The sequence below is a fragment of the Daucus carota genome, chromosome 5 (assembly GCF_001625215.2).
Source record: "Daucus carota subsp. sativus chromosome 5, DH1 v3.0, whole genome shotgun sequence".
NCBI lineage: Eukaryota > Viridiplantae > Streptophyta > Magnoliopsida > Apiales > Apiaceae > Daucus > Daucus carota.
Window position 1 is genome coordinate 34795664 of NC_030385.2, and position 71093 is coordinate 34866756.

Genomic DNA, 71093 nt, shown 5'->3' on the forward strand with positions numbered 1-71093 from the left:
AAATGGAAGCCTCGCACATGCATGATTTGCCAGTGCAAACTGAGATGCACAGAGGGGAGTAGGTTGTATTGGCGGGAAAGGTGACATTGGTGTATTTGGCTGCCTCCAAGTCTGGCACTCAATCTGGGGACTCAAGACCAGAAGCATGATGAATAATGCTATCTTGGGGATGTCAACTCCGATATCCATTATTATTAAACTCTTATTAGTATGACTAATCAGAATACAGCGAAGACAGATAGAGTTATCAAGGTTTGATTCTACTTATAGGTTAGTTCCATTTTAATTATAAGATCATGAACTTGGCATTTCTTTTATTAGGTACGCTAGAGGGCTAAAAAGAAGAGAAAGAAAATAGGAATGAGGTAGTTGATGCAACATAGAAAGAGTAGGTTCAAGATGGGTTAAAGTACCTCATTCGCTTTGTGTGGGCAATGTTGCTAAATTTTATGGTCAAGAAAGTTGTCACAATGCCGACCCTCTTCCTAAAGTATAATTATATAATATACCAATTACTAAAATCATCAGGACCTTTGTCATGATACTGGTAAGTATCTGAAGTTTGCAATTATTTTAAAATAAATAAATTAACTTGTACAGTAACCCCCTTCCTCTCTTTACCAAGAGTGTGACCAGTCTCGCCAGGGACACGTTGTACATATATAGCATCACTTTTAGCGCTACACTACAATAAACATACTTGTTAGCCTTGACAGAGTTTCAAAATGATCTTTCCCCTAAATTTTAAGCCTGGTAGAAAAGCTCTTCTCTATATTACCAGTGGTCGAGAATTATAAGTTAACAGTACTAACATTTTCTGATCAAACATCAAAACAAGAGCTCAAAGCTGTAAACAAGATAAATAACTTATTATATGTTAAGAAAGAACAGGACCAGAAGGTTAATTATACCTGATCAACTGATAAAAAACGACAACTGAACCTGGAAGCGGAAGATGATCCCGAATATGAGCAAGAGTAATCTGCCATGCTTAATCTTGGTGGATACTCCACCCTTTTGGAAACAACTAATAAGTGCTCCAGGCTTTGAGGCCAGGTGAATAATTGTTAAAATTTCTTGTAATGGTCAGAACTCAGAACAGAACAATTATATTAGCATCAAGTATTTTAAATTACAAGAAATGTAGAAGCATAGGTAGCACAGAAATAAGCTTATAGTCTGGGACTCAGCTTGTCATATATACACACATGACACATGCTCCCATAGTTGATTGAGATTACAATGTACGGTATATACCTTGTCAATGCAGGAGCAGATTGTTTGTGGAAAGCCCGATAACAAATTGAGAGCTTTTGGAAGTTCCGCCGAGCTAGCAAATCAAATTTTAGTAATTGTGTGAGCATCCAAATCATTTCAGAAAACATTGTCAATCAACTTTCAGTACTGTTGCGTTCAAGTGACAACAAATTTCACGGTGACCGAAGAGTACAGTATTAAAACCCCCCCCCCCCCCCCCCCCCCCCCACATTTCTTTAACACACTCCCTCGTTCGTTTTAGTAGTCATATTTGAATTTTGACCGGTCAAATTGGACAAAATTTGACTTAAATTTAGGGGAATTATCTTGTATATTGTTTTTTCAATCTTATTTTTAAAAATACTACCTTATCCAATCTTATTTTCAAATCTCTAAAATATTTTCAAAAATACTACCTTTTTGAAAATATTTTCTAAAAATACGGTGGTTGCATATGCAACCATATATGCAACTACAAATCCTGATTTCAAGTTTCAGTTTTCAAATGTCATTTTCGACCTCATCTTTGGAATCCATATATATATATATATATATATATATATGGATTCCAAAGATGAGGTCGAAAATGACATTTGAAAACTGAAACTCGAAATCAGGAATTCAGTTGCATATACAGTTGCATATGGTTGTATTCAGTTGCATATGGTTGCATTCAGTTGATTCTATTGCAATCTAATGGCCCCGCCAGGGGCACACCATACATCCGTTGAAAACTTACAGTTTTCAGTTGCATTTAGTTGCATATGAGGTTGCATTCAGTTGATTCTATTGCAATCTAATGGCCCCGCCAGGGGCACCCATACTTCAGTTGGAACTTACAGTTTTCAGTTGCATTTAGTTGCATATGAGGTTGCATTTAGTTGCATATGAGGTTGCATTCAGTTGATTCAATTGCAATCTAATGGCCCCGCCAGGGGCACCCATACTTCAGTTGGAACTTACAGTTTTCAGTTGCATTTAGTTGCATATGAGGTTGCATATGAGGTTGCGTGCAACCTCATATGCAACGGAAACTGTAAGTTGCAACTGATGTATGTGTGCCCCTGGCGGGGCCATTAGATTACAATAGAATCAACTGAATACAACCCATATGCAACCATATATGCAACTGACTTCCTGATTTCAAGTTCCAGTTTTCAAATGTCATTTTCGACCTCATATTTGGACTCGATATATATATATATATATATGCAACTGAATTCCTGATTTCACTTGCATATATATATATATATATATATATATATATATATATATATATATATATATATATCGACTCCAACGATGAGGTCGAAAATGACATTTGAAATCTGAAACTTGAAATCAGGATTTGTAGTTGCATATATGGTTGCATATGCAACCACAGTATTTTTGAAAATATTTTAGAGAAGGCAGTATTTTTGAAAATAAGATTGGATAAGGTAGTATTTTTGGAAATAAGATTGAAAACGTGATTATTAATAAAAAAAGCCCTTATAATAATATATATTAATTAAAAAAATAGAAAAATTATGTCATTGAAAATAGCTTTTAATCTATTTATATATAATTTTCAATTTTTAAAAATAACATAATTTTTGATCAAAAATTAATGTGACAATTAAAAAAGGATTGAGAATATTTTTTTACATTTTTTTATTACTCAACATACATCTTAGGACACGTGTATACATTCTGAGACACGTATAGGACACGTGTATACATTCTGAGACACGTATAGAACATAGTTTATCTCGTTTTTTTGAAATATTTCTTTTCTTTGTAAAAATTTAAATAATTCAAATATTTTTACAATAATTTATTAAATTATATTATAAGAACATTAGAATGTGTGCCGAATTTCCGTAGCAAAATTATATATTAAAATATTATAATAATATAACGAATATTACATGTCTAAGAATAACATATTCATGGTACATTGGACTGAGCTATTACATCACATAATACGTTACTTTTTTTCTCAAAAGAAGTATATCCAACTCTTTTTCTCTCAAGAAGAGCTTATCCAACTCATTATGAAATCATCGCAAAATTCAAAATAGATAAAAAGAAAAAACAGCTGTATGGTAAATAAAGGGAAAATCTAGAAAATAATACAGTAAAATTATAATAACACTAATATGACAATTTTCGAAAATAACATTTAAAATATTATAAGAAATAATTATGAAAATCCAACTTACTTTTAAATTTGAAAATCATTAAAAAAATAGAATAACAATCTGATATTACATATCCCCAAAAATAAATAATGATAAATTATGTCAAGAGTCAAGACGGATAAACACCACCGCTGTTTTATACAGTACATACATTTATTTGTAAATAATTTTCAACTGCTTTTAGCTGCTCACCCAACCACTTGTCCTATTCTGATCTCCGGCGAGAACCAAATCGCCGGTGACGATGACGCTGATCAATACTGTAACGCTGGCTACTGTATTAGCTACTCACAGGTCTTTTGGCTCTAGTGCTGATAATATTGAGTTTGGATCAGTCTGGTGGTTTGTTTACGCCGGAATATCTTGTTTTCTGGTGCTCTTCGCCGGAATTATGTCTGGTCTTACTTTAGGTTTGATGTCTCTTGGCCTTGTGGAGCTTGAGATACTTCAGCGCAGTGGCACACCTACCGAGAAGAAACAAGCAGGTATACACAAACACTGCGTGTCTATTTGATGTAATTGGTTGATTGACTGATTCAAATCGTGCCTTTTAATTTCTATTACTTGCTTTCGTAATTCGAATATGTGTGCGAAATTTTGTACTTGAATTTTTAGCTCTTTAGGACCGAGATTTTATGCGAGTAATAGGTGACAGTGATTATTTTTATGTATTTGAACTTGGAAGAGGATTGTTAGATTAGCTGAATTGATTAATTTGGTAATTTTGATTTATTGCAAGTCCGTGATGGTGATTTTTTTAAAATTAATGGAAGAGAAATGTTAGGTTCGGTTGGAATTGATTTATAGTTTTCTTGTCTCAGCTGCTATCTTTCCGGTGGTCCAGAAGCAACATCAACTTCTCGTTACCTTGCTTTTGTGCAATGCTGCCTCGATGGAGGTATGTTTAGATTCTGTATTTATCTTTTGTGATAAATTGGGATTTCATTTTGTTACTTTTACTTCTATAGAGAAGCTCATTTTACGTAGCAAAAGATACAAAGAAACTTGTTAAAGAAAAGTGACCGAACATTTGCATATTTCGTTAACAGCTCTCCTAAAACCTTAATGTGTTAAGAGGAGGACTTATGTGCGCGGTCACAAGTCCAACCAGAGTTCTGATACCATGATAAGTTACTAAAATGTCAAGATGTCATGAGTAAACCTCACAATGTTAGGAGGGGACTTATCATGACCTTGCATTATATTTTCACATTTTTAGTAGAGGGTTTGTGATTGGATTGCAACCTTTGTTTGGGGAGTACTTATTGTTCAAAAAATACAGAATATCAAGCACCACTGAGACTTATTTCGAGAAAAAGTATGTAAATGTGTGCTCTTTCTGGGAAATAAGTACTTATATTTTAAATATATTAAATATAGAATGTCAAACACCCCTTAAGTATCATTTCTAGAAAAAAGTATGTAAATGTGTACTATTTTTGGAAATAAGTACTTAATTTACAAACTATGGTGCGCCAAATGCCCCCTTAACGTGATAAAGTATATCTTATAAAACTTTTAGCTTGCAAGAATACAGGGAACTTAGAACTGAGGCATTGGATTCATGGTTGATAGTGTCATACTTGAAGACTTCTTTTTGTGTGAGAAGAACATTGAAAAGAAGAAATAGTTGTAGTTGAGTATTATATGCGGTATCTGTATCTGCAGTAAGAATCCTTGTTCTTGTATTTATGTTGGCTGATTTAAATATATGAATTTATTTTTTTATGAAAGTGAACCTCATATTCAATAAAAAAACTAAAAAGACAACCTGATGAGTGATATGAGTCTCAGCTGATATATGCAGTTGTTACAATATGTGTTGTGTGCTTTAAATTGGTGTTTGTGTTACTCTTTAGCAATTTACTAATTTAGGTCCCTAATAACTTTTTCCCTCTAGGCTCTCCCTATATACCTGGATAGAATCTTTCATCCTGTTGTAGCTGTTCTGCTGTCAGTAACTTTCGTGCTTGTCTTCGGAGAGGTACATTTTCTTATTACAAATTACTAATCCTGACAACTATGTTCAGAAGTATCTGCTAATCCTTCTCAAACTTTTCCATTTTCTTTCTCAGATTATACCGCAAGCCATATGTACCCGATATGGGCTTGCTGTGGGCGCAAATTTTGTGTGGCTTGTCCGCTCTTTGATGTTCATTTGCTATCCTATTGCATATCCTATTGGAAAGGTACTTTCCAAACTTATATATTTGAATATATGTTGAAGATACTTTTTTGAAATTGTTCACTTTAATCTGACCTGCATTTGACCCTTTTAAAGTGGGTATACTGAACTTTTAGTGCAGAGACAGATAAATTAATACTCCCTGCCATATCAAGAAATTAGCTAGCTTGTGCCTTGCAAGTTGAACTTATTACTTGCTTTAGCCAGTAAGTAGGATAAGTTTGGTTGGAATGAAAATCATAGAGTGCCTTAAGTGGCATAGGTGTTCCACTTGCTAGCCAGTGTTTGATCCTCATCGACCCCTATACTTGGGAAGATATCTTTTCTTATTTAAAAGATTGGGTTGGAGTTCTGTGTTAATGTGTTAAGGTTTAGGTCTTTGGCATTCATAGTTGCTAAGATGGTATGTTCATTCAGATGATGTTATATTCAATATTAACCTACATATGTTATATTATTGTAACAAGATTATCTGACATGAGTCTCTCAAAGGGTTTATAAATTAGGAACTTTTGAAGGTTCAATCAAGTGTTCTATTGTCTCATTTGGCTTTAGAATGAGTATTTAGCAGAGTTTGATCCTCATCTACCCCTATACTTGTGAAGACATGGCTTTTCTTTTGTGCAGGGCACATGTGTTCCTTTATCTCTTGTGCATTAAATTCTATCAAGTCCAACTCCAAATTGTTGGAAATAAATTATTTCTGGACAGATTTAGTGGTTTCTTTCCCTTCACTGAAAAACTACACAGTTTATCTGTTGCATTTTTTTTCTGAAAGAGTTTATCTGCTACATTATACTAATTTGTTTGTTATATTGAATTATTAACTAATGAAAATATAGTCCCATTCTTGTTCATCATAGTACCGTATATGTTCTATGTCTTTGACTCTTTGCCATTACGGACAGTTGGTCTTCATGGCTTTATTCATGCCATTACTTCAGTTGGTCTTCATGGCTTTATTCAATAAAACATGACTTCAATGGAAGTCTGGATGATCCAGAGTGTGATTTACTGTAGTTAACTACTCAGCCAGGATGGAAGAACTTTTTGTTCAGCTTTGGATTGGGTTTTGGACTCTCATTTAAACAAGAAATTTTCAATGCATTTGAATATTCATTTAGCATGTATGATCAGATGTTAAGTTAATTTCCCCTCATACTAGTTACTGTTGTTTAGATATCAGGACTATATATAGTATCAATGATACTTGGCCTACGATTTCCTTTTTTTTCAAGTGGTCAATATTCATGAGTTCTCTTATGTTTTATATTAACCCTGCATCTCATTAGGTAGCAACAAAATTATAAAATGTATCTGCAAGCATTATGTGTATTTTCAAAACTTCAGTCTCGTTCAATTCTCAGTTTCTTACTGTTGTTTTCAGGTCCTAGACGCTGTGTTGGGGCATAATGATGCATTGTTTAGGCGTGCACAACTGAAAGCCCTTGTCTCTATCCATGGCCAAGCGGTAAGTAGGGCGAGCCACAACATGTTATATGCTTGGTAAATAAGCTGCAACATTATGCGTCAATAAAAGAAGTGCTTTATAAGAACTGTGCAAGAGTATGTGTAAGAATGTAGGATTAGTCTACTTTTAAATATTTTGTTGTAACAGACTGGTTTAATGTTATCTATTACAGGCTGGTAAAGGTGGTGAACTTACGCATGACGAAACTACTATTATAAGTGGAGCACTTGATTTAACCTTGAAGGTCTGTGTTCTGTAAGATAATTATCTCAAAAACTTATCTTTTGCATCTCTGTTTGCAAGTATTGGCAACTGAATAGCCCTTTCTTCGAAATATAAATTACAAAGACAGAAGTTAAACAAGTGAGATGTAACATTATGACACTTAACCAGACATAGCTGGGGACATCACTTAACCAGACATAGCTGGGGACATCTACTAAGAAATAGGGTTTGAAATATCAATGATACCTGTTTTTGTTAAAAAGGTGCAATACCTTAAATTACACTTTTAGATTTATTTTATTCTCTTTTTTGCTTTAGCAAATATTTTACTGATTTACTTCAAAAAATGAGTAGCTATTGGCAGAAAAGAAAAAGTAAAATGTAAATTTTCTAAATATTGATTTATAAAATGGAGCTACCTGATTAGACAAAAATACCAAGTTCACATAGTTACAATTGCATCAGATTAGATAATTTTAGGGCCTTTAGTGGATCGAAATGTAGTCTATAACTCTATATATATATGTCCATAATTCATCATTACTTTCAGAAAGCATGTTTACATCAATTTGAAGATATCCCAACATCTGCAGTTTTATTGAAATGAGCTTGTTGTGTGTCTTTGTTGGCACAATTTCTGATCGATGTTTCTCCGGATTTCTGCAGACTGCAGAGGAGGCTATGACACCTATTGAATCAACATTTTCACTGGATGTTAATTCTAAAATTGATTGGTGTGTATAGCTGCTTCTTTTATTTTCTATGTTGATTTTTTGGCTCAATGTTTACGTTTTAAGTTTGTTTTATAAGTTTTATTCATGTCCCAAAGCACGGAATAAGGTTTGATATTTTGCCTGTGCAATGTGCAGTTTATTAATTTCATGATCCCAACTTCTATTCAAAAAGACCCCTTATCACTTTATTCCACACCATTTATGCAAGATACACAAATTTTATGGTGGTTCTGGAGAATTCTTTCATGAGACATGTTACTATGGCGATCTTATGTCGTGTAATGCACTACTTAATAACAAAAATTGAAACCAACACAGAACAGCTACTGCCTACTGGAATTCAGTTAGTTTGATACAAGACTGAATTAAATGGTACTGAAAAGTAAAGATAGACTCGGGACATTCAAGAGGCCTGCCTCTCCCTTTAGACTACGTTAACACAATAACTCAGATATGAACACCGTAATTGCTCCCTCCAATCACATATGCTATTCCTGTGTTGTAACTACTCTGATTCCCCTTAAACTTTCTTTGAGTTGTGGACTTGGTCTTTGCCATTTCGTCATTCATGCCATTTACCTTTCTACCCTGCTGTTTCTATCTTGAGTACATTGACATTGGATTGCATAATAGGTTGCTTATGATATGATTATGGAAAACCAGAACTTAAGTACTCGACTAGAACTTAAATGCTCGAGAAAGTTTGAGTAATAGAAAGATATAATATTGCCCTTGATTGGAATTTCGATGTTAATTATGTTGTCTGGGTTAGCCTTATGCGCTGTAAATTTGTTTAAGGCTAATTAATTGATCCAACTGTAACTTATCATGCAGGGAGGCAATTGGAAAAATCCTTGCGCGAGGTCATAGTCGTGTTCCCGTATACTCTGGGAATCCAAAAAACATTATCGGTCTTTTATTGGTATGTTGAACCCTTATATTTAGAAAGTTTTTCCAGTGTGATCTGCTAGCTAGCTGTTTGTAAATCTGTCTTTTTCATTTCCCTTTTTCTTGGGAGATAGGTCAAAAGTCTTCTAACAGTTCGAGCGGAAACTGAGACTCCAGTCAGTGCAGTTTCTATCAGAAGAGTCCCTAGGTGTGTTTGTTGAGCACTTATTCCTTATTGGTTTATATCTTATGTTATGCCTGCATTTGTCTAAGCTTGTAAGTGACTTATAAGCAGAGCAGCATTTTAAAGTATCTTAGACGGAACACAAGAATTTGACTATGTATATAAATTTCCAAAGGAGGAATTTGAAACTTTAAATTAGAAATTAACTTTTAGCTTATTTACCATATGACCCTTGTAAATCCCACTTTGTACGTTGACAATTATAAATGATTGCAGAGTTCCTGCTGATATGCCCTTATACGATATCCTCAACGAGTTCCAAAAAGGGAGCAGTCATATGGCAGCTGTGGTTAAAGTGAAAACTCAGAACACCGTGTCTGATTGTGAAGTAGAGAAGGCCTTCGGAAATAAAGTTACGAAAGGGAAGTACCAATTAACGGTCCCCCTGCTGTCGGAGCATGATGAAGAATCAGATAATCATGTGGTTGATGTTGACAATGCTTCAAATACTACAGCGCTTAAGCACACTTTCATCTCACAGAGTGAAGCGGCAACAACTAATGTGGCGGAGAATATTGAAGATGGCGAGATCATTGGCATAATCACCCTGGAGGATGTTTTTGAAGAACTTCTGCAAGTAAAATCCATTTTTCCTCAACTAAAAATGGCTAATTGAAGTGCCTGAATTTTATTTGTTATAACATAGAACACCTGAAATGCAGCATAAATACCTTTTACTCTAATGAGAGTCACGCACTTTTAATTATAGAAGTTGTGCAATCCCATTCTCTTATTTGCCTGGACTCTGCCTTCTCTTTTCTTCACTTTGGGAAATAACATTTGAACTTTTCTTTGTCATGCAGGAGGAAATTGTTGATGAGACTGATGTATATGTCGACGTGCATAAGAGGTATATAGAATTTCTTTCCCTTGCTTTTAGAACTTCTCTAACGAGGGTTTTATATTATTGACACGAAAATGGTTACTGCAGAATACGTGTAGCTGCTGCTGTTGCTGCTTCATCTGTTGCACGAGCACCTTCAAGTCGGAAGTTGATTGCTCAGAAGGTTGTTGTAAGTTGAATATATATATATCAAATGATAAGTCCTTGTGTTCTGGCTAACAGGCGTTGCTTCTTCTGATTGCATAATTCATTCGTAAGATAGTCATTATTATGCTTAAATCCTTCATGTTTCGGCTTCAGCATAGTGAAATTACATAAAATAATTGCGGCTGAAAGAAATGCTTAAAACTGAGTAAGTATTATAACCTGCTTGAGCCTCTGTGTGTCTGTAGACGATGATGAAGTCAGTCTTACAGATAAACAACAGTATGAGCTCTATCATTATAAATTCTATCGTTAGCATCGTGTTCAAGGGTCACAATGGGTATTCTTTGGTTGTGTTGTACTTCCGATACCAAATTAAAGCCGTAATATTTCTACCCACCTCCTAAAAAGAAGCTCAATGCCATAGCTAAAGATTTGACTGTAATATAAATATCAGATGGCGAGACCAGTTGTTTATTAGAGTATTACTCTAATTTTGCTAGTAGTCAATAATAAAGAAGTAATCTCAGTATTATAATTATGTCTTTGTATCACTGGCACAAATTGTAGTTGGTTTCCACTTTTTGATTAATGGTACTAATGTATGTTTCGTATTCTTATTGCCTGGCAATGTTCAGGGAGGCCAAGGTAAACAAGGAGACTCACCGCATCTGCAATCAAGGTCACCAGGAACAACCAAGGGATCACTTTTCAGCACCAACAAATGATTACAAAATTATGGCAGAGCAAGATAGGTTTCCTTACCATATATTTGTAGATTTACATGTTTGTAATTTTAAATGATATATATATAGATTGTAGCAGGCAGATCAATTTTGTAACTTTTGGGGGGTGTGAACTGCAAAGTACTTGAAAAATTGTGTTACCTTTTTTTTTTTTTGGATAGACTTTGAAAGATTATTTTAACTCTTTGCGTATACATATATAGTTTATCATAGAAACTTCTGTGAGTTTGTGAACTCTCTTCATGCATAGATTTCAAGAATGAAATATACGATGGCATCTTCATATGCATAGTAAACTAGCGAGTCATAGGAAGAATGCCAGATTTATGGAGTTTTCACACATTCAGATATTATCCAATCTCAGATTGAGGATCATATATCAGAGCTTCACACTATCTATTGCAACATTCAAAGCTGCAATTGCCAAGTACTGGAGCTTGATCGCTTCTCTGAAATGTGTATCAGTTTTGACTCAGACTTGGATTAGAATGAGCAGCGATTTTCTTTGCGAGATAATATTCAGAGTGTTGGGTAGATTCGTTTTTAGCTAGATTTAACCGTGTTTCGATTTTTATCTTAAAATCATAATATTGGTTTTTTATTTTAAAAGATAATTATAATATCAAGAAAATTAATAGTTACTATCAATATCAATATATATATATATAAAGGAGGATGCGGGCGCCTCTAGAATTCCTCGATTCAGTTTTCTGATTTTTCTTAAATTTCGGAGAGAAAATATAGTTATAATTCAAAAAATCATGTTCAAGAATCAATCATCAATCAATATATATCAATATATATAAAGGAGGATGCGGGTGTCTCCAGAATTGTTCGATTCAGTCTTCTGATTTTTCTTAAATTTCGGATAAAAAATATAGTTATAATTCAAAAAATCAGATTCAAGAATTCTAAAAGTAATACAACTCTTTTCTTATCGAATTCTAAATATGATACAATTCTTTTCTTATTTAGTTTTTCTTATTGAATTCTAAAGATGAGACAATTCTTTTCCTATTTTGTAATCCTAATAGAAATAGGATTATATTTATTCAAACTAACAAAATTATAGATAAAATACAATTTATATTTAAGATTTGTAAGGTAATACGTACAATTTTTATTATCGATTTAGTCTTATAATTTTCTTAAATTTCGAATAAAAAATAAAGGATTGTAAAGATAATAATCATTAAAAAAACTGATAGCAACAAAAATTAGAACCATAAAAGAATAATAATTTTTAACTAATAAATAGGAATCAAAAAATAAAAATAATTAACAAATAAAATAATATATAAAAAATAGGAATCATATATTAATTTTATGATAATGTAAATGGGTCTTGATTAGTATTGTGTTTGATATATATATATATAAAGGAGGATGCGGGCGTCTCTAGAATTGTTCGATTCAGTCATCTAATTTTTCTTAAATTTCGGATAAAAAGTATAGTTATAATTCAAAAAATCAGGTTCAAGAATTCTAAAAGTAATACAACTCTTTTCTTATCGAATTCTAAATATGATACAATTCTTTTCTTATTTAGTTTTTCTTATTGAATTCTAAAGATGAGACAATTCTTTTCCTATTTAGTAATCCTAATAGAAATAGGATTATATTTATTCAAACTAACAAAATTATAGATAAAATACAATTTATATTTAAGATTTGCAAGGTAATACGTACAATTTTTATTATCGATTTAGTCTTATAATTTTCTTAAATTTCGAATAGAAAATAAAGGATTGTAAAGATAATAATCATTAAAAAAACTGATAGCAATAAAAATTAGAACCATAAAAGAATAATAATTTTTAACTAATAAATAGGCATCAAAAAATAAAAATAATTAACAAATAAAATAATATATAAAAAATAGGAATCATATATTAATTTTATGATAATGTAAATGGGTCTTGATTAGTATTGTGTTTGACGAGCACGGGAGGCGGCCCAAACTAATTTTTATCTAAATAATAATAAATTTTCTATTAGTATTATGTTTGACGGGAAAGTCGCTAAAATAATTTTTATAAAAGAATGATAATTTTTAACTAATAAATAGGAATCAAAAAATAAAAATAATTAACAAATAAAATAATATATAAAAAATAGGTATCATATATTGATTTTATGATAATGTAAATGGTTCTTGATTAGTATTTCGTTTGACGGGCACGGGAGGCGGCCCAAACTAATTTTTATCCAAATAATAATAAATTTTTTCTATTAGTATTATGTTTGACGGTAAAGTTGCTAAAATAATTTTTTATCTATGTTATAATATATTTTTTTTGTTACACAATTCAAAATAATCTTTAATTTTGTCATAATTAGAATAATTTTTAGTAGTATTGTGTTTGACAGTAAAACGACTCAAACTAATATCTAAATTATAATATTTTGTTATAAGTATTGTGTTTGACAAGAGAGCGGCTCAAACTAATTTTGATCTAAATTATAATATTTAATTTATCATAAAAATAATAATTATGAATTAATATTGTCTTTGACGGGAGGGGGGTTCGAACTAATTTTATTATTAGTATTGTGTTTGAAAGGATGATCACTTAAACAAATTTTTATATCAATTATAATATTTTTCATTTGTGATATGTTTAATGAGAAGATGACTCAAAATAATTTTTATCCTATTATAATTCTGATTCATATCAAAATTTATCACGCGGCCGCGAAGCGCGGCTTTTTTCACTAGTCAATATATATATATAAAGGAGGATGCGGGCGTGTCTAGAATTGTTCGATTCAGTCTTCTGAATTTTCTTAAATTTCGGATAAAAAATATAGTTATAATTCAAAAAATCAGGTTCAAGAATTCTAAAGGTAATACAACTCTTTTCTTATCGAATTCTAAAGATGATACAATTCTTTTCTTTTTTATTTAGTATTTGTTATTGAATTCTAAAAATGATACAATTCTTTTCTTATTTAGTAATCCTAAAAGAAATAGGATTATATTTAAAAAATCAGGTTGAAGGATTCCAAGCGTCCATACAATTTTTTTCTTTTTGGATTCCAAAAGTAATACAATTTATTATTTAGGAATACTAAAAGGAGTAGGATTATATATATTCAAACTAACAATAATAGATAAATTATAATTTATATTTAAGATTTTTGGATTCTAAACGTAATACAATTCTTTTATTATTCAGGAATACTAAAAGGAGTAGGATTATATTTATTCAAACTAACAATAATAGGTAAAATATAATTTATATTTAAGATTTTTAAGGTAATATGTACAATTCTTATTTTCTATAAGATATATCGAAGATATATTCGAAATTTATATTATAAAATTTTATTTTTGATAAGATATATAGAACAATAATCTAATACTCAACTATGTTTAAGAGTCTAAATAGTAGACACAAATAATAAATTAGAGAACATGATATGTTCGAATCATAAAATTTATTAACTCAACGTGTCTAGAATTATTGAATTTAGTCTTATCATTTTCTTAATTAAATTTCAAATTGAAAATAAAATTATAATTTAAAAATCAGGTTGAAAAATACAATTATTATTTTCAAAAGTTATAAAACTTATAGTCTTATTTTATTAAAAAATTTCAAATCATATATCTAACAAATAATTTTCTTAAATTTTGAATGAAAAATAAAATTAAAAATAAGGTTCAAGGGTCGCAAAGGAAATACAATTCTTTTTCTTATTCAAGATTCGTAAAAAGAGTATGATTTTATTTATTTAATATAACAATCATTGAAAAAATACAATAAAAACATAATTCTTATTTTCGAAAGTTATAAAATTATAGTCTTATTTTATTAATTCTATTCAAATTATATATATATAAATAATTTTCTTAAATTTAGAGTAGAAAATAAAATTAAGAATATAGAAAATATGATTATAATCTAAAAATCAGGTTCAAGTATTGTATAGATAAAAGGATTGCAAAGATAGTACAATTCCTTATTTATTTAAAAATCATAAAATAGTAGGATCCTATTTATTCAAAATAACAATTATTTAACAAATATAATTAAAAAAATAATTCTTATTTTTAAAAATTATAAATTTTATAATCTTATTTTATTAGTTTTTCTCAAATCATATATCTAAAAAATAAAAATCAGCATCTTCCCGAATATCAAATTGTCTGTTCGTAGCGGTAAACTCAACTCTATCATGAAAACATCTTTGAGATCGTCGCAACCTCATTCAAATAGTATGCATACATAACTTACAACCAATCTCAATAAAAATTGGATTCAGTCGTATAATTTTCTTGAATTTCGAATAGAAAGTAAAATTATAATTCGAAAAATCAAGTTCATTTATATTAAAGATAATACAATTCTTTTTTTTATTGGATTCTAAAAATAAGAAAATTCTTTTCTTATACTTTTATTAAATTTGAGATAGAAAATATAATTATAATTTAAAAAATCAAGTTCAAGGATTCCAAAAGTTAATACAATTACAGTTCTTTTCTTATTTAGGAATCCTAAAAGGAAAAAAATTATATTTATTTAAACTGACAATCATAGATAAAATAAAATTTATATTTAAGATTTGTAAGAAAATACGTATAATTTTTATTTTCGATTTAGTTTTATAATTGTTTTAAATTTCAAATAGAAAATAAAGGATTGTAAAGATGATAATCATTAAAAAACTAATAGCAAAAAAAAATAGAACTATAAAAGAATATTAATTTTTAACTAATAAATAGGAAACATAAAATAAAAATAATTAACAAATAAAATAAGATATATAAAATAGGAATCATATATTGATTTTATGATAATGCAAATGATTCTTGATTAGTATTGTGTTTGACGGGTACGGGAAGCGGCCCAAACTAATTTTTATCTAAATAATAATAAATTTTCTATTAATATTATGTTTGACGAGAAAGTGGGTAGAATAAAGTGGCTAAAATAAAATTTTATCTATGTTATAATATATTTTTTCGTCATAACGGGACCACGGTCCAAAATAATTTTTATCCAGTTATAATCTCTAATTTTATCATAATTAGAATAATTTTTATTAGTATTGTGTTTGACAGTAAGGAAACGAATATCTAAATTATAATACTTTGTTATTAGTATTGTGTTTGACAAGAGAGCATCTCGCATTAATTTTGATATAAATTATAATATTTAATTTTATCATAAAAATAATGATTATGGATAATATTGTCTTTGACAGGATGGGGTTCGAAATAATTTTTTTATTAGTATTGTGTTTGACATGATGACCACTTAAACAATTTTCTATACCAATTATAATATTTTTTATTAGTGATATGTTTAACGAGAAGATGACTCAAAATAATTTTTAATGCTATTATAATATTGATTCATATCAAAATTTATCACGCCGCCGCGAAGCGGGGCTTTTTTCACTAGTTATATCAATAAAAAGACATTTCAAGGCAAGTTACTACGAAAATATAACTGAGTATCAGAAAGGGTTAATTATCTGAAGTGGACAAATGGTATCAACTTCATCATTGATCTCCACGGGGTCTCAAGTTGCTCACTAAACTCGCTTAATGGTATCAAACTCATCACTGCCGTTAAAAAAAAGTAACGGAAGTTAGACGGAGTGACAGATTGGCAGTTGACGTGGCACATTAATAAAAAAGACGGAAGAAAAACAAATGAAAGAAAATAAAAAAAAAGTAGAAAATAGAAATGCCACATAATTTGAAGTTTATATGGAAATAAAGTATGCAAACTTTTTATTAAATTGATTTTAGGATATAATTATCTAAATAAACGTATCGAACTAAATTTTAATATATAATTAACTAAACAATAAAGATTAACTTTTATGTTTTTTATTAGATTATAATTATTTTAAATAATATTGAAATGTTTTCTCTTTTAATAAATTTTATTTATGTGAATATTATTATTGGCAAAAAAATATTTTCAAATTTTTTATATATCACCAACTTTTTTAAAATTTTAAGAAAAATCTAGAGATAGAACATAAAGAAATTCATTTCGATTTTTAACATTTCTATTTCTTTTGGAGTTTCTTGTACCAAACAAAAACATGAAAATAAATATATGTAAATTTGACATATGAAGCAACACACATTGTCCAAATCTTCAAAAACAACACATAATGTTTAAAAATATTTTTTGCCAACAATAATATTCACATAAATAAAATTTATTGAAAGAGAAAGCATTTCAATATTATTCAAAAATAATTATAATCTAATAAAAAACATAAAATTTAATCTTAATTGTTTAGTTAATTATATATTAAAATTTAGTTCCATACATTTATTTAGATAATTATATCCTAAAATCATTTTAATAAAGCTGGCAAAAAAAAATCATTTTAATAAAAAGTTTGTATACTTTATTTCCATATAAACTTCAAATTATGTGGCATTTCTATCTTCTACTTTTTTTTATTTTCTTTCATTCGTTTTTCTTCACTCTTTTTTATTAATGTGCCACGTCAACGTCAATCTGTCACTCCGTCTAACCTCCGTTACTTTTTTTAACGGCAATGATGAGTTTGATACCACTAAGCGAGTTTAGTGAGCAACTTGAGACCCCGTGGAGATCAGTGATGAAGTTGATACCAATTGTCCACTTCAGTGATGAGTTTGATAATTAACCCGTATCAGAAAATATAAATACAATGCAAGTTATCATAAAAATATTATAAGAATAAAACTTTGACTATATAAATCGAACATGTCCGTAAAAATTTAGTATTTTAACAATAAAATAGTTTTGGTTCGTTTTTCAGCTTGGTTATAGGGTCGATTTAGTGACCGAACGAATATTTCAGTTCAATTCGGTTGCATTTCTTCACATTTTCTACGGTTATAGCTTTTTTCGATTTGATTTTTCCATTTTTTGCGTTAGTTTCTTAGAAAAAATTTCTCGACACCCTACATTAGCTTTTGTAAATAGAATGAGTAACACAACACATACAATCAATTTAGGATTATGCAGCAGAATAATAGTGTTCTAGGACCGATTTCTCGTTATGTTTTAAGGACCGGTTTCTGGTTACAGGAATGTAAAGAGATATACTTGAACACTAAAAGACCAAAATATCCAATAACTTAGCAGCCTCTGCTACCTGGTCGACCGAGTCATCTTCTCAAGCCGCGTGTGTAAATGTACGCATAGCATATCATCACTTGTGTCACTGAACACCATCTCATCAAACAACTTCATTTATTTTCTTGCAGAGCAAAAATGGGGTTCGATTCCGTATTTAGGGTTTTACTCGAGCTCTTCCCACAGGTACATGCTTTATAATATTATTACCATTCTTAATGTGATAAATTATAAAGTTGTGATCTTTTAGGTTAAAAAGATTAAATTTTTGGTTTGGATAGAAAGTTGGATTAAATACAGATGATCATTGTTGATTGGTTGCTTTTATATGTAAATTAGGTCGATTCGCGGATACTAAGGGCTGTTGCTTTTGAGAATTCCAAGGATGCTGATGTAGCTGTCAGTGTTGTTCTTGCTGAGGTTATCCCATCTTTTAGTGGAATTGGGTCTGCTGGGTCACCTTCCAATTTGCTGATTCCGAATGGAGGAGGTACTGCGTATATCATAGTATTATTGTAGTTTCTGAATTCCGGCAAATTTCTGATTTTTTTGTATATGCCCATAAATTTGCTGATTTCGAATGGAGTAGCTACTGCGTATATAATAGTATTATTGTAATTTCTGAATTCCGGCAAATATCTGTATTTTTTGTATATGCCCATATGAACCAATAGTATAATTGTGCAACGGATAATGTGGTTCTTGTTAGTCACACCCCTTTTTGGCTAGCTTGTTAATTTTTGTTTTTTTGTGAGCATAGTCTTTAGTTGTGGTTAATGATATTTGTTGTTGAGTTTGTTGTGTAAGCCTATATGATGGAAACTTTTTTAATTTTTTTGTTGTGGTCATATATATAGATTTCCGAGCATCTAATACAGCTGATGGGAAGCATAATAATGTTGGGAATGTTGGAATCTCTGAAGAAATTGTTATTGATAAGCAAATTCCATCAGCCAAGCCCGTGGAATCTAGTAATGCTGAGTTTGGTAATTTGGGCCTAAATTCAAATGGTTCAGGTCTAGGTACTGGTACAAGTGATGGTCATAGTCGGGTGCATGTGAATGCTTTTGCTAAGAATGTCAGTTTACCAGAGGGGCACCAAGTAAGAAGTATAGAAGCAGGTCCAGAAGATGCCCTGTTAAATAATGCAGATGGATCTATGGATTCTTCATACCTTGATGAAGAAGAAAAAGCAAGTTTAGGTGAACTTGTACGAAAAAATCATCGTTCCATCACACAGGTAGTTGAGGTCGATCTATCACCTGGTGAAATTATTTCTCCACATATTCCGGAAAGCAGCAGTCAGCTTGTATGTGAACCAGGTTCACCAGCCACCAAAGTGGGGGAACTAGAAGCAGATGTTCCGTCGTTTATAGTTTTAGGGGAGGATGTACCCTTTGGTTATTTGGTTGATTGTGAAATTGTGGATGTAATGAATAGGGTATCGGAGATATTAAGCGAAGATTTAGAGAATGAAGAACCAAATGGCAAAAAAGGCCGGTTTACTAGTGAAGTTGATGGTTTTGAGGATGAATCTTCTATGAAGGCTACTGTAATTAGCAGGTCTGACCAAATGTGTACTATTGAACTTCTTGGGGATGTTATTGAAAATGAAAAAACTGAGAAGGTATCAGTTATGCCTTCCATCTGCTTTAATTTATTGCATCTAAATTATAATCACAATAAAAAAGGTTATTAGTGTGGGCTAAATACTATTTGAATGCGAGATGTGATACTGATATCTCTTGTTATTATATACTTCTTATTACCTCCTGAATGTTTTCCTTTGTGATTTCAAAATGTTACATTTCATTTCTTTAGAAAATTCTTGTTTATTGAGTTCTATATCCATTCCCATTTTTCACTCTTATTCTCTTATGTTGTAGATTGCATTGCGTTCAGCTAAGGATTCAGTTTTTAGCTTGATCAGTGAAGTGGAAATTAAAGAGAAACTTGTAGAGAAAGCTAGAGAAGAAGCTGCACAGGGGGGATTGGATACACTTACTAGAGCAGAAGACCTAAAAAAGATGTTGCAACGTGCGAAGGAGACAAATGACATGGTTGTGTACAGTCTTGATTAATTATGCACTTGATGATACACTTTTTAGTTCTGGATTCCTTGTTTTATTTATTTATTTATTATTTTGGATGTAGCATGCTGGTGAAGTATATGGTGAAAAAGCTATTTTAGCTACGGAAACGAGGGAGCTGCAATCTCGCTTAAAAAGCTTGTCAGAGGAAAGGGTCAAAGGTCTTGCAATTCTTGACGAGGTTCTGTTATATTCATCCCTTTCACCAAGCCCTTTAATTCTCATGTATTTTGGAGTTCAGATTTGTAGCACTGAGACTAATGATATTATATCAACTTGATTCCACAAAATTCTATTACATGACATTGTTATACAGATTTCTTAACTTTATACAGATTTCTTAACTTTGATGCGCATCTTTTTGTTTGAGTTTGCTGAAATAGGCTTGTATTGAATATTGAATTTTACTTGGTTATTACGGGATTCCAAACTATTTTTTTTGAAAGGTAAATCTAGAGACAACTTAGTGAAAGAAGTATCAGTTATTTATTTATGGTGCAGGCGGGGGAGGATTTGACATATTCTATTTTGTATATATGGAACCTTTATCCATACATTAAAGCTTTACCAATTCAAGTATTCTTCAAGTTTACATGTTCCTCATTTTCTTTCTCCTTTGGGTTATTATATCTCGCACTTGCATAGGTTGTTATTTCTTAAGTCTCAAATTAAGTATTTTGCAGATACGTCAAGCGCTCGAGGTGCGATTAGTTTCAGCAGAAGAAGAGATTAAAGAAGCAGAGAGTGAAAAGCTTAATAAGGAAGAGTCTGCCCTGAGAATTCTTGCTCACGAAGAAAGCAACATGGAGAAGGTGGTTCAGGAGTCAAAGATTTTGGAGCAACAAGCTGAGGAGAACTCCAAGGTAGTAAATTCACAGGATGAGATGTTTTGAAACAATTTGTTCTTTGAATTACCTTAGCTTTTCCTCTCAATCTCTTTTTGTGCTCTGTTTCAGTTGAGAGAGTTCCTTGTGGATCGTGGTCGATTAGTCGATATGCTGCAGTAAGGACTATTGTACTCATCTAGTTGATTAATTTTGAGGTTCTGTGGCAAATATTCTAAATATTTATGGCCTTATGCCCATTTTTGTAAATTAGTACACCATATCATAAAAAAAATTAATGTAGGAACACACTCTTTATTTTTTGAGTACTCATCATATAGCACACAAATTTATGCCCTCCTTGATCTAATCATTTCCGCAGTTGCTCATCCTTTCTTATTTTTCAGTTAATAGAGGTTATCTCCATATGTAATGATATTCTCAGGAAGTTTCACGTCTCTAACGCTCACTAATGTTTTTTTATATGCGCAGAGGAGAAATATCAGTTATATGCCAGGATGTTACGGCTCTTAAATCAAAGTTTGACCAAGGAATTCCCTTGAGCAAATCCTTATCTTCCAGTCAGACCAGCTCCATATCAACATCTTCAAGTTCATCTGTAGTTGGTGCATCATTTGAAAAGGTGCCTGAGGTGGTTGTTTCCCCAGATAACAAAAAGGAAAGTTTATCAGATTCAAATGATGATCAGCTTTTCCACAGGGACGAGGTTCCAAGTGCTGGCAAGAAGATTGTGGAAGGTGATGAGTGGAATCTCGTTTTTCGTAAATTTCGCATATAGTGTGTGCAATGAAGCAAACTACAACTTTAACGCGTATTTTGAACTTGCAAGTGATCAGATGGTTGTATATTCATCACCCTCTTCAGTTTTTCATTTGATTATACAAAAACCGGCATTCTGTGTTATGTATTAAGATTCTGAAATAACATTTTCAAAGTTAATCAATACTCTGATAATGGTACTAAAGAAGTTTAACTGGATACATTTTTAGATGAAATTTTAATGTGATAAAATCTAGCCACTAGTCAGACAACTTGGATAAAGTAGTTATACAACAGTGTTCTTCTGCAATGGAACAGAGCAAAACAAGAACAAGTCTGAGTGTACAGGAAGTTAAGTCATTGCTTCAAATATATTCTAACTTCAAAGTAACTAGAGTACACATGTAGTTTCTCTACTCAAAACTAGATATAATTCTGATACCTATGTATATCCGACATCAGTCTGTAACTTAAGCAAAAAGCCTCCTTCAATTTCATAGATCACATCTGAATAGTAGACTCACTGGCAACAATAACTGTTTAGAACTGGTTTGACACAATGGCAGGCAGGCAAGTTCACTGAGCTAGCTCTTTGATGACTTATACTCCGAAATAAGTACTTATTTTCGTAACTTAAGACAACCCCTAGCGCCAACAGAATAGTCCGGGCGAACCTCTGCCCGAAAGAGCAGCGCCGCGCCTCAGCTTAATCTTTCACTCTGTCCAGAAATTAGCATATCAGAAGCAGCAATTACTCATGCCAGTTCATAAGCAAAACAGTGCATCTCCATATGATATAAACTCTAGCCCTCTGCTGTTTGATTCTCTTAGAACATCTCTCCCATGACCGAGCCTTGGCGCATCCAATCGAGAAAGAATTTGCTGCCATAGCACCAGCTTCTACTTCCTCAACAAATGTTAAAACTTAAAACTCTTGAAAATTTTCAAAGTGGCTTGAATGGTTGTGCAGGGGACTGAGGGCTTAAATACCTAGCGAAATTCGAGATATGTGGTGGAGATTATTGGTTCCATAATGTCTGGGACCATCTGATGTATGAGAATGAAAAACATAGCAGCCCTACTCTGTTTGTATTGTTGCTGATATTTATCAAAAGGATTGGTTTCAAGAGTCTTGACATATCTGCATACATCTGCATGTCTCCATACAAGAATACATGGGGCACCCTGTAGCTAAATACATAAATAAATACAAGTCTCCATACAGAAATACCCATGTATGTATGTTCTTGCTTTATGCTTTATTTATTGTATCTTTGTTTTCTCAGAAACATACCACCTTGTTGATGTTTTACAGATGACAACATGTTAGTCTATGTATTGTCAATTTGCAACAGATAAATAATTCATTCATATATTATAATTAATTTTAATTTTGCTAGTGGAGTATTATGTATGAAATTCAAGGACCACAATAGTATAATTCTCTCACGTATATGTTAGACACATTAACGGAAGGCTAACCCAGGCTGAAGTTCCGTTTTCTGACATGTACAAACAGAATAAGAGTCCAAAGGACCTAAAGGCTGAAGTACATACCATCACATGTTTTCATGAAACACCTACCTAGTTCACATGAAGCATGTAATCCAAACAAGTCAATCAGACAGGATGCTTGCCACTTATCATTGCCGGCAGTGACAAACCAGTTTAAAAGCCCACACCATTAATGACCTCTACTCAAACCTCATGGCCCATCTTTTAGCAGAGTTAAACACCAAAATTTACATTCTCAATTCCATAATTCTAGTGCTAAATTTCAATAAGTGAGATGGTTTTCGAGATTTTGCTATCCATAGCGTTGTGACTAGAGAGTTGGGATTAGGATTTAGGAGGATACCAGTATCTTGTCGTCTCGTCTTAGTATGTGGTCATCCTGTAACGAAGTTGCGTAAACTTAGCTTCTTGCCTTGCCTGATCTGGAATATGATTCCGCCACTGCTTTCACATAAAACGTCAAACGGTCATCCGTGCAAGGCCTCTAGTGGACAGACATGGCCATTCCTAATCAGCAGCAGAAGAAGCCAGGATATTGAGTTGCTGTCAGGACATTATTCCGAAAAAAATGGGACCAACCCCACGTGATGAACCATGTCGCTACTAGAGTTCTAACCTTCTAACCTTATCTCAAGGACGGCCAAGTCTTTGGTTTGTAGAATGTGTCCCTACTGGCAACTAACAGATAAATTGGCCTGCACATTTGATTTGTCTAATCATTGATTTCTCAAGTGCATCGCTTAATACTATGGATACGCCACTCTCCTATAAATCTCCCTTCTATCAGAAAAATGAAAGAAAAATTTGCAGATGTGATCTCTTCGCAGAAGATGTGTATAGTGTAAAAACGAAAAAAAAGGGATCTGCACAAATTTTTTCGGATACGATGAGAGACTTGTGTATAGCCTCGGCTCTTATTATGTTCTCGTATTTATGGTAAAATATTGTGGTGTAGACTGATAACCGTTCAGATGTGATTACTCAGAAGCTTGGGTTTGTGTAGTACATACATGCCTAGATCCTCCTCTATGCAGGACTTTTGAGTTAGAGCTAGCTGCTTATCTTGTCGAACCTACTGACTGGGGTCTCAATCAAAACAAGACTTTTGAGTTAGAGCTAGCTGTTTACCGAACCTAGTGATTGGGGTCGAAAGACTCGAAACAAGTTAGTTCATCAGTGAGGGACAGGCCAACTTTGCAACATAATTGTGATACAATAATGATGAAAACACAGAACCTATACATGGATGATGAACTCTTCTGCCTAGTACACTTAACCAATAATATTAACGGAGTTAAATTCCTTAGCTAATCTAATCTAACCATGATCTACTGATATTGAGGGGCCTGGTCACACGAAAAGGGATAGAGTATTAAAGTGGTCTCAGTAATGAAAAAGATAAGCAATTTCCTTGGTAAGAGAAAACATAGCTAGAGACTGAGCATTTGTGATCAAATAAGTCTTCAAAGCCACAGATCATTGCTGTTTCATCCCCTGGGACTTAATAAAAAATGTTCCAAACCAATAGAGACCAAGTAGCCCGAGAGGAGCTTCTTTGAATCCCTCAGGGGCCAAGGTCCCCCAAACAAAAAACCACCACATATTCATATGTAAGTTATATGCATGGTCCCCCCAAAGAAATCGAATGGTCTACAAAATTCAAGCTCCCCCGCGGTTACTTTTGTGAGTTGTAAATGGCATGGTAACAAATTAATCAAAGGGACAACAAAACATTCTGATATGACCAAAATCTTTCACGTTTTAAACAGATTTGAAGGAACAACTCATATAGTACAGGCATTTGCTTGGATGCCAGGAAGTTTTTAAATCATTTACATGTGCAAGATCACTAACAAAAAAGGAGTACCTAAAAAACACTTGACTTGATATATCACAATGCCATCCCACCTTCCTATATCTTCAGTATGTCCACGCGGAATGAACTCGCCATACAACTTCTTAAACGTTTCTCACACTAATCCTCCAATGCTTTCTTGATGTCTTCCTGCATATATATACAAACAAAAAACAAAGAGGGTAAAATATGACATAAAAAAACCACAGGCAGTGCAAAAAGAACAAGAATGAGACATGCATATTACCTCGATTGCTAAAGGTAAGGTAGTTGTGCCATATCGTTGTATAACTTCTCCATTTTTGTTCACAAGAAACTTGGTGAAATTCCACTTAATGCTATGCCCAAAATATGGAGATTTACTATTAGCTTTCAAAAATTTGTACAGGGGTGCTGCAGTTTGCCCATTCACACGTACCTAGCAATGTTCATCATACAAATAACACAGAAAGATTAATATTGTTCAAGACAAAAATGATATCATATATTTTACAAGTCAATAGAATTTAGTCATAGTCTCAAAGTCTCAAATTCTTACATAATTCACTACCAATTCAACGTATAAATGTTGTAAAATGTGATTATATTGTTTAGTGCGACAGGGGGACATTTGAAGTGTTAGTTTAGAAGAACCAAATATCTTGCTTCTGCAACTTATAATGTTTCTTCATTTACAAATTATTTGAACAACACCAGATGCATGGTGGTTGTTATATTCAATTATTATGTTTTATCTTAGCAATTTCATTGATTTATCTTTGAAAAATAATAACTTTAGCTTTGTGTGTTTAGTTTTATTTTTACAGATTTTATTAATTACTGCACCTCGCATCAGATTCATGTACAAATCAGTTGTATTTTATGGACATCACATATGCCAACTCTGCTTTTCATTTAATTATGTTAAACAGTATAGATGATATCCATCACAGATCTATCTATTGGACTTATAAAATGAAGCTGTACAGTTCTCACAACAAGGCTCTTCTCACCAGAATGTGACCTACTTAACACTGTTTTCTATTTATTTCAAGAACATAGCTCTAGCAGGTGTAAATTGATTATGCAAAAGTTGTGCGATTTATCCAAGTGTGATCAGCCCGCCCATAAGATTCATGTACTCTTAGTTTGAGTTACATGTGAGCTCAGCAGAAGCAAGTAAATAAGCAATAAACCAGATATCAGTATATCACTTGATACTATATCTTGAATTAACTGCCACTCCCATATGTTAAAAAATCACTTCATCGTATCAGACTAATGAGTTGTATAGTCCTAATTGTTGAGGTTACACCATACAGTTTTCATAAATAAAGTGAGCAAGGAAACGGAATATATCTAACCTTTTGAAATACAGGGTACTCTGCCCTAAATCTTTCGCAAACAAAGTTTTGTGTATCCTCACTCGTTCCCGGTTCTTGGTGCAAGAATTGATTACATGGGAAGGCCAAGATCTCAAAATCTATGACAAGAACACAAACTTTATGTATTAAGTAATACGAAAAATTGTTTAGGCCACCTCTATACAGCTCCATACTAAACAATACAAAATAAAACTTCTGCAAAAGTAATAAACTGTTAACATATGTAATGTAACCCGAAATAAAGGATTCAAGAGAAGAATGAAATATCTAACCTTGACCCTTTAATCTGTTGTAAAGTTCAGTCAACTCGGTATAATTTGCATTTGTGAACCCGCTACTCATCCCCATGAATGCAATATCAAGAACATCAAAAATTAGTAAAAATCATAGGTCCATAGCAAAATTAGAAACTTTTCGCGCTTCTTGTCTACAGAAAGCATCAAGGCGCAATTTTCAACCAAACGGCATAAACAACCAAACGGCATAAACAATACTACCTCGTCTAGCAATGAAAGGCAAATCAAATAAAAAAGGCGGAAAAATTGGATGCTAACATACGTTTGTCAGGATCCCGCACCCATGCATCAAAACTTCCAATTACATAATAGAAAAGTGGGAATCAAGAAAGTACCATTTTGAAGCAACATTGACAATGAGCAGCACTTTTCCTTTGTAGATGCTCAGGTCCACATCTTTGTTCTTGCAATCCTACAAGGCATATAAGCAAACCTCTTAGAGATGCCCATAAAAATGACATGCATGTTCATGCACAATATATGTTAAAGAATTACCTTAACTGTAAATTCATGAACAGATTTTTCAGAAACCGAAGAAGTAGCACCCATCAAGAAGAGTCAATTACACCAAAGAGGAGAAAATTTCTGGGTTAATTATAAGTTTATTAGATATTATCAAAGATGTAAACAAGACGGCCAGTAAAGACAAGGCAGGCAAATTTTTTATGTTCACCTTAAACTTTTTTTCATACCTTTTTTTGTGGTGTTTATGTTATCTAATTTTCTCTGTCATCTAATTTTTAATGTATATCTAAACGACTTTTTGAATGATCGTTTTTATATAAATTATTAAGATATTATTACAACGGATGTATAATCAATCCATATCAAACTTAAGACAGGTTTTTGATAAAGTCCCTGTTAGTTAGAGTTTTGGAGCAAAATTAGAAGTTTGAGGTACTTTAGAGTTTTACCACTAAAATAAGCTAATATTAAGGTTTGGTAGTTAGCGGATTAAAATAGAGATTTAGATCTAAAAAGCTAATTTTGAAAAAGCTACTTTGAGGAGTTTTTTGGATTAGCGGTTTTGGTTTGTGTCAGAAAAAGTTAATCAATCAGCTATTTACCAAACAGTTTTACGAGAAACAGCTAATTCAATCCGCTAGTCAAAAAATCTAATTCAATCAGCTAGTCAAAACAACTAATTCGATCCGCTAACAGCTAACCGCTAATTTCCAAACAGGACCAAAGTATAATTCATCTGCCAAATAATCTTACTCCTAGAAAATGCAAGTCAAATTACAAATAATGAAATTGATAAATATAAGTAAGAAAAGAAATATATACACGCACATAAATAAAATCACACAGATAGTAAATTATAGATTTATAGGTGAATGTTGTTAGGAAATGTTGGTATAAATATAAGATAATGATTTGATAATTTCTTTTGATACTTGTATATTTCAAATAAATAAAAAAATTAATAATTTTGATGAGATTTGATAGTGAAATTTACGGCAGTTTCGAGATAACAGTAAATCCGAAACAGTCCCTTGGAACGCTTCATCAAAAACATATTATTATCTATAACAGGTCAACCGATAAATCCGAAAAGAACGTCCCGCTTCAATCTTTTGAATAGGGATGGCAATCGGGTCGGGTTTCATGAAATCCATATCCAATCCGTTATAGGTCGGATCGGGTTCGGGTTTGGATATTAAAATGTAAAATCCAAATCCAATCCGTCGGGTTTTTTCGGGTTCGGATCGGATTCGAGTTTCAACCGGATATCTTAAAAAATTATTTAAAAATAAAAAATTATAAACCTGTCTAAACTATGATAATTAAGTTTTTTTTCTTTCAAAATTAGAATTATTGGATGCGATTCTATTTGTTTAAATTAGAATAATATAAACTTAAACCACATAAATTTCATTATTACCAATATACAATATATTTTACACAATATATTATTAATGAATTATTTGTCTTAAATAGAATCTCTTATTCCTTTAACCTAAGGTATTGATATTGAGATTATTATATTAGATTCGTCAAAAAAATTAAATAACATATGTTATATATATACACACACACAATCATATTAAATTATTTATAATATATATATATATATATATATATATATATAATATTCGGGGTTTTTTCCGGGTTTCGGGTTCGGATCCCAATGAGCCGTCTATCAAATCGTGGCAATTGCTGTTCGATCCCGAAGAGAAGGAAGAGATCTTCGGAACGTAGGTTTTTATGATCCAAATCCAAAAAAATTCGGGTACAAAAATCAAATCCAAATCCAAAAAATCGGGTTCAGTATATCCAAAAATTCGGGTTTCAGATCGGGTAGATAACTTCATTTGATTTCCACTCATTTTAAAACTTGGGAGCACTGTAGTATAATTCTACATGCGTTCCAGAAGGAAAGCAACATATGATCTAAATTCTTTTGCCAGAATTCATCAGCAAAATAAAATTAAGGATATGATGCTTTCCTACTTGAAAGGATCGGCATTTCACAAAAAGAAACAAAGCACTTGCACAAAAACACAACACAATCAACAGAAGAACACACGAAAAATGATCCCAAAGATTTTGTTTTAATCCAGGCTCAACATTCTTGCAAAGTGTGCAAGAGGGGAAAAACAATTCACAATGTACATATGTATTGTCGATATTTTACAAGGACAGATACACTATATAAAGTCTTAACAAACAAAAAGAGATGCACTAAATTGAGAACTAACCAACCACATCCCAAAAAGATAACCTATCACTACATATATTTATGAAACTTCTACATCTTTGAATCTAACAATATTATTACTTTTGACCTAAAAATTGCAACATAAAGTTACAGCTTTGCCTATCTACTAGAAAGTTGCAAGAAAGATGGCAAAGATCATATGTACAATCAACCATTAGTTGCTAATTCTCAAGCACCATTCCATCCCAAATATTCTTCATCGAAATTTCTCTATGTAACAGCCACAAATATCACTGAACTAATAAACAGCCGCAGGATCTAGGTCAAAATTGGTAATTCCTGATATGAATCACATAACTTGAATTAGCATATAAAGTGGTTAAAAACATCACAAGAGACTTAAAATTCCGGAAAATTTACCTTCTACTGTAACACTGATCTTTGTCATCTAGGTCGCCAGTAGTTGGGACCTGAAATGACAATATCTATGTCAGCAAACTTTAAATAACTGAAACATCAAAATCAATTGCAAGACCAACAGTAACAAACCTCTACTTGCCACCGGGATAGGACCATCCAGGGACGGTCTACGATGCATAACTTCTCTGTGATGCATAGGCCGGGGAGGGAAAGCCCAGCTATGATTTGGAGCAGGCTCACGCAATGGTCCGCCATAAGGACCATGTGCATATGAATGCCTACCATTATCTCGATAGTTTGGACCTAGGCAGAAACACACATAAAAAAAAATTAAATATTGAAGACACATAACCTGCACCCTAAACATAAAAAGTATATCTGACTGACATCAGTCAGTATGTTGTATACCAGAAAAAGAAGGCTCTGAATGTCTCCAGTTATCACCAGCATCATGTGGGGCTGCATCAAATCTATCACGGTCACTGTAAAAGTTCCCTCTATCTGTATTGTGCGCGAAATGGGACCTGGTGGGATAGGATTGGTGGGGAAACTCCCTCCTCTGTGTTCGCTGATCTGCATGCACATATGAAAATTGATTTGATGGTGCAGGATGAGGTGGCCTTAAATGAAATGCCTTCTGAGATACAGCACCATCTAACTGTGCGCCACTATTCACAGACTGAGTTGGTGGGTGAGACACAGGCGCGCCACCAAAAGGGGTATTAGCAGATTCAGGCACCCGTGGTCTTAAATGAAATGCCTTGCTGTGAGAGACAGCACCATTTACTTGTGGAACACTATTGGGTGGCTGATTAGGTAAATGAGGGAGAGGCAAACTACCAAAAGAGTCGGTGCTGGCAGTATCAGGTATCTGCACCGACATACTACAATTTCCATTTTCATGAGCATGATAGGAAGATGCTTCTGAAATTATTGGGTCAATTCTCGGTGCAACTGGACGTAGAGCAGTGAACTGTTGTTTATCTTCATTTGCCTGCATATGCAAAGTAGAAAAATCAGAAAAATAAAGTACAACTTAAAATATTAATCCATTATTACACACTATAAGACAGAAAATATGAAGAAAAATTCAGTAAAAAGGTAACACACGAAAATGCATACTCACATAAAGCTTTGAATCAGGAATGTTGGTAACTGGATTAGGCAATGTAGACAATGGAGGTGGCGGTGGAGGTGGCAGGGGCGGAGGTGGAGGAGGTGGAGATGGTGGGGGCGACATCGGCAGAGGAGGAGAGGAGGTTGGTAGAGTCTTGGGATTTGGAGGGAGGATAACAGCAGGAAAGTTCTGTTCGATTCGGCCATTTATAACCTCTGCACTGCGAACTCGACCATTGCTGGTGCCACCAGGCTCAGCTTCACAAGAGGGAGCAACATCTTCCATTTCAAGTTCACCATCAACAGCTTCCAATATGTGACTACGCTTCTCACAAGCAGCTATCTGGATCTGTCCTCCAGGGCTACTGGAATTATGTTCAGGAGTAACAGCCTCAAAACTCTCCCCATCAGAATCACATCCTTCATCTTCATCTTTCAGCATAGGAGGCATCCGAAAACCAGGAAGCTGAAAACTTGAATTGCTGAAGCAATAAGATGAGAATTAATAGACTGTAAACCAAAATTTTCCAATAGAATAAACGCCTTTAATTAGTACTATTCACTATTCAACTATAGTACTATGCATAATTGCAAAAAATAAAAATCGTAATAATTCAAATATATGTGCATATTCAGTAAAAAAATTAGTAAAGAGCTCCACCTTCCATATTCATCCACCATGCCCTCAACTTCTCTGAGGGGATCATCAAAAGCCCGCTCGTTTCTTTCGACACGGCGACAATGAGGATCAGCGGCAGGAGGATTATTGGCAGAATCAAGATCACGGATATGGCGGCGGATAACGGATTCTGGAAGGACTCTTCTTTCCTGCCAAAGTTTCAATACCTGGCCAGCAATTATGAGTCAGAAACACAAAGCTTGTATATATAGCAAAAGCTTTAACAAATCTGCAAGAATAAATCTCATGCATATACCTTTAAGCATTGTCTGCGGTTTTCCCGACCGTTACTTCCAGGAGGAGCAGCAGCTAATAATAGACGTGGTAGCTGTGCTTGAACTTTTGAAGGATACACGCCACCAACCTCACCTGGCAAACAATATATTACTATGGTGAGCATGATATTTTACTGAGTCTATTGACCACTAAAGTAAACTTCAAAAAGTTCTTGGTACAAATTATAAAACGTGACTTGCCCTTCAGGCCTCGACAGCACTGCGTAATAGAATCCACAAGGAAAAACAAGTCTACTCTTTTGGGTAGACTAGGTTCCTTTTCCAGACGCCGAGCAAGTAACTCCACCACCTATATCACAAGGTGTTATTAATCACAAGCAGGTAAAAAAATATTAATAGAATGACAAGTAAATTCCGGAACTCACAGAACCTAAACAAAAATGCCGCGAAAGACATTTTACTGCCGAGTGGGAATACATATCAAAAGATAACATATAAATGAAATTTAAATGAGTACCTATCCTAAGATCTATCCACATCCACCGGTCGGCCTACACAAGTTGTCTACATAAATGAGCTATAACCTAAAGCTCTAGTACCATCTTTGTTTTTGGGAAACAGAAATTAAAAAACAGTTACGTACAACTACCTCTTCCACGTGTCTTACAGTGTGCACAAAAAAAAAAGCAGTAGGGTCATCCTTCTTGGGACGGGTTGAGTATGAGAAAGTAGATATAAAAGTATGAATTTTCTTAATCATTCAGAACTTATGCAACTTCTGTGTTTTAATATAAGGAATTTACATTGCTTTTCAAGTCGAACAATTTACAAGTAGCTTTTGTAACTCTTATCAGTCAGATCTGAACATTGTATTTATATCAAATGTCGGTAAAGAGAGGTAGACTAGAGTCTTTAACTAGGTAAATGTATGTATTTTGGTTGCCTGTCCAGTCAGTTAGGGTCACCGCCTGGTTAAATACAATGAAAAAAAAAGAAACTTATATTTGAAACCCTAATCAGCAGCCAACAGCCCAATTCAAGGTAAAGGCCGTTATACTTCTCCTTTCTTCCATAACTGATATATATAGTTACTTACATGTATTTAAATACAGAGCCAGTATATATGTGACAACTGACATGTATATAAATACAGAGCCAGTGTATATGTGAAAGTGTGTGTGTGTGTGTGTGTGCGCACACGTGTGTGTAGGGGTGAGCATTTCTCGGGTCAAAACAGAGAACCAAACCAACATTTTGGGTTTGGTTCGGTTCCAGTTCAGTTCAGTTTTCAGTCAGTTCCGGTTCTTGTACTCAAGAAACATTGAACCGAGACCGAACCTAATATATATAATATTTATATTTTTATATTCCTTCTCATATATTATATTATTTATATTACATATTTCTTCTCATATATTATTTTATTTTTCTTATCTAATGTCTTATAATATATTTTTGTTGACATATTAATCTAATAGTTTCTGTAAGATAGTTGTATACAAAATGATCTACATTTAATAAACAATATTTTATTATAAAATATATTTGCCAAGTTAATGAATTTAAAGTAAAAAAAAATTAAGCAAAATAAATGAATTTTGAAGGAAAGTTAAAACTTTGGTTCTTTTGGTTTCGGAACCGAGCCATACTGACATTTGCGATTCAGTTCCGGTTCAGTTCTTACACCAAACGGTTCTGGTTCGGTTCTTAAATTTTGCTATTTCTGTACTTTCGGGTCCGGTTCGGGTCGGGTCGGAACCGTTGCTCACAACCATGCGTGTGTATATGTTTAGAGAACTAAAGGAAAGAGGGAAGAAGAAAAGGGGAAACATATACACACATCTCCCGGGCCTATTTATTTTCGAATCTATTTTAACGGGACTAATTATCAAAACTTACTTTAACGAGCCTAAAGAAAATATTAAGATGAAGACATTTATAGTTCTACTTTATCAATAAACATATTTTAATAAAAAGACACATCCTGTTCAAATACAAACACATCTCCAAAACAAAATTGAATATAAATAAGATATGAAACATTAAAGTTTATAGTTTATACATATTACTGAAGCTCAAAATATTAGAGTTCTGGAAAAATATTAAACTTTACCCATGCATCGTGCATAGAATAAGCTAGTATGATACGAATCATCAAAATTTTAACTTTCTGTCATGCATAATTAAAAAAGTATGAACGAAGGAAAGCCCATCTGAGGACTACGATCTACATTGTAGAAGGTCTAAGTCCTAAAACAGACAATGTATTTACCATGAGAGAGAACATACATAGGACAAGGTAGTGACACTTGCAACAAAGCCAAACCAAGGACAAGCCCACACACCAGGACCAGCAAAAACTACAAATGACAGCTGTGGTAGGCCTTGTAACATCCGTGCTCCACATGACACTTGGTCATGTGACATACACCTTACATACCCCTAGCACTTCAATGCAAAGGGTTCCCACATTCATTACACTCCCAATACATACTCCATTCAATTTACTGATAGGTTTACTTTACCATCTCTTTACTATATCTCTCTCTACACATAAATGCACTTTAAACACATGTGTCAAGTACTTCGTCCGATACTTATTCTCACACCTTTGGTTCTTACAGGAACATCATACCCGATACGAGCCTATAGATACACCTGACATGAGCCTATACATACCCCTAGCACTTCAATGCAAAGGGTTCCCACATTCCTTATACTCCGAATACAACTCCCTAAAATAAACTGATAGGTTTACTCTACAATCTCTTTCCTATATATCTCTCTCCACATATCTGCAATTTAAACACATGTATCAAGTACTTTGCCCGATACTTATTATTCTCACACCTTTGGTCGTGGAAGTTTATGTGTGAGGTAACTCAAAGGTAATTCACACTACAGCTTTAATGTATGTACAACAGAGAAACAGCATGAAATTCATCCTACTTTTATGCTTCAACCTATACTTATTATTCTCACACCTTTGGTGCTTACGGGGACATAATACCTCGTGGACGTTTATGTGTGAGGTAACTTAGAGGTAATTTACACTACAGCTTTAATATATGTACCGCAGAAAACAGCATGGAGTTCATCCTACTTTTATGATTTTCATAGTTGCTTCAATGTTTAACTGTTCTTATTCTGAATCTTACTAACACTGATTTCATTAATTTGGCAACATTTGTGCCATAAGCCCATTACATGTTGCATAAATTGATAACCTTGAAGGGTTATATAAGGTGGTGGTGTTTTTTGAAAGACTGTTCTTATTCTGAATCTTACTAACACTGATTTCATTAATTTGGCAACAGTTATACCATGAGTCCATTACATGTTGCATAAATCGATAACCTGGAAGGGTTATATAAGGTGGTGGTGTTTTTTGGAAGACTAGACTCAACCTGACACAAGTAATGAGAAAGCAATACTCCAGTCCTAAAAACAAATATGTTCTACATATCAGCGGCAAACTCAACCTTTACCAGAGCACACGATGATCACACATTATTACTTTTCTAAAAACAATAGTAACTTGTGGCAAAAAAAGAAAAAAACAGTGACACTTCTTGTAGGGAGACAGATTTTTGCGAGGGAATAATAGAGAACAAATACAATTACATTAACACAACTGACATGACTTCACAAAGGTCAATAATCTTCCCAGATACTGACAAACCAGCAGATTGGTCCAGGAGTGTCTTCACTTGGGGAGTACACTAACATCTAGCATGCATATATCATCACCAAAAATTAATAATTCAGTGAGTCCATGAGTTTCTATTTCCATGAATAGGATATACTACACCCTTAGACATTTGACATGTTCAGAGTTTGAACTCCAACATGCCCCGCATTTTTCCAAGCTGTTAAAATATAAGTAAGATTATAGTTCTGCATCTCTACGAGGATTTTTTTTTATAAAAATTTAAACAAGCATTAAAGAGGTCAAATTCATATACACTTAAGAAGCTAAAATCAGAAATAATAGCCTCAAAATTTTTACACCCAAGTCATATATCTAAAAAAAATGAAGTATAAGTCAGTTCACCACATTTGTAAATATTATTAGCAAACTTATACTCGAGAACTCCATAAAAAGAATCAAAGTCTCGCTGTCCTACGACAATAAACATCAATCTCATATACCAGTGGACAGTTGGTTTGGGAAGAAAAAAATGACAGAGAACTATATGGCACACGTACAAGGAAACAATAAGACACCAACAGATGCAAAACCACAATGTGCATAGAAGAGGAAATCAGGAATAAGTTCAAACAAACATCAATCTGCATGAAGTAGATTCTGTTTTATTAAGAAAATGCTATTAACATACCTTCGAAGCAACACCAAGTTTACCACATTCGATAGCAATTCGTGTCGCTCGACCAATGCTATCTTTTGTCCTTGTCAGCAATCCAAGATAGTCTTCAAATGATGTAAGAGCAGCATTGGCTTCTACTTTACCATTTTGTTTTCCAGCATGTATTACTTTCTCATGCCGCAAGGGTACATCGAGACTGCAGCAGCCATCATTTCTAAGAAGTGAACTGTTATCTGACGCAGGCATGTTGCAAGCAGAAGTATTATGTGGGGGTGGGGGTGCTCGTGAAGTGGAGACTAACCCACCAGTCAGAGACATAGATGAGCACATACCCGCGACCTCTCTGTGACTTGAATGATCTTCAGAATGAGAACTAGACTGAAGCAGTTGTGGAAGATCCTGTATGGAAGTAGTCCTGGCCTCTGTAGATGGAGATGTGATTCCTTTTATATCTTTCGATGTCGATTTTTCTTTCACCAAAATCCTACAGATGAGAGAAACCTTAATAATAGTTTGTATGATAAAAGTAAATTTTAAAAACATGTCGATTTTTCTTTCACCAAAACCCTAGAGATGAGAGAAACCTTAATAATAGTTTGTATGATAAAAGTAAATATTAAAAGAACTGAAAATTTTTCAAAAGAAAAATATGTAACAGACAGGTCATCAGTTGCATAATGTAACTATATCTAGAATGGCATATCTATGCAGCACAACTTACATTTCTGTGTCCTCGTTATCTCTACTGATATCCAGCTTCAACAAATTGGTAGTCTGGCATTCATTTTGTAAATTGCGTAGTGACAAATCTGAATCATCACGTGTCAAACAATTCATAATCTCAGGGTTGGATAAAACAGTATCTGAGTTCGTTGTATCTAGCCTAGCATGATCACCCTCTTCAAATTGGTTTTTCAGCTCACAATTCTCAATCTGGCTGTTACCAACAGAAGGCTGCAGGAAATTCTCTTGTTTGCCTTTGCTGCTTATCACTTCGTCGTCCAAGCTAGCTCTCAAAGGTGTTGGCCTTCGAGGCATCACCGCCGATTCAGGAAGAGTTTTACTCAAGGATGAATCACCAGGATCCTCACGATCAGAACGGTCAACAGCCTGTACAGGAAGTCCAGTACCACAAGGTACAGGTTCTGCGCTATTGTTATTTGGAAGAATATCACAATCTACCACTTCAACATTAGATGCAGGACCCCCGTCAGCTCTGGAGGGAATTGTATTATCAGGGCACCCCAAGATTGTACCTTGAGAAGCAGTTTTGCCAGAAAAATTTACATTACGCAATACAGTTTCACCCTCTGATTTATTACCAGGAGATATGTTGGAGCAATCCCTCATGGGTGAAAAACAAGACGCATTCATGACTGTTTTCATGGATGATGGTGCCTCAAAAGTTGCTTCAACATCTTCAGCGACATTAGCCGACATCGCTTCTAATGCACGGTGAATGCGCTTTGATGGAGGTAAAGCAGCTTCGCCGTCTACTGAACTGCAATGCAATTTCTTAACTTCCCAAGGTGCTGGCGTATTCACAGGAAACTTGTTAATTGTTGATACATTATCCAACTCCAGCATACCAACAGATGGGTTTCTTTCAACAGGACTATCTTCCTCAGAGTTTAAAGATGCATTCAGCCGCACCATCCGACCATCTGAAACTTCAGAAGATTTCTCCTCTGGCTGGATGAAGGTATCTGGTTGCTCCACTTCAGATGATAGTCTACCCATTCTAACCCTGGCTCTTTTGAGTAATGGCAGATGCTCATCTCCATCTTCACTAATGTACTTCTCGTTCACGTTTTTATTATCACTTGGCAAACTCTGACTAGATCTATGCTCTTCAATCTCTGATTCTGGCTCCTTCTCTAGTCTACCAATATGTTCACTAGTCCCACTGTTTACTCGTTTTCTACTTGGCTTTCTTTTTTTCTTAACAATTACAGCACTGGAATGGAAGTCAAGTCTTTGATTTGTTTGGGTATCTCCCAGGGAACATTCGACAACAGACTCTGTTTGCATCAGTCCAAAGCCAGACTCCACAGTGCTTCCCTCATTGACACTGAAAGTGTCAGAGTCAACTGTACCAGTTTCCGAATCTTTTTCTTTAGGGGTACCACTTGAAACAGAAACAGGTGAATCCACATCATTAACATCACAAACATCTGGTGACTTCCTGATCCGCTTGCTCCTTCTGCATGACGCGTCCCGCAATCCATACCTCTCTACAATCCCTACATCTTTTCTTGCATTGCTAGATGGCAATATAAAGTTCTGAAGTTTGCGCGAATCTACCCGGGTTGAACTTCGTGACCTTCGAGCAGACGGGACTCTTCTCTCTGTGACAAAGTTACGTGCTTGTGCAACTCCATTTTTTTTCCTAGAATATGTTGTTGGCAGAGAGGTTTCTTTAACATTGGTGTCACCTGTAGGATCCTCAAACAAAGCCTCCTCACTATGGAAAGGGTCTTGTGTTGCTCCAGCTGCAGACCCTCCAACTTGAAAATCATCATCACATTTGGCAGTTGTAGAATCTGTACTTTCATGTAATGTCCCCTTTATTGCTTTGGGAGCCTCATCCTTCACACCAGAATCAGCCAAAGGTTCTACAGAATTGCTACCATTTCCCATGATGGTATCATTAGCTGAAAGTATATTCGCATTTTGGTCCTCGTTTTTTAACTTCTCAAAGCTGTCAATAATCTCCCGTACTGCGCGAACAAAATCAGCACCTTTACCATGACGCTTTCCTAAAAGATTTGCTTTCTTTTCTTCCGTAAAGGCTTCAACATCAGCTGGATTACAGAATGCGCTGTACATAGAATTATATCAAAAAGTAGCAAAATTAAAATAACAGCCATATAATGCTAATTGAGCACATTAACAGAAGTTGCACTTATCAGAAACAAGATGAGAACAGCACTACACATATCTATGATCACCATTGAAATTTTACACTCAAAGTTTCCCTAAAAGATGTTCAATATCCCCAATTGTTTGATCGCTATATTTCACGACCAAGGGCTTTTTGCCCTACCTTAAAAGAACCTACTAGTGTTTAAAGAGAGAGCAAATAATGCAAATATTCCACATGTATCAATTATGTTAAAAAGTCAGCTAAGCCTTTTCACAAATCAGCTGTAAGAATAAATTTGGGATATCTTGGTATTCTAAACAAACTACCCATATGAAAATGGAAAAAGCACTCCTGCTAGGTTTATTTGCAAGCACTATAATACCTTCACAATATAGTATATATGATTTGCACTCAATTAATTCTTTGAGGGAATTACATGAACAAGTTTTGGTAAATTTCCAGATCATATTACCAGATGAACTAAACAGATGTTTTTTTTTTGACAAATATGGCTTATAGCCTTTAAAGTGAGTATATGTTCTTAACAATTCTCGAGGTGAGCCAGAGTCGAACCCAGGACCTAGGACAACAGAGGATAAACCCTTAACCACTGGGCTATCCAATCGGGCTCAACTAAACAGATGATAATAATCTTGTCCATAGGATATTTGTGATTCAGTATCATCCACTATCAATCAACAATTTAGCATTAGTCAAAGTACCAGATCTAACAAAAGACCAACTACAGAAGAGGTAGGAAAGTAATGTCATCTGGGAATATATGACTTTATTCGGTTACACCAACACTAGAAAACCATGATTGTCGTGTATTTACTGAAAACACAGAGTGTCTATGACATTAACCACAAATGATTGCATTGTTTTTAGAACCAAGTACCACATATGTGCCTGACTGCATATAAAGAGTTTCCTAGTGTCTTTCAACACGTGTTGCATAAATAATGCATCAGACAATGCAACCAGGTGTACCCTTGTCAACCACAAACCTTAAACAAAGTTGCTGCCGTCTTTCAAGTTGCTCATGCTTTACAGGCAACATAATTGCCTGTATAGTGTATACATATATGATATTTGATCTCTTAATAACCAAACCAAACATACCTTAAAGGGGGGGTATGCAGACCATGCCCCTACTCTAAAAGAGTAAGGACTGTTTCCATGAAGACCCCCCAAGGCCCCAACTTGGTACATGACAAACGTATACATATATAAACACACACACACACGACACACATATATATAGGCACGAATATAAAGACGCACAAACACATTAATATACACTTAAATAGAGCAGCCTAACCCACTGTCTACCACTAAGGCCCAAACTCAACCACTCTAATACGCTATCGGCAAGCAGCCTTATCTAAGGTCATGTCACCTGTAAGATTCAAGGCCTCCATGTCCATGCTTAGTTGATCAGCCCATGTCCTTTTCCCTGGAGCCTAGGCGCAAAGCGCAAAGCGCAAAAGCGAGGTGCGTTCTTTAAAGCTAGACACACATTTTACAATTAATTTTAAAGATATATAATATATTACTCATGTTGTATATAGTTTTGCTTAGATTTATAGCATATTTTGTACTGCATAATGTGTTAAATCACACTAATAGGTTTGAAAAAACATAATTTATCGTTTATAATATATTAAATCATACTTCTAGAGGGCAAAAACAATCCTAAAATTAAACATCAAAATTTGAAGTTCAAGTGTTATAGGCTAGTGGTATATATTTCATTCCTGATCTTCATTGCAATCATATTTATCTTCAGAATTCTTATCTGAATCATGTCCAAGCCTGGAAGTGTTTCTCTCACATTCAAACTCTTCTTCCTTTCCTTCTTCATCTTTGGCTACTAAAACATCATCTCACCTGTCACATGTTTTTTTGAATCTGGTCAAATTTGACTGTAATGACTCTCCAGCTCCAGAAACTTTTACAACTGTTGCCTAGAAGACCTTATCATAATCCTCATATGATTCCCTATCTAGGTTTCCAACCGACAGCTCATTGCTTTCATCAACATCAAGCAATGACATGGGGTCAATCCAGTTCTCCCTTGTTGATGTCTTTGGAAGTTATATACTCTGTTAATTTGAGCTTTTGAATCGTATTTTTGTTTTGAGCTGTAGTTTCTGAGCCTTAAAATTGGCCCAATAACATTAATTATGTTGGAATTTGCTTAGCTTCAACAAAGCGCGTTTTTTTATCGCTCTGCGCGCGTCTAACTGAAGTTGCGCTTTTCACAGCATTGCCCCAATAACATTAATTATGTCGGAATTTGCTTAGCTTCAACAAAGTTTTTTTATCGCTCTGCGCCTAGGCGCGCTATGCGCTTCATGACCTCAAGCTCGCGCCTAACTGAAGTTGCGCTTTTCACAGCATTGGTCTACCCCCCCCCCCCCCCCCCCCCCCCCCCCCCTTTCTTTTCCCCCAACAAGTATGTTGACAATCCTTCTAACTGGGTTGTTGTCCGTCTTCAATATAGGGTCTTACTCTAGTACAAACCTTCTTAGCGTACAAACTACAAACTAAAATTAAAAATCTCCAAATTATATCGAAATATAGCACATATGGTATGGAAATTGATCGTTGGAAGATGAAAAATACAGTGAAGTCGGATTTAAAAAAAGGTTCACCAATTGACGGGAAAATTCAAATTAAAAACGGAGGGGATTCTGTGGATCATGTGTGGGAGGGTATATATTAATTGGTGTGTGATGACTTCTAGAGGGCCATGGGATTAGTTTCATCCAAGGGCTGATATTAGGTTTGTAGTTTGTACACTAATTTAGTTTGTATTTGAGCACTTCTATACATAGGGGTGTGTGCGTGTGTACATGTATATATTTATTTATTTACATATAATATCACGAGACAGATATTTAATCTCCTAATGTTTTCAGAAATTGGTAACCTGCGACCCAATTGACAATTGTGCATTATAATCAAGTTTTTATCACAAAATGCCGGTCACTTCTACAAATCAAAAGTCAAAACTATAACTTAATGGTCTCATGTGTAAACATGTGAATTAATGTAAATTAAAGGATATACTAATAAGTTGGACACATGCTAAAACTCGACACTTGGGACCAAATGCAGTAAACTTTTTATTCAGAATTAGAGGATAGAAAAAATTCAATAACACAACTGCAGCTACACAAACTTCAGAGAGCCCGAGAAGAGTAAAGAATTAGCGCTTTCATAATAAGAACATTTTCCCTTCCCTATCCTAACAATCGATGCTAGAAGAGTATATGAAATGGCGGAAATAGAATCTCTGTCAATCAAATGTATGCACGTACTCCATACCTATTTCCTCTATATCCACGGACACTTTATGCCTAACTTGATGGCTCATATTTTTAACTATTTATTGTGCACTGAACAACCACAGAGAGTCACAAAAATCCTTCTAATAAAGTAAAACTGAAGTCAAGGTTTAACAGAAAGTAGATTTAGTTTCGTTTATGCAAAATGTAACATATGAAAGATTGATAGAATCCCCATCAAAAATATTAACACCAATACTGTTAAACCTCTTTAAAGTAATAACATTGGGACCAATGAAAAATATTACCTTATCGAGAGTAAAAATACAATATCTACATTATGTTCGGGCCAGGATTTTTTTTAATTTCAGTGAGGATATTACTTTACCAATTATTACTTAGTCGAGGTTCAACTGTAATAGATACACACTTCGATTAATTGACACCAGAAATATGCAAATTATAAACAGATCATAACTACAAAGAAAGCATTATTGTTGAAGCATCAATAACTGTCAAATTTCAAGGTACAAACTCAGACAAATAGTAATTACATTTCACATAGATGATGGCTTCTTACCATAAAACATATAGTAATATAACTAATTATTCTACAACATCATCTGCAAAGAGAGGATAATTATGTATCCTAGGTCATAAGCATTGTCCAAATCTATTAATCATGGAAATGAGATCAACACTCCCTAGTCTCATCTCACTATTATAAAAGAATTAAGCAGGCATCTGACAGAAATCTTTGATACTACGACCAAGATTTAACATTTGGAATTTGTATATCAAGTGTGTGAATCAAAGATGAATTGCCCAGTTCCTAATTCATTTCCAATTATAAGACTAGCCAGAAAAACCTGTGAAAAATACATAGCCTGGTTTGCTTTCCAATTAAAACACCAGTCAGAAAAATACGCTACATGGCCATTTCAATTTTATACACAGATTTACAGGATTATATTTATACAAAAGAAAAGTTCTCTGTTTGAAAATTTTAACATAGATCACCACAATTATTTATCTAGCTGCAAACATTAAATATTCAGCAAGGGAGCTGAGAGAACTACTCGAGTAGCATAGGGATCAAAAGTGGCTCCATTGCAGTGAATGCGTGTATATGATTATCTGGTCAGGGTAGGGTGGTTATGGTGGTAGAGTGTGGGTGTCTAATAATAGCGACAAAGGGCCAATATTTGTTCAAAAAATTTTAGCTTGATAGTTCTCAGAATAGAAAATGTAATATAAAATCTGCAAGGGTCACTGCCCAGAGATTCCCAGTTAAGTGTGAGAATAAAATTCTGTTTACAATATGACGAATCATCTTAAGAGAACTGACAATATCTTAGAGCAACAACCTAAAACATATCATGGTGCTAGGCATATGAAACCCCTCAAATAAACCTGGCTGAATATGACTTTATAGACTCTCATGTAAAGTGGTCCCAGCGCAAGTTATCAGAAATATATACGATTAGCTTTAAAATCAACTGACAGTGACCTACATACAGAGTTACACCAATGCAGCAAACATGTTTCCATGAAAGCGAGCTCAAATTAGTTAAATGACAAAAATCCAAAATCTAGGAATGCTAGTTTTTTTCCCCTAATACCATCCAGAACTAAAATATAGGAAGAAAATTACTCCCTCCATCCCTCTCATTTCTTTACAGTTTTTTTTTTTTGCATTGTTTGGCACGCACTTTAAGGTGCATATAAAAAATATAGTTGCATAACTTTTTTTTAGAATTTTCCTTATACATACATACATATGTGTGTGTGTGTGTGTATTTAAAATTAAATTCTTGTTCAGAAAAAAAAAGGTTTAAAATAATTAATGAAACTACATAAATTGTCCACCTGATACATTTATCACCCTGTGAAAAGGACTGTCATGAAAATACAAGTTGTGTTTGTGCTCCCAAATTCTCGAAATAATTTGCGAGAAAGCATAATTGTTCCCCTAATACATTTACCATAGACCATAGTTCTCCAAAAATGAAATATTGCAAGACGGTCTGGAAGATTAATTAAAACTTGTTCGACACCGTGACCAATAATTGTGATCCTCAACACATGTGTCGCACATTTTATAGTAGTCATCTAGTAATACATTATTGGGACAAAAAAACAGGACCCGTAATTGACAGTTATGCAAATGCCTACTGGTAATCTAATATTTAGGTCTGAGATAGAAATTTTATCATCACCCAATGAAAAAGACTATCATAAAAATACAGATTGTGTTTGTGCTCCTAAATTCTCCAAATAATTTTAGAGAGAGCATAATTGTACATAGTACCCCAAGGATGAAACATTGCAGGACGGTCCAAAAAATTGTTTAAAAGTTGTTCGATACCATGACCAACAATTGTGATCCTCAACACATGTGCCCGCACATTTTAAAGTAGTCATCTAGAAACACATTATATAGATCTCATAGTCTACTTAATGATATTTAATTATGAATTTGTACCTCCCAATGTCAGAAAGTTTGCACTATCGATGTGGCTAGTGTTTTGGACAACAAATAGAAAATGGAAGTAGATATGCTGAATCCACAACACAAACAGCTACTCTATAATTGGTTTATATAATAACTCATATACAGGTGGAGGGCAATGTCTCCCAGAGTGCACTTGTGTGCATAATGAGTGTGCAAGATCAACATTAAGGTTAAGATCATTTCATTGTCACTCAAGTACTCAACTACCTGAATCATTCATCATTCATGGTGGAAATCAAACATTTCAATTGCACACAATCAATTTCAACCAAAAAAAATATGATATTTCATGTGAAGCACATAATTACCCTTTATTATAATCAGCACATGCTTGCACATACTCGTAAGGCTATCTCATGAATTAAGGAAAAACGAAGAGGTAGTGCAGAATTAGCCAAGATAACTTACATTTGTTGAGTGCCAAAAAAATACACAAATACTTTCTTCCAGTCCACTTGATGCCCCCACTTGTCTGGTTCACTCACCTGACAATAGCAAACAGGCAAAACTAGTTGCTATCTTTCATTATTGATTATCATACGATTAATAAACTGATGTACTTAAAACACACCACCTAGTCTGCCTACTTCATACTATAGAATCTATATATTGTTAACTCTTGTTCTTACTATTAGTGCCATCTATCCTCCCTACGTTACGTCATAGCATCTACATCAACTCTTTATTTAAATTCAATTAGCAGTGAATTTCCAGTAGTGCCCAATGCATCCAATCGAAGCATTTAACTATTTTCCCTGTTTCCCCCTAAAACTTTTATCCATTCCCATTTCTTAACTTTTATCCATTCCCATTTCTTAACGCTTTACAACTTGGAAACACAGTGCCGTAACTACACAGTAAGAGCTTAGAGCCCAAATATCAACTAAACCTACCATCAACAAACACAACTAATTAATCAACCAATACAACCCTAATATTTACACCAGATCCATCAATTTCAAAGCAATTAAAAGCCCTAAAACCACTTTCTACCCCAAAATCCAATTTCTCGAAACCGTAAAATCAAAAAACACAACCAATTCAAACCTTAATTACTTAAACCACACAATCAATACTAAAGATTGCAACTTCGCACACAAAACACACAAAATCGCACACATACCTTAGCCGGCCAAGCCGGAAACCCCTTAACCTTAGCAAGAACAAGATCGCCGACCTTCCACTGCTTCCGAGCAGCGGAGGCCATAGCCGCCTTACTGGCACCTTTTCTCCGACTCGGCGCCATCACAACAATCAATCAACTCAAACTAAACTCATACACATATACAACGGCCTTTTCGATATCGAAACCGCCAGCGCAATCGAATCGCAACGACTCTAATCCCACCGATGCGACAATTCATCAATAATCAAAAGATCAAATCAATAAACAACAGAATTAAAAGATTCTACATGACATAGATTTGAAAAAAGGCCTAATTTTTATAAGTGAAAAGAGGTGTAAAAACCCTAATTTTGATATAAATAGATGGAGGATAGGTGATATGGAGAGAGTGTTTGTGTTGTGTGAAGAGAGAACAGATATGAATTGGGTTTGGCTGGTGGGTGCTATTATGCGCCCAGGGTGACTAGGTTAAGCTCAGCAGAACCAAAATCTGGGCCTTAGATTTGGGGTTCGAAAGCTAGCACGTGAGATTGGGCTCACAGGTACATCGGCGTTGTTTGGATTCAGATAGTAGTTGGGCCAATTCATACGTAGTCCATTATATGATTGAATGGTAGTTGAATAAAAGTTAGTATAAATATAATATAAATATGATTGAAAGACTAAATTTTATAATTATATGTATAGATTATTTTTATTTAAATAATTAAATATAGAGTTATTTTTATATCGTTAATTAGGAAAAAATTTATATTTACATATTTAAAAATTAATATTTTTTTAATAAATATATAAAATAATTAGTCAAAATCGAACTATTTCGGTTCTAAACCATTCAGTTCAGTTTTTATCCGTTCGGGTCAAAGTCAACTTGCTGGTGTAGCCAAACCAGCACTAATTATAATGCTGAATAAACTTTTAAGTGATACACCAGCCAGATTGTTTGCACCTGTCTTAGAAAAGGTAACACAATTAATGTAAAGGGTTATGGTAGTTTCTTTGTCATAAATATGACTACCTGTATTTAGCAAAATATATATTACTAAAAAAGAGAATAAAATGTGATCTCATATTGTACCGGAACAAAAGGAATCAAGTTAGTGAACTGCAGAATGTGGAATTATCTAACAAGGTGTTGTATATTAAAAAAATGCTAAATATATTAAATTGCATAAAAAATGTGTACTAAATAGAAAGTGTCATTTTTATCGACTCTAACTCAGTTAATAATAAAATTATTTTTCTGTCAAAAAAGATATAAAAATATATTTAGACATTTTAGATCATGTTACCAATGCCACGTTATTTTGTAATAATTTTTAAACTTAGAATAAAAACTTTTTTGTGAAATAGTATAGTTGCGGAATTTTTTGAGGAATTTTAAACCTGTGCAATGTTAATAGATATTTTTGAATAGAAAGCCAAATGTGACTATGTGAGGATAAAGCTAACAGGTACCCACCAACAACATGCATAATTAAGGATTTATTTCTAGAGGTGTTCATGTGACAATAATATCTTTATCTTGCACACAAAATATGAATGATGCAGATTTATTACCAACCCAACCACTACACTTTCATTTTTACTTTTACCTGAGTAAATATCTAATTGTCTGTTCATGTTGCAATTATATACTCTATTAACAAAGACATACACAACTCTTTTTACCTTTTGGGAGTAATACTTTAAGATTGGTCAAAACAATTCGAGCTGTTTTGAGGGGATTCAGTTTTACCGAATCGGGGAATATGGATTTGGATTTGAATCAAATTTAAATTTTAAATGAAAACGAATTTAGATTGGAATATCATATAGTACTGAACTGGGATAGGATTAAAAATTTGAAATTCGGTTAATATCACTTTGGGATCTTATATTTCTCGTTTCAAGAAATTTATAATATATTCGAGAGATCTGAAGTAATCATGTATGTTTCCATTATAATGATAACGTGACTGGATGATCCAAAATATATATAAATAATAATTATAGATTTAGACGATTATTATAGAATGTGTGTATTAATTGCAAAGTTAAAAATTGTTGAGTATGTAAATTCTGATTTGAGTTATAAATTTTAGAACCTCTACATATCAGGTGATAATCGAAAAATCGCTACACATTTATTAAAGATAAGTTTAATCGGTGTAGTTACGTTCTACACTAATTTGCAAAAATGTGATTGAATTTTAAAATTCACATAAAGATGGCTGAAGATCGATTTCACCTTCAAATAATACATTTTTTCTTGAAATTTGTTTTTAAAATACTAATACGTTTCCAAAATCTTTTTGGAAGATAAATTGTTTCTTACATAAAAAAACATATTTTTTTTCAAAAGCCAAACTGTAACTAAGATATTGTTTGTTTTTCTCCCATTTTTCTAATAATACCAAACTATCATCAATATACTTATATAAAGGAGAAGCGAGGGGCGTGTAGGTGGCGCCTCTCACATCGCTTCGTTCTATTTTTTTAATTTTTTGGAATTTTTGGATGAAAAATATCAAAAATTAGAACTACTTCTTTTAGTTTCGGATATATTAGAAGCAAGTTTCAGAATATGATTTTGTTTCAGATTATTTATTGAATATAGTAGCTTGAAAGTTTTAATCTGATTTTGTTTCTATATAAAGGAAAAGCGAGGGGCGTGTAGGTGGCGCCTCTCACATCGTTCCGTTCTATTTTTCAAATTTTCTCATTTTCTAGAATCTTCGGATGAAAAATATCAAAAATTAAAACTACTTTTTTAGTTTCGGATATATCAGAAGCAAGTTTCTGAATCTTATTTTGTTTCAGATTATTTATGGAAGATAGCAGCTTGAAAGTTTTAATCTAATTTTGTTTCAGATTATTTAATTATGGAAAAGAGTAGCACACAAATTTCTCTGCACCTATAAATACCCTATATCTCTGGTGATAATTTTCTTACTCAATTTCTAATTCGGTGGTGCGGTTATTCTGCAACGACAAGTGAAGGCTGTTTATACGGTATTAAAAAAAAGTTGTGGCAAGTAAAAGTAGTTATAAACCGCTATGTGGGAGTCGACAAATCCAAACACGGGAGAAGAATATATACTTGATATGATATTGATGGATGATATCAATAAATTAACTTTTAGTGATGTATGTTTGTTGGTTATTCTGTTATAATATTTGTTTTGTTCATCGGACATGTTTGTTGTTGTTAATTTTTATAAGATTTACTTTGTACACAGGAAAAAATTATTCATGCATTATCTGTTTGCTCCGTTCAAGCAACTTTTAAATGAAGACTATTCATACAGTATCAAAAAATAAAGGTTGTTACAAGTAAGGGTAGTTATAGACCGTTATCTCACGGATATAAATAGATGTTTTTGTGCACAATCAATCCAAAAAAAAAATGGAAGAAGGTGACAATATAAGAACATGATTACTTTTTAAAAAAACACAAATAAAATTAAGATTCATCGTGCTTTAAATTGTTAATTACGTGTAGAAATTTATTTTCATTTTTTCAACATGAATTATAGTCCAATTTTGCAATTTAATATATTAGTATTGGTATTACATCAAGATTTTTATAATATAAAACTTATTTTATCATACAAGTATTAATTTTTAATCTTTAATATACTTTTTATAGACAGCCACAAAATTATTGCATTTACAATATTAATATTAAATTATCAATATAATTTTTGTAACTCAACTAAGTTTTGTTAAATGTAGGCAGATACCTGTCAAATTTTTTATTTTCCGCCGAACAACCACAATATTCCGGATTACAATTTTAAGCTACATAATTCAGAACAACAATAAAAAAATATCACTTACCTGCATTATTGTTATCGTGGGAAGAGACAAGTCACAAGAGTGTTGAAGTATATGATCCCCTGTTTTTAATTCTCAATAGTTATTTCTGTCGGGTGTTGATGAGGATCACACAAAGACTCAAGTGGGACTCTTCAATCTTGTGTTGTGTCATGTGTGTATATACATTACTTACACATCTTCATTATACATGCAGCTACATGAAAGCTATAAAATATATATTTACTATCTCTATGTGTCCAAAAATGAGATGTGCATTGTTAAACTCGTCCATCAACTAGCACTTTAACGTGTCAAAATCTTATTGTTGTTCTGTCTCAATCCAACCATCTGTATTCCTTAAATCAATCACAAATATCTCTAAGGCAGCCGCCGCTTCAGAGTTTTTATTTCATCAATTTAAGCTTCTGGGTCACTGCAAAAATCTAAGCTCTGTTTCTCAGGTGACTATGATTTTTTTTCCCTCTGATTTTCTTGATTTTATTCGGTAAATCTTGATTTTTTTTTTATTTGGGTGTTTGATTTTATATTTGGTGATGACCCTTCTTGAATTTCTGGTGTTATATGATTTGTAGATGCTTGTTGGTGTTATATGATTGGAATTAGTGTGAACAAAGTGAAAAGAGTTTGAATATGTACTAAAATTGAGTTAATTGAATTGAAGGGTAGTCTTGTGCTGGATTCTTGATTATCTGATTCGGGTTTAGGGTTAGAATTGAATTGAAATTGTATTATTGTTAGATTTTGTGTGTTTCCATTAACCAGGATCTATTGGTGTACACAACTATGTGTTATTCTGTTTGTCCCAATTTGGTTTTGTAAACAGTGGTAAATTTTGATTTAGGAGCAAAGGGGAATGAGAGAAAAATTCTTTTAATTAAGCTGTAATCGAACTAAACACGAGGTGCATATCCACTCAAAAGTAGGGGTTTGAGAAGGTACTACGTATGCAAACCTTATCCCTACTCGGAGTAAATAGGTCCACCGGTTTTGCTAGAAATAGAAAAGAAGAAAAACAACCAGTTCTTGCTAAACAGGTTTGTTTGGAAACCTTAAATACTTATTACTTTCTGTTGGTGATTCACCAACCCCTGCACCATATTCTCTCTTTTTTAGATGAAAAAAAGTATTTGCCATTGGGAAAATAGATTTTTTTGCCACCCAACTTATTATTTGTTTAGAAACCTACCACTGAACTATAATTTTTTTCTTTTTTGCCACTAATGTTAGGTTCGGATTTTTTTTTTGTCACTAACGTTAGGTTCGGATTTGATTATTAACACTATGTTATTCTTTTTAGATTTAATTGCATTTGGCACCCCTTTGATTTCAGTATGTTGCACATTGCACCTAATAGTTTTGGAATAAACACTATGCAGCCCCTTACTTTTAACCCGTAGACACTTTGCACCCTTTCCGTAATCTTCTGCCGTTCCCGTTAACTTTTGAAGGGGCATTTTGGGAAATTTTATTATATTCAATTAAAATCAGACTTTTATTAAATTTTCCGACCATTTAAACGATATTTTTCGGAAATCTATTTTTCAGTAGTCTGCAATATAATAGTGATCTGTGTCTATATCTTTATATGTAGTACTCCATATGTGTCCTAGGTAGTTTATCTTAGAGGACGAGAGTACAGATTACTGTATATAAGGGACATATTAGATGACTGTATATAATGTTATAGACACATATCATATTACCATAATATTGCAGACTACCTCTATGTTTTTATAATGCTAAAAAAATAACATATTGTTAATAATCAAATCAAAACATAACGTTAGTGACAAAAAAAATCCAACGTTTTTTTAAGGAAAAATAACCAACATTAAATTTTATTCAAAAAAAATAAAATAAAATAATTTTTGAAATTTTTTGGAGTCTCAAAATGCGTGTCCAACTCTCGTCCTCCAAGGCAAACTACCTAGGACACTAAATAAAGATATAAACACATATCAGATCGCCATTATATTGCAGACTAACACTATATTTTAATAATACTAAAAAAATAACATAGTGTTAATAATCAAATCCGAACCTAACGTTAGTGACAAAAAAAAGTCTGAACCTAACATTAGTGACAAAAAGGAAAAAAATTATAGTTCAGTGATAGGTTTCTAAACAAATAATAAGTTGGATGGCAAAAAAATCTATTTTCCCTTTGCCATTCTATTAAAACTATAGGCAAAAGCATAATTCTTCTTTTTTCATATACCGGCTTTGTCTTGTCCATGCCGATGGCTTACTCTAATGGTCCTTCCTTGAGGAAGTAAAGAAAAAAGAAACATTTTTCTGCCTCCAAACCGCATGTTAGATATTTCCACAAGTGGATATTTTACTTAATTATGTTTTGAAGCGATCATGGACCATATGGTAGTTCTGTGTGCTATTTGTCGGTAAATCTATTTTTTTGTGTTACTAGTTTCTGGAATATGAAGATATTTTATAAGGATTGAGTTACTAGGGAATATATTGGAGATTTAATAAGCATCACTTGTTAGTTGTTACTACTTGAACACTTTTCTGTTTCTAGCTCGTCTTTTTTAAATATTTACATTATATAATGTTTCTGTTAACGATAATTAACAATTTCATCTACAATCATCAACATGACTGATTGTTTTTATCTAAACTTCTGTAAAATATCTTTCATATGATATTTTATTATTTTACTTGTCCTGTTCCAGTAGGCTTATCCTTGATTGCTGATATTGCAGTTCATTACTTACTGGCATGATGCCTTTATTATTAAATGATAAACTTTGGGAATTGAATATGCTTGATGTTGTCTTACATATATGCTCCTTTTGTCATGTAATATGATCCTATTGCTGTTTATGAGTTACTTGCCTGTCTTTGAGGGGATATCCTAATTTATGCTTCTATATTCAGCTCTTACAGATTTTTCTAAATCAACTGGAGAATCATTACCTAGGAAAGAAAAGACCAAGATAAAGGGCAGTAACTATCACACAAAGCCTCCATCTCTAAGTGCAAGTGCTCTCTCCGTGGTTACCATGATGAAGGATTAGGAGAAAGCAGAATTTTTTTGAGGTAATTTTCTGCTTCCCTGATTTTTCTATCAACCAGTAATCTTGTACTATCTTCATATACTCATGCATCGGAACACTGTTGCTCTCATACCTCCATGATACTGCAACCCCCACCCAAAAAAGAAAAAAAGAAGAAAAATCTAGATTCCTGGAACCTAATCCTGTTCTTAGATAATTGATTAATTACAAGTTAAGTGTTTTTTGACAAAGCAACATAAGAAACATCAAGTGAAATTCATCATACTACACCTACTTTCACTTGAAATTTCTTATGCCTTGAGAACCTGATACATATACAAGTTGAACTGGCTGAGGTCTGTTATGTCATTTACTTGACACCCGCAAACATCTCCTCTTCAAAATTTTAAAGCGCCTTAAACTATTTGCACATATATTTTAATATGTCATAGCAGCATGACCAAATGTCGGCCTTCTTTGCATTAGGAGGCATTAGTTGAAAACCACACAGCTTTATAATCTGAGAGAATTCGCACTGACGTTTACAGAATACTGATATTATGTGTATCTCGGCCTGTTGAAATTCTTAATTCTCTGTATCTTTGAATTATCTGGATGGTTTGGTTAAGGTACTAGAACCGAACTTTCAAAGTAGGCTAGGGATGAATCCATCATATGTTAGGTTGCATACTTTTACATCTCTAAGGTTATTCTCTTATCCTTTGTTATTTCAGATAATACATGAGCTGTGACAATGTCGGACAAAACCATAGCTTCATTAAATAGCGATCTCTATTATGATATATTGCGACGTTTGGATGGTGCTAGTTTGGCAAGTGCAGCATGTACTTGTGCATCCTTCTCTTCTATCTCAAAAGAAGAGGTTTTGTGGGAAAATGTGTGCTCAACTATGTGGCAATCAACCCACAGGGAAGATGTCAAAAGTTTGATAAAATCCATTGGTGGGTTTAAAAAGTTTTATGCAGATTGTTTCCCCCTTCTTGTAAACAAAGAAGTACCAGAGTTTCGTTGGAGTAGTTATGTTGACTATCCTGATGAGCTGACTGAGGCTGAATACTATGGTGACATGGATGAATTGGAGAATGTTTCTCCATCTGATCTTGTCTCTATCGTAGATATTAAATATAAAGATAAGACAATCTGCTCGAAAGTCCTCTGGGGCATTCCTAATGCAAATGGATTTAATGGCTGGTTTTCCAACTGTCCATTTCGAATTGATCTTCTGGCTTATTCAGATAGAGATAATGACGATACTGGTGAAGTCACTCTTTCGGAGACTGATGGTTTGCCACCAGTAATGTCAATGGAAAGAGAGAGGAAAGATGGGAAGCTCTGGCAAGAACTTCGTGCTGGAATCCGACTCAGTTGGATTGTTGTGAACAGAAAACTAAAGCAAGCTGCAAATCTATCGAGTTTGATTCCTCTTGGTGGGCAAAGGCATTGGCCCACAGACAAGGATTTCTTAATACGTTTTGGATCCGTGCTTCCCTCCAAAGACATTATTCCATGGCAAGTAGTAGAATGCATTCTTTTAATGAAGTTCAGAGTGATATACAGTGATGGGACAGGTGAAGGGCAGACAACTTTGAAATTAACAGAACTGAGTATGCAATTGGGAGATGTGGAGGGTGCCCATGTCAATGGTAGAAACAGTTTACTCATCCTGAAGGAATCCTTAAGCTGCCCTCGGAGCAAGAATTATAGCGAGGTCCTAGAATCTTACAAGTTATACTCAAAAGCACAGAGTGAGCTAAAAGAGGAAAAAATAAGAAATGAAAGCATGTTAGATAGACTTTGTATACTAAGTGGAATTACTGCATTTGCCACATTTTGTTATTATATGTTATGAAGCGGACGTTGTCCGTTTAAGCTGAATGATGTCAGTCTGTACATGTTCATGTGATCTTTGACGTAAAATTTCCTTTTGATCTATTAATAAGAAACCTGCAGATTCAGTGTATGGTACCTGTGAAATTCATCTGGTGCTTGCTTCCATCAGTTTTTCAAGTTATACTTTAGAGGAATTCTTGTATCTCATTGTAGTTTGTTTCTCTGCTTGATTGGACCAATATTATCCACTTAGCCTCTTGCTGCTTGCACGTCTAACGTTAACTCGGTCGAAAGTATTACCTGTTAATTCTTTTTCTAAATGTCTCTGGTATTTAAGTGTACATGGTTCATATATTGCTCACAGATTTTAACTCGGTCGAAAGTATTACCAGTTAATTCTTTTTCTAAATGCCTGGTATTTAAGTGTATACAATTCATATATTGCTCACAGATATTTTAACAGAATGGTGAATTTCCTTATATTATCAAACATTTGCCACAAAATATCCTGCCTGCCGCAGCTAGAAATACTGGCAAGTGAGACTATGTGGGTGTTTGGCTAAGCTTCTTGGAAGAGCTTCTTGGCTTCTTTTACCACTTTAAGCAGCTTCGACTTTTTACAGAGTGTTTGGCAAAAATAAGCCGAGGTGCTTTTTTTGGGTTTTTTAAGTCACAAGCTGGAAGTAAGGATTGCTAGCTTTTTTTGAGCTTTTTCAGTATATGCATTTTATTATGAAGTTTTAAAAATTTTAATATGTAACAAACTTTATTTATTAATAAACTTTTTATTTATTTTAATAATTTGAATTTTTTTTAAATTTATAAATTTAAATTACCACACTCTCAATTGACTTATAAACAAAAGTTATCCAAACACTTTTAATAACTTATAAGTCAAGTTCACTTATCACTTTTAATCCACTTCTTTATTTTAAGCAATAAGTCACTTCTTTCAAGTTAAGCCAAACCGGCCCCTATATATCAGGATAATCTGTACTTCAACAAGGATACAAAAGTGACTAACATGTAGGCAAAGCTCAACATATCCAACATAGAATTCCGGGATGATTTATAACCTGGCTGATGCCTGAACAAATGAACGCCTTAATTTCAGGTTTAAACTATATGAAAGTCTGACATCATTAACCAAGTAGTTCTGTTTTTCGAGAAGAAAACATAAAGAATCTAAGTAGTTGCCCCTATCTGGAAGAAATTCACATGTAACTATGTAAACAAACTCCATGGCTAGTCACACTCTCCAAACGTATTAGAGATTGAGACTGTAAAATCAACTAATCAGTCTTCTGTTGGTGATGTCCTGCAAGCCATGCCTTTGATAACATGTCGGCACTGAAACCTGACGAAGAAAACCAATTATATGCAGCTAATTTTTTTGAGTCACTTCATGCTTCAAAGATAATACACACACACTCGTTAACTTGCATTGTACATCTGCTTAACCATCCTACAAGTGCCCCAACCCACTGTAAGCCAAATGAAGAAAATTGTAAACTGACACTAGACTGCAATGCAACTGCATGCATATAGACAGCAAGAAACCATATGCAAAGCTAAAGAATTTAATTTCCAGTCAGCAACTTCAACTTTCAGAAGGTCTAATGAATGCAGAACATTCCCAGCCTCCAAAATACAAAAACATGAAATTTTAATTTGATGCATAAAAATTATAACTTCGAAGTACTATGATAACATGAATTGTCTATCTCGAATATGATAAATGGTGAAGTGAAATGGACCCAAAGAGGTGAATTAAATGATTTAATTGAAATAACAAACATGTCAAATCATAAGAGGTAGCTAGGCAATAAATCATGAATTAAATAGGATACTAGGTTGAAAGTTTAGTGTTACCGGTAAAAGAAAATGTGCTTAAACACAAGATAATATATAAATGTTAACTTTCAATTGTAAAAGATTCTTACCAGATTAAATCATCTGAATTAGTATCTACCGAGTCAGTAGATATTGCATTCAGGGAACCGCCACATGGAGCATTCAATTCCCTATTTTGGTTTCTGCACTTAAATCTCAATCTTAGCGGCAGTATCTGCAAGTAAAAGAAAAAATCACATTACTTGGTGTGACTACAGAGTTATTGGGCGGGAACCATGGCCTGACCTTGAGGATAGTCCCTGAACTACAAACTTTTAAAATCTGTAGCTACTGCAAGAATGTACATTTCCTTCGACTCCTTAACATTGTTGCTTACAAAATAGGCTAGTGATCAATTATAGAGAGAATAGGCTCAGTTGACTTTGCAATAGCTATGATTTTCGTTTCATCACTTACCTTCTTGTTGTATTTATAATCTCGCTTGGGAAGAAAATGCATAGGCTGACTGAAAGAAACGGGAGCTTTGACCAACAGAAACAACTTGGTAGGGCCTAAAAACAACATATATTGCTTAGGTTCTAAGAGTTGACATGATAAACTTCTACATACAAGATCCTATTACATACCTGCATAAGAATCTGATCCAGCACTCTTTGAGACCAGAGTCCTAATAGCCTGTTTATTACAACCAAGACACATGAGCAAATATCACACGAGCAAAACAACAGTGTGAAATTAATTCTAGTTCACCTTTCTAGAGAGCCCTTCCGCTGCTTTGCTTTTCAAAAAATCACAATCACTTCCTGATGCAACCTTTCCATGTGAAAAACACAGTTCATAAACATGTTGAGGCCGCACAGAACTAGTTCCAAGAACCAAAATGACTCCCTTAATATCAGGGATCTCAGTGATCACCAGCTGCAGAGCACTTTGAATATTAGACACATTTTTCATCAACTTTTCGAATTTCCTTATTCCCATTCTCACTTCCCTTTTTCTCCCAGCATGCACTCTTCGCAAAGATGCCTTCATATCAGGTTGAGCAATAATTGCATCCTATAACTGAAGTTACTTAGGCCATAAAGAAATGTTACAAATGCCACAAAACAAACCACTTCCACTCATAATTAACATACCAAATCCTTATACTCCGAATGCAATGCATCAAATTCGAGACTAATATCCTGCAAAATGCTGGCAGGCGAAAAAGAAGAGTTATCAGGCACAGTCACAGTTCGAAACCAAGCCAAATTCACAATCCCTGGCTACTGAGTAATTTACGTGAAGTAATAACTTTTTTGATTGAATCAATTAGTCAGGTTCGGAGATAAAGAAAAAAATTGTTATAGTAAAACAAGACAAACAAAAGACAGCGATGTATCAAGCCCCAAATACTTCACATTGTAAAGGAAATGATAAAGCCAAAAAGGCCAAGACTAATTCAGTTAGGAAATCCAAAATTGGAATAGTACGCGAGAAAACGTCACTATATACGAAATCTAAATACAGCTACAAATGCACAAATTGACTAATTATCAAATCTCAGTGATTACATTTCATCATAAGAGCATAATTCAATGCAACCACAAGTCCACAGGTATAATGAGAATCGTAAAATACTCAATTACTGATAAAGAACGCTAATTACTTAACGAGTTTACTTTACAAAAATCACTTAAAATAAGAAATAAAACGTAGCCTTAATATATATATAAGTATAGAAAGAGGGGACATACGAAGGTATTTGTTGATGCATAAAGAGAATGAAGCCGAGAACATCGATAACGACATGATATATAACACATCTGTCCAGAGACTCCGCCGCCGTCTCGACGTTGCTGAACTCGATCTCCGACCGTCCTTCGCCCTCCATCTCCGGCGACTTTCAGAGTTGAGTCTGTTTGGGATTTCAAATCGGGGGTTTGAGCGGGATGGGTATTTAACATAGGGGCTGTTTATTTGGGCCTTTTGGTCCAAAACCGATGATGATATTCTTTAGACATTTATTGGATTCGGATTTAGAAGAAGGCATTTAATTCAAATAATTTAAAATTCATTAAAATTTTGAGTATTTTAAATTATGTTACAAATTAGAATTATAAATTATTATTTAAAATCGGATGGTATCAATTGAGATTATTTAAAATTTAATAGTATTCAAAAGATATCTCAATATATTTTTAAGTTTTTTGAAATCCCATCCAAAATCCATTAGAGTTTGAAGTATTGTGCTTAAATTTTGAAAAATCTATATCAATTTTGCGGAATTTTATCAAAAATTCTCACAAAATCAAAATTGCATACAATTCATTAGAATCTATAAATTAAAAACAATCTATTATAATTTCAATTGAATACACCCCTAAATTTAAAAATATGATTCAATGAAACTCAAATTGAACTTGTGTCCTGGTTGGAACTTGGTTTTGGGTTTGGCAGTGTTCAACTCACTTCGGGTCTGTTTGGAGTTTCATTGAACTTGTGTCCGGGTTGGAACTTGGTTTTGGGCTTGGCAGTGTTCAACTCACTTCGGGTCTCTTTGGCGGTAATGATAAAAATTGATGTGTTGTTAAAAAAAATATTGGTAAAAAAAAGTGTTGTAGAAATTAGAAACTTGTGTGGTATTTTTTTCTTCTTATTTTGAATTATAATATGAAAAATTATATTTTTGATGAGTTTTGATGAAATAAAATACTCATTCCACTTCGTCATCCTTCTTTACAATTCTCATCATAAAAAATGTACACTCATATTTAGTTAATGTTATGTCATGCTTTCTTCATTGTTTGTAGAATTTTTTTATAACTTTCCATTCCATCTTGATTCAGTTCTAAATGCAACTTTAATACTTTACAAACTCCATTAGATAATGGAAATGATATTGCACCACCAGAAACAAACATGCTGAACTTAATTACTGCATCATTGAAATTTCTAAAACCGGAAGCAACATGTTGGATATGGTTAAGTGTGTGGTTGGACTTTTTTAAGCCTGTCTTCTCATTTATAATGAGAAAAGTATAAGCCAAAATATAATAACTTGGATTCTTTGTTTTAAAGAATTTGACTTCATAAAAGTGTATAAGACCATTTTAAAAATATATTATAATAATTTATTATTATATTAACAATATTAATATCTAACAAATTGTAAATATTGAAAAAATCAGGTAAATTAAAAATTACTTATAACTTAAAAATAACTTCTTACTTGTAGTACTTTTAAGCTAAGCCAAATCACAATCTGCAGACCCTCAAGAACTATACAGTATGAATGTATGATGCTGTGTTTTCTTGGAATCTCCTGAAAAGGCTGACTTGCTACTTCTTAATCATCAGCAATGTCCTCCGATTACACAATGAGCTGATTCAGCCACCAGACTTCCCGAAGACCTGTACTAGAATGTCACTGCTACCTCCCTCCCTGAGTCCCAAGTAGAAGAGCCTGATAGCCTGCCTGGCTATGACATATACGATATGAAATATTATGATTCAGCTGTCCAGCGACTCCACCGTCTCAAAATCACTTAATATTCGATACGGGGTCTTTTTATCAATCGGCTCAAGAAAGATCTTTTTGGTCTTTGGAAGCCCGAGTGATCATGAAAATACTCAAATCTGTTTGACCCGATGAAAGCAAATCAATGTTGCATACTTGCATATATATTCACTTCAACTGCTTGCTATATGCTTCTGTTCATTTAAGTCCTAAAAGAACCCGAAAGAAACGCAACCATGAACTGCCACATCAGCCACCATGAACTGGCATTAGCTGGCAGTTAGTTAGACTTAGATCTTTAGATACAGTAGTGCTGTATATACACATAGTTAGTTAGTTAGATGTTTAGAGTAGACTTGTATATAAACAGGAGCATACTCTGTATTTTGGCATTCAGTTTTACATACACAAGCAACACAGTTCAGCACATTTTTCGGTCCACACGATCCAAGCCGCGCTGCGTTAACTGCAAGATGTACTTGAGTATGGATCAGAGCTGCAATATATATTGCTACCAGTTGCTAAATTCTCAAACATTTTATACACAAAACACAACCTCCAAGATGGCTATCAATGCAGCTATGATCCTTGCCTTTCTCCCTCTGTCCATAGTAATATTTCTCTACTTCTGTAAAATTTGCACAAGCAATGCTCCTTTGTTAACCGATTGGCCCCTTGTGGGCATGACCCCCGGCATGCTTAAGAATGTTCATAGATTACATGACTTTCTTACATGCCTTCTTCAACAAAGCCACCATAATTTTCAATTCCATGGACCTTTTCTAGCAAACATGGACGTGCTTTTCACTTGTGATCCTGCTAATGTTAACTACATCCTGAGCAAGAATTTCACCAATTATCCCAAAGGCCCTGAGTTTGGAAAGATTTTTGATATTCTTGGAGAGGGGATCTTTAGTTCGGATGGCCATCTTTGGGAAGTTCAACGCAGAACTACCATGTCAATCTTCAATCATGCCCAGTTTTATGATATGCTACAAAAGACTGTGGGGGAAAAGATAGAAAAAGCACTGATTCCACTACTTGATCATGTGTCTAAGCATGGAATCGAGGTGGATTTGCAGGACATATTCCAGAGACTTGCTTTCGATAACATATGTTCTCTGGTTTTAGACCATGACCTACAGAGTCTCTCCCTTGATTTACCTTACATTCCATACCAGAAGGTTGTCCCAGATGTTGAAGAGGCGATGCTTTATAGACACTTCGTTCCTGAAAGCATTTGGAAGCTACAAAGATGGATTAAAAGTGGCAAAGAGAAAACTCTAAGCAAAGCCCGGGAAACTATTGATGAATTTCTATATACATGCATATCCATGAAGCGCAAGCAAGTGGCACTTAAAAATTCTGAGCACATATCTGCAGAATTAGATCTGTCAGCAGCCTACATGGAATTAGCATACAAGGAAAACCCGGAAAATCCTGATAAATTTTTTAGGGACGCTTTGGTTAATATAATGGTTGGTGCGAGAGATACAACTAGTACGGCACTTTCTTGGTTTTTCTGGCTTCTTTGGAAAAACCCAAGAACAGAATCTAAGATTCTTCAGGAGATCAAAACAAATTTCAATACAGAAGATCTTAATAATTGCAATCTTTTTAAGAAAAAGGAAGAGATGCATAAACTGGTTTATCTGCATGCAGCCTTGTGCGAGTCTTTAAGACTCTTCCCTCCAGTTCCTTTAAATCACAAGGCTCCAAAACAACCAGACATTCTTCCAAGTGGCCATCGGGTGGGCAAAAACTCAAAGATTCTGTTGTCTTTTTATTCGATGGGAAGAATGGAAGACATATGGGGAAAAGATTGCTTAGAATTCAAGCCAGAGAGATGGATAACTGAAAAAGGAGACATTAAACATGAACCTTCATACAAGTTTACGGCTTTTAATGCAGGGCCAAGAGCTTGTTTAGGAAAGGATATGGCTTTCACTCAAATGAAGATTCTTGCGACGACCATCATACATCGTTATAGTATTCAGGTGGTTGCAGGTCATCCTATAGTCCCAAAAGGTTCTGTTATTCTGGAAATGAAATATGGATTCAGAATCAGGGTGGAAAAACGAAGTGAGGGCAAGTAATTGCATCACAAGAATGAACCGCCTGTTCTCTATGTCAAAATCTAGTCGTAATATGTAAGTTGTTTGTTAATCTTTCAATAATAATTGTTAAAGACACGGCAACTTGAAGTCATATCGACATTGAAACACCTTAACAATATAATTGTTAAAAACATAGTAATAATTATCGTTGCTATATGCATTTAAATACACAGGAAGTCATATCAATAATTATCGTTGCCATATGCATCTAAATACACTTGAAGTCATATCGACTTTAAAACACCTTAACAATATAATTGTTATAAAACATAGTAATAATTATTGTTGCCATATGCATCTAGATACACTTGAAGTCACATCGACATTGAAACACCTTAACAATATAATGATACGTAAAACTTGCACATATGCATTATTTAACTATGATTGGGTATGAGATCATGTTCGGGTTTTTCTCTACACTTTTAAATTTGAATCCCAATTTGTATGCAAATTTTCAAAAAGTGTATAGACTTAATACCAGATTTTTAATGTGAAAGTTGAGAATCATGTCACTCTCGGAAGACTTAAAAACAATCATTTTTATGTCCAAGTCTAATTCAAATTGATCGCTCGATAGTCACTTGTATATTCGCATGCATATATAGCTTATTATTATTGAAGAGAAATAGAGAAGAACCTGGAGCGAGAGTAAGTTTTAGCAAAACTTCGGCGGGAGAAACACCCAACGCCGGGGAAGTATGCGCCAAAGATCATCACTATTGCTGTGCTGTGCAGGGTTAGCTGATTTCTTACTTAGTTAATTATCAAGTAGCGAGATAGGCAGGCCCATTGCCAAGCCCAATTACTACGGGCCTTATGTCCACCAGCCCAGTCTGAGATAATCCAAATTTTCAAATACTCAAGTTTAAAAAGTATTTCAATCCATCCTCCGCGACAAATTTGGGTTTTATATGAAAAACTCCATCATTTTTCATATTAAAAATTTTATAGTATATGTTTTTAAAATGTAAGTATTTTTGAAATAAAAATAAAACTACTTCAAAAGTCATGGAAAAATATTTACAGCATGTATGTTTGTATATGATATAATTGTCCAATAATTTGTGTTATACAAAATTATGATATTATTCATTAAAAAATTGATATCTTATTTTATAATCCCCGTCTCATTTTAGTTGTCACATTGCTATTTTTGTTGGTTGAATTGACTAAGTTTTGACCAAAGATTATAAGTGACTCGTTCATTATTTTAAAAACTGAAAATTACATATTAAAGTAGGTTCAAAGTTATCTCTGGTGACTTTTTTTTTATTTTTTCAATTGATAATTAATATTAATAAATTCCAGTCAAATTTTGTAAATTTGACCGGCACAAAATCAAATGTGACAACTATACAAACGGATGGCGGGAGTAGTATAAGAGTTAAGTTCCTTGATGCTTTGTTTCAGTGGAGTTGGGAGTCCTCCGAGCTCATTCGTAAATAAATGACTGAGCGGAGGGAGTATGAGTTTGTACCTGTACACGAAGAGGTGTAGTTGAGCATCATATAAACCCTAGAGAAGTGAGAACGCAGGATGACTAGCAATTTCTTTAATAGCTTCGTGTCTTGTAGTATTGAACTACAGTTGAACCTTTTTAAAGCAATACTCCTCGGACCAGGAAAAAATATTACTTTATCGAATTTCTATATGTTTACAAATTATAATTCATTGTTTTTAAAAACAAGAATCAGTCACATGCGATGTATTTGATTTAAAATTACTTTTATAATATTTAATCATATGTGAAACTAAATTCATGCATGCACTAGACGATAATAATGTCATCCCAAGCGTGTAATCAAAAGAAGCACTTCAAGCAATCAACACTTTAAACAATTACTTGTTACAACATGAGCAAAACATACCGGGAGTTATTTATGCTTTACATAAAGTCAATGATGAGGTTAGTTTTGGCCTTGGTGGAAAGAAAAAACAAGCTATTATAGATTCATATTTTAAAAAGAACTGAATTTTGTAATTCATATACATTATGTATATATATAATGGGTCGCGCTCAAGGGAGAACCACTCCTTAAAATAGAACCATAGAACCACTAGGGTTCTGCTGCAGAACCCTAAATTTTAAATAGATTTTTAGGATCTAAATTTAAATACATGTTTTTTTTCATGTTTTTTCATCGTTGTGTGTGTTCAAAAATAATTTAAAAATATAATCCATAGATATTGACATTTTTTTTGTGAAGTTCTGCTGTAGAACCCCAACTCATACTTAAGTTCTGCTGCAGAACCCTTACCCAATAAGGTAAGGGTTCTATGGTTCTTTCTCTAATGGTTCTCTCTGGAACATGACCCTATATATAATTCATGAATTATTACTTTACATATTACCATGCGCCTTTAATGAATTTCTAAATATTTATTATCTTATACTTTTAGCAAAAATATTACTTTACAACATTGGCCAAGTTGTAACCGACAAAATTTATTACTTAAGTGAGGTTATTACTTTATCGGATATTAATTAATCGAGGTTTAACTGTATGCCTTTCTTCCCTGTACCTGAGTGCTTTAGAAACTCCAAAAAATTATCGAAATGAATTAGAATGATATTGCACCACAAGAAACTGAACTTAATTACTGCATCGCTGAACTTAATCACTGCATTACTGGAATTTTTAAAACCGGAAGCAATATGTTGGATTTAGGTTAAGCATGTGCGGCTGGTTTGAGACCGTCTTCTCATTTATAATCGCTTATCTGAAGTAATAAGTATGTGATTAATTGTTTTATAAAATTTGACTTTATAAAAATGTATAAGATAATTTCAAAATTACTTTATAACATTTTATAATTATATTGATAAAATATTTATACGCAATAAGTTGTAAAGATCCAAAAAGTTATCCTAACACATAAATTAAAAACACATAAATTAAAAGTTAATTTATAATTATAAACAATTTCCCCCATATACTACTTTTAAATTAAGCCACCTATAAGAGCAAGCCCAATGCAATTCCTTATTTTCAACCCCTAAAATATTATATAATAATGGTTACCTAAAATATAGGAGACCAAAAAGTTGTTTTGCTCCAATGGTATTCCCTATATTGATCCCCTGTAGCAGTGGTAAATGACAGAAAAACAAGAGGATATATGAGCTGGCGATGACATGGAGAATATAGGGGTTTGCTTTTTCATCCCTCAAATAAGGGGTTGAAATTTCTCTCACCTAAAATAAATGAGGGATAGGGAGTTGCGTTGGAGTTGTGTTTTTTGTTCTCAATCCTCAAATATTGTCCATGTAGACTAAATATAGGTAAGGAGTGGGTGCATTGGAGTTGCTCTAATTTACATCTATCATCCCAAAAACCCGAACTATATAGTAGTATGAATGTATGATACTGTTGTTTTCTGAAATCTCCTGAAAAGGTTCACTTGCTAGTTGCTACTTATTAATAGTCAGCCAATGTCGCCGATTACACAACGAGCTGACCCCGTCAAACTCAGCCACAATTTGCCACCAGACTTCCCGAAGACCTGTACTAGAATGTCACTGCTACGTACCTACCTCCCTGAGTCCATACTCCATACTACAAGAGCCTGACAGCCTGCCTGGCTATGACATATTATCCGCTAAAATATTAATAACGATATGAAATATGATTCAGCTGTCCAGCGACTCCCTCACCGTCTCGACATTCATGAATTCAACCTTCTCCTCTAATTTCCACCAGCAGGTTGCAAAATCAGTTAATCTTCGGTATGGGGGTCTTTTTATCAGTGGGCTCAGGAAAGATCTTTTTGGTCTTCTGGTCATTTAAGTTCTAAAAGAACCGGAAAGATACGCAACCAATTAACAAGGGAAGATCTCAATAAAGTTGAGTGATGTTTACATGTAACAAGATACTACAGAAGACTTGTCTAATGTACTTACTCTTTATAGGTATCAAGTTCAGCTCTTGCAGTTAAAGCACAAATAGTTAGTTTTTTTTCTTTCTGAAATAACTAAACTTATCAATCGCCAACTTTAGCTTGAATTGCCTCTGCAACTTAAGCAAATAAGTCAAGTATGAATCTGACTTCATTACTTATCTACTTCAACTTCTACATACAATTTCACGTATTGTAATATTAACGCGACTCAATCTGCAAAACAAAATCTATCGTTTTACTGTCAGGCAAACAAGTTCAACATTTAAATACAGCATCTGAGACTGCAACTAAGATTAGAACGCATCTGAGACTGCAACTAAGATTAGAACATATAAGTAGGAATATGTTAATGTTAACAGATGGAAGTGGGTGCAATTAAGATTAGAACATATAAGTAGGAAGTGGCTATGACATATTATCCGCTAAAAATATTAATAAATATAATTCAGCTGTCCAGCGACTCCCCCACTCTCTCTGACATTCATGAATTCAACCTTCTCCCTTAATTTCCACCAGCAGGTTTCAAAATCACTTAATCTTCGATATGGGGGCCTTTTTATCAATCGGCTCAAGGAAGAACTTTTTGGTCTTTGGAAGCCCGAGTGATAATGAAAATACTCAGATCTGTTTCCCCATGAAAGCAAATCAATGTAACAAAGTTGCGTATATATTCACTTCAAGGCATACCTAATTACCAACCAGAGTATTTAACAAGCTCGCTACTGCACCTGATGGGAGCGGCTGTATTTAAAAGAAGATGACAGCAAACCTGCCAGAGTACGACAACCGAAAGCATATCTCTCACAAGCACGACAGCTGAGAGCATAAACGTCAAGTTGATGAGGACACCCTTACCAGAAAGGGTGTACATAGGTATGCATTAAACGAGATGTGCATAGGTAAGGTTTAGAGATGGTCCATATGCCTTCTACAGATCTTTATGTTCTCAAAGAGTAGCTACCAATTGCTAAGTTCTCAAACAGTATAAACAACTCTTCCCACGAAAGATATTTTAAAGTGTTACAAATAGAAAGTAAAACAAAATCAGTCAATATGATCCAAGCGGTGCTGCATTAACTGCAAGATGTACTTGACTTCTTGAGTAAGGATCAGAACTGCTTTATATATTGCTACCAATTGCTGATTTCTTAAACATTTTATACACAAAACAAAACCTCCAAGATGGCTATCAATACAGCTATGAACCTTGTCTTTCTCCCTCTGTCCATAGTAATATTTCTCTACTTCTGTATAATTTGCATACGCAAAGCTCCTTTGTTAACCAATTGGCCCCTTGTGGGCATGACACCCGGCTTGCTTAAGAATGCTCATAGAATACACGACTTTGTTACATGCCTTCTTCAACAAAGCCACCATAATTTTCAATTCTATGGACCTTTTCAAGCAAACATGGACTTGCTTTTCACTTGCGATCCTGCTAATGTTAACTACATCCTGAGCAAGAATTTCACCAATTATCCCAAAGGCCCTGAGTTTGGAAAGATTTTTGATATTCTTGGAGAGGGGATCTTTAGTTCAGATGGCCATCTTTGGGAAGTTCAACGCAGAACTACCTTGTCAATCTTCAATCATGCCCAGTTTTATGATATGCTACAAAAGACCGTGGGGGAAAAGATAGAAAAAGCACTGATTCCACTACTTGATCATGTGTCTAAGCATGGAATCGAGGTGGATTTGCAGGACATATTACAGAGACTTGCTTTCGATAACATATGTTCCTTGCTTTTAGACCATGACCTACAGAGTCTCTCCCTTGATTTACCGTACATTCCTTACCAGAAGGTTATCCCAGATGTTGAACAGGCGCTGCTTTATAGACACTTAGTTCCTGAAAGCATTTGGAAGCTACAAAGATGAATTGGATTTAGCACAGAAAAAAGTCTAAGCAAAGCTCGGGAAACTATTGATGAATTTATATATACATGCATATCCATGAAGCGCAAACAAGTGGCACTTAAAAATTCTGATCACATATCTGCAGAATTAGATCTGTCAGCAGCGTACATGGAATTAGCATACAAGGAAAACCCGGAAAATCCTGATAAATTTTTCAGGGACGCTTTGGTTAATATGATGGTTGGTGCGAGAGATACAACTAGTACAGCACTTTCTTGGTTTTTCTGGCTTCTTTGGAAAAACCCAATAACAGAATCTAAGATTCTACAGGAGATCAAAACAAATTTCAATACAGAAGATCTTAAAAGTTGCAATCTTTTTAAGAAAAGGGAAGAGATGCATAAACTGGTTTATCTGCATGCAGCCTTGTGCGAGTCTTTAAGACTCTTCCCTCCAGCTCCTTTCAATCACAAGGCTCCAAAACAAGCAGACGTTCTTCCAAGTGGCCATCGGGTGGGCAAAAACTCAAAGATCGTGTTGTCTTTTTATTCGATGGGAAGAATGGAAGGCATATGGGGAAAAGATTGCTTAGAGTTCAAGCCAGAGAGATGGATAACTGAAAAAGGAGGGATTAAACATGAACCTTCATACAAGTTTACGGCTTTTAATGCAGGGCCAAGAGCTTGTTTAGGAAAGGACATGGCGTTCACTCAAATGAAGATTCTTGCCACGACTATCATACATCGTTACAGTATTCAGGTGGTTACAGGTCATCCTATAGTCCCAAAAGATTCTGTTGTTCTGGAAATGAAATATGGATTGAGAATCAGGCTGGAAAAAAGAAGCTGAGGGCAAGTAATTGCATCACAAGAATGAACCAAGAATGAACCACTTGTGCTCTATGTCACAATCTAGTCGTAATATATATATATAGAACTATCGTTGCCATATGCATCTGGACTCACTTGAAGTCCCATCGACATTGAAACGCCTTAGCAATATATTGATATGTAAGACTAGCACAAATATGTGTTTGAAATAAAATGGCTAACATACACCAAGGGCGGTGTATGAGTGCTGTAGCATATTGATATATTTCCTTTTCCCTCAACTGCACTTGTTTCCTTTTCCCTCGACTGCATTTCAAATCATTTGTATGTATACAATATTTTAGAAAGTGTATAAACTTTATACTAGTTTTTTAATGTGAATGTTGAGAATTGTTAGAATATGATTCTAGTAAGCCCCCTCCTAACACCTTGAGGTTTTAGGAGAATTGGTCACTTAACATGGTATCACAACTTAGGCTTGCGGGAATCCACTCTCGACCCATAAATAGGCTTTCGAGCGAGGGGAAATGTTAGAATATGATCCTGGTAAACCCTCCTCCTAACACTTTGAGATTTTAGAAGAATTGATCACTTAACAAGAATCATATCACTCACTGGAGACTTAACGACAATCATTTTTATGTCTAAAGTATAATCCAAATTAATAGCTCTATAATCACTAGCTTATTATTATTGAAAAGAAATAGAAAAGAACCTGGAGCGAGAGATAGAAAAGGACCTGGAGCGAGAGAAAGTTTTAGCAAAAATCTTCGCGGGAGAAACACCCAACGGTGGTGAAGTATGCGCCAAAGATGATCAGTATTCACTATTCACTATGGCTGGGCAGGGAGTTGATTTCTTAATTATCAAGTAGCGAGATAGGCAGGCCCATAGCCAAGCCCAAATAAATTTGAATTGACTTTGTGAAATTACTACGGGCCTTATGTCCACCGGCCCTCTCTCAGATAATCCAATTTTTCTAATTCTCAAGTTAAATTAGTTTCATCCATCATCCACCGACAAATTTGGTTTATATGTAAAACTCCATTATTTTCTATAAAAACTTTTGTAATACAGTATTTGTTTCCAAAATAAGTGTTGACAATGTGAGTTAAAAAGTCAAACTACAAATATTAATATATTATAAAAGGAGATATTTGATATTAATAATAGACATATGGTCTACAACACATCAATGATAATAACATATGTCTAACGAATCTTATAAATACATAAATTAAATTGTTCTACCAATTTTTTTTTCTGGCTAAATATATGAATCTAATCTATATAATACTATATTATAATAAGCCAACCTGGATATAATTTGTAATTCAAGGTTTTAGTTATATTTTTTGGTTTGGTGCTCTCCTTTTGGTACTACAAATCTACAAATATGGAGTCTATTAGTCTTACATTATTAAACAGTTTCAAATACTAAAAACACTCATAACAATACATTATCATATAATATTTCATTAAAAAATTTTAATGATGTTACACGTATACAATTTTGAATATCTATTTTTAACAAGAATCTTCATATAGCTTTTTTAACTTTAACGTGTTCTATTTCAATATAAACACGAACCATTACATAACTCTTTTCAACTCTAATCTTAAAAGTTATTGTTGTAAAAAAAATCAAGATTACAAAATTATGTTGAAATTCGATTGATTGGATTAGCGGATCTTTCAAAAGTATTACACGATCGGCTATGTTTGGAAAAGATTTGAATTTTTTGATTTTTTTTATTTTTAAATCTACGTGTACTAAATTCGGATTAAATGTACTAAAATCCTAATGTGTATATATATATTTATTCGGGTTTGTCCATTTTCAAGTAAACGGGAGAAAATATAGTCAGTTGAATAATATAATTTAATGAAAATTCAATTCATTAATACTAAAATACTAATAAAATGATGTTAAAATTTAAATTATAAATAATAAATTACGAATTATATACCCGCCCGTACTTTGCACGAGTTAAAGGCTGGTATACATAAATTAAAGACATGGATCCTTAATGATAATAGACTAAGAAATTATCGATAAGACTATTTAAAAAGCAAAAAACTGTGGCATTACAATTAACTAGTTAAATTGTAATCGGTTCATTCCATAGGTAATTTAACGATATTCTTAACTAGTTAATATATTTTATGCTTACTAAATAAATGGCAATATTTCTCTCACAACATTTGTAATAGTCGTTTTTTTTTTGTTATAACATTTGTAATAGTCTTAATTATGAATGATTGGCTAAATTAGACTGGTAAAATATTACGTAAAGTTTGTCCAACTTGTAGACATTTACATACCGGCTATATTTTAAAAATGCTATATTATACTTGCT

General features: G+C 33.7%; 8 protein-coding genes and 2 long non-coding RNA genes across 15 annotated transcripts in view; 5 read left to right on the forward strand and 5 right to left on the reverse strand.

Moving 5' to 3' along the window:
• Positions 1 to 322, reverse strand: part of LOC108220427 (uncharacterized) — an 813-nt gene extending 491 nt beyond the window's left edge. The window contains exon 1 of the mRNA XM_017394192.2: positions 1 to 322. This exon is cut by the window's left edge and continues 491 nt beyond it. Within this exon, the coding sequence (XP_017249681.1) occupies positions 1 to 189 (189 nt within the window). The 5' untranslated portion in view covers positions 190 to 322.
• Positions 1 to 1449, reverse strand: part of LOC135153042 (uncharacterized) — a 4590-nt gene extending 3141 nt beyond the window's left edge. Inside the window, exon 1 of the long non-coding RNA XR_010292577.1 lies at positions 912 to 1449. This is a non-coding gene — a long non-coding RNA (uncharacterized LOC135153042). The remainder of the gene's footprint in view (positions 1 to 911) is intronic.
• Positions 1450 to 3556: 2107 nt separating this feature from the next.
• On the forward strand, positions 3557 to 11155 carry LOC108223985 (DUF21 domain-containing protein At4g14240). 2 transcript variants are annotated; one of them, XM_017398489.2, is made up of 13 exons: positions 3557 to 3925; positions 4262 to 4338; positions 5341 to 5424; positions 5516 to 5629; positions 7013 to 7096; positions 7269 to 7340; positions 7988 to 8055; positions 8890 to 8977; positions 9078 to 9151; positions 9404 to 9764; positions 9991 to 10037; positions 10119 to 10194; positions 10814 to 11155. In XM_017398489.2, exons 1-13 carry the CDS (start codon positions 3685 to 3687, stop codon positions 10901 to 10903), a joined length of 1476 nt encoding a protein of 491 aa, XP_017253978.1. In that variant the 5' UTR covers positions 3557 to 3684; the 3' UTR covers positions 10904 to 11155. The 2 variants fall into 2 exon arrangements, with proteins under 2 accessions (XP_017253978.1, XP_017253977.1); XM_017398488.2 differs by having other exon boundaries at positions 3579 to 3925; positions 10119 to 10200.
• A 6815-nt stretch (positions 11156 to 17970) lies between these two features.
• On the forward strand, positions 17971 to 21859 carry LOC108223359 (uncharacterized). Of its 2 annotated transcripts, none has more exons than XM_017397565.2 (8): positions 17971 to 18207; positions 18361 to 18511; positions 18879 to 19648; positions 19908 to 20081; positions 20176 to 20292; positions 20795 to 20974; positions 21068 to 21153; positions 21428 to 21527. In XM_017397565.2, exons 1-7 carry the CDS (start codon positions 18160 to 18162, stop codon positions 21116 to 21118), a joined length of 1491 nt encoding a protein of 496 aa, XP_017253054.1. In that variant the 5' UTR covers positions 17971 to 18159; the 3' UTR covers positions 21119 to 21153; positions 21428 to 21527. The 2 variants fall into 2 exon arrangements, with proteins under 2 accessions (XP_017253054.1, XP_017253053.1); XM_017397564.2 differs by having other exon boundaries at positions 17973 to 18207; positions 21068 to 21114; positions 21428 to 21859.
• A 142-nt stretch (positions 21860 to 22001) lies between these two features.
• LOC108223360 (uncharacterized) lies at positions 22002 to 24484 on the reverse strand. Its single transcript, XR_001807192.2, has 2 exons — positions 23574 to 24484; positions 22002 to 22906 (listed from the first exon to the last, which is right to left on the reverse strand). It is a non-coding gene; the product is annotated as an uncharacterized LOC108223360 (long non-coding RNA).
• A 456-nt stretch (positions 24485 to 24940) lies between these two features.
• Positions 24941 to 46428, reverse strand: LOC108222830 (protein HUA2-LIKE 2). The gene is made up of 16 exons (XM_064094013.1): positions 45984 to 46428; positions 45269 to 45345; positions 36908 to 39007; positions 36199 to 36670; positions 32099 to 32207; positions 31879 to 31991; positions 31605 to 31789; positions 30954 to 31425; positions 30236 to 30821; positions 29957 to 30130; positions 27241 to 27302; positions 27081 to 27157; positions 26722 to 26783; positions 26429 to 26547; positions 25333 to 25503; positions 24941 to 25235 (listed from the first exon to the last, which is right to left on the reverse strand). The coding sequence occupies exons 1-16, from the start codon at positions 46104 to 46106 to the stop codon at positions 25206 to 25208; spliced, it is 4932 nt and encodes a 1643-aa protein (XP_063950083.1). The 5' UTR covers positions 46107 to 46428; the 3' UTR covers positions 24941 to 25205.
• Positions 46429 to 49915: 3487 nt separating this feature from the next.
• Positions 49916 to 54803, forward strand: LOC108219984 (probable F-box protein At2g36090). 3 transcript variants are annotated; one of them, XM_064094373.1, is made up of 4 exons: positions 49916 to 50248; positions 50650 to 50842; positions 52704 to 52865; positions 53557 to 54803. In XM_064094373.1, exon 4 carries the CDS (start codon positions 53577 to 53579, stop codon positions 54690 to 54692), a length of 1116 nt encoding a protein of 371 aa, XP_063950443.1. In that variant the 5' UTR covers positions 49916 to 50248; positions 50650 to 50842; positions 52704 to 52865; positions 53557 to 53576; the 3' UTR covers positions 54693 to 54803. The 3 variants fall into 3 exon arrangements, with proteins under 3 accessions (XP_063950443.1, XP_017249086.1, XP_017249088.1); XM_017393597.2 differs by lacking the exon at positions 50650 to 50842; XM_017393599.2 differs by lacking the exon at positions 50650 to 50842 and having other exon boundaries at positions 52713 to 52865.
• Positions 54804 to 55757: 954 nt separating this feature from the next.
• On the reverse strand, positions 55758 to 58626 carry LOC108220930 (uncharacterized). 2 transcript variants are annotated; one of them, XM_017394828.2, is made up of 7 exons: positions 58264 to 58614; positions 57664 to 57721; positions 57278 to 57583; positions 57154 to 57202; positions 56984 to 57078; positions 56617 to 56741; positions 55758 to 56030 (listed from the first exon to the last, which is right to left on the reverse strand). In XM_017394828.2, exons 1-7 carry the CDS (start codon positions 58398 to 58400, stop codon positions 55970 to 55972), a joined length of 831 nt encoding a protein of 276 aa, XP_017250317.1. In that variant the 5' UTR covers positions 58401 to 58614; the 3' UTR covers positions 55758 to 55969. The 2 variants fall into 2 exon arrangements, with proteins under 2 accessions (XP_017250317.1, XP_063950345.1); XM_064094275.1 differs by having other exon boundaries at positions 56022 to 56157; positions 58264 to 58626.
• A 2191-nt stretch (positions 58627 to 60817) lies between these two features.
• LOC108220929 (alkane hydroxylase MAH1-like) lies at positions 60818 to 62122 on the forward strand. Its single transcript, XM_017394826.2, has one exon. It carries the CDS (start codon positions 60818 to 60820, stop codon positions 62120 to 62122), a length of 1305 nt encoding a protein of 434 aa, XP_017250315.2.
• Positions 62123 to 67999: 5877 nt separating this feature from the next.
• Positions 68000 to 68752, forward strand: LOC135152872 (alkane hydroxylase MAH1-like). The gene has a single exon (XM_064094014.1). The coding sequence runs from the start codon at positions 68000 to 68002 to the stop codon at positions 68750 to 68752; it is 753 nt and encodes a 250-aa protein (XP_063950084.1).
• Positions 68753 to 71093: the final 2341 nt, after the last annotated feature.

What these genes read in the sequence shown, in the direction of transcription:
- LOC108223985 (XM_017398488.2), top strand. Translation starts at nt 3,685, where the DNA reads ATGACGCTGATCAATACTGTAACGCTGGCTACTGTATTAGCTACTCAC. An exon ending in CACTTGATTTAACCTTGAAG is followed by an intron (nt 7,341 to 7,987) that starts GTCTGTGTTCTG and finishes GGATTTCTGCAG; the next exon opens with ACTGCAGAGGAGGCTATGAC. An exon ending in TTTTTGAAGAACTTCTGCAA is followed by an intron (nt 9,765 to 9,990) that starts GTAAAATCCATT and finishes TTTGTCATGCAG; the next exon opens with GAGGAAATTGTTGATGAGAC.
- LOC108223359 (XM_017397564.2), top strand. Translation starts at nt 18,160, where the DNA reads ATGGGGTTCGATTCCGTATTTAGGGTTTTACTCGAGCTCTTCCCACAG. An exon ending in CGAAGGAGACAAATGACATG is followed by an intron (nt 20,082 to 20,175) that starts GTTGTGTACAGT and finishes TTTTGGATGTAG; the next exon opens with CATGCTGGTGAAGTATATGG. An exon ending in GTCTTGCAATTCTTGACGAG is followed by an intron (nt 20,293 to 20,794) that starts GTTCTGTTATAT and finishes AGTATTTTGCAG; the next exon opens with ATACGTCAAGCGCTCGAGGT.
- LOC108222830 (XM_064094013.1), bottom strand. Translation starts at nt 46,106, where the DNA reads ATGGCGCCGAGTCGGAGAAAAGGTGCCAGTAAGGCGGCTATGGCCTCC. An exon ending in TTTTTTGGCACTCAACAAAT is followed by an intron (nt 39,008 to 45,268) that starts GTAAGTTATCTT and finishes TTCTATGTACAG; the next exon opens with CGCATTCTGTAATCCAGCTG. An exon ending in TATCCCGGTGGCAAGTAGAG is followed by an intron (nt 27,303 to 29,956) that starts GTTTGTTACTGT and finishes GGTGTAATTGAC; the next exon opens with TCTTCTTGATGGGTGCTACT.
- LOC108219984 (XM_064094373.1), top strand. Translation starts at nt 53,577, where the DNA reads ATGTCGGACAAAACCATAGCTTCATTAAATAGCGATCTCTATTATGAT.
- LOC108220930 (XM_017394828.2), bottom strand. Translation starts at nt 58,400, where the DNA reads ATGGAGGGCGAAGGACGGTCGGAGATCGAGTTCAGCAACGTCGAGACG. An exon ending in ATGCATCAACAAATACCTTC is followed by an intron (nt 57,722 to 58,263) that starts GTATGTCCCCTC and finishes TTCGCCTGCCAG; the next exon opens with CATTTTGCAGGATATTAGTC. An exon ending in ATTCGGAGTATAAGGATTTG is followed by an intron (nt 57,584 to 57,663) that starts GTATGTTAATTA and finishes CTTCAGTTATAG; the next exon opens with GATGCAATTATTGCTCAACC.
- LOC108220929 (XM_017394826.2), top strand. Translation starts at nt 60,818, where the DNA reads ATGGACGTGCTTTTCACTTGTGATCCTGCTAATGTTAACTACATCCTG.
- LOC135152872 (XM_064094014.1), top strand. Translation starts at nt 68,000, where the DNA reads ATGAAGCGCAAACAAGTGGCACTTAAAAATTCTGATCACATATCTGCA.